At 39.4% G+C, this 72,089-nt stretch overlaps 1 protein-coding gene, 2 long non-coding RNA genes and 1 pseudogene across 3 annotated transcripts; all 4 read left to right on the forward strand.

Moving 5' to 3' along the window:
- The first annotated feature begins 18,400 nt into the window (after positions 1–18,400).
- LOC104447371 lies at positions 18,401–21,405 on the forward strand (annotated as a pseudogene).
- Positions 21,406–25,669: 4,264 nt separating this feature from the next.
- On the forward strand, positions 25,670–27,489 carry LOC120294138. The gene is made up of 2 exons (XR_005551623.1): positions 25,670–25,974; positions 27,255–27,489. It is a non-coding gene; the product is annotated as an uncharacterized LOC120294138 (long non-coding RNA).
- Positions 27,490–48,342: 20,853 nt separating this feature from the next.
- On the forward strand, positions 48,343–51,275 carry LOC120293968 ((3S,6E)-nerolidol synthase 1-like). The gene is made up of 3 exons (XM_039313805.1): positions 48,343–48,444; positions 50,185–50,449; positions 51,058–51,275. Exons 1-3 carry the CDS (start codon positions 48,406–48,408, stop codon positions 51,273–51,275), a joined length of 522 nt encoding a protein of 173 aa, XP_039169739.1. The 5' UTR covers positions 48,343–48,405.
- A 135-nt stretch (positions 51,276–51,410) lies between these two features.
- On the forward strand, positions 51,411–52,248 carry LOC120293322. The gene is made up of 3 exons (XR_005551075.1): positions 51,411–51,436; positions 51,868–52,086; positions 52,212–52,248. It is a non-coding gene; the product is annotated as an uncharacterized LOC120293322 (long non-coding RNA).
- Positions 52,249–72,089: the final 19,841 nt, after the last annotated feature.

The following is a 72,089-nucleotide window of genomic DNA, read 5'->3' on the forward strand; positions in this document are numbered from 1 at the left end:
ACTCGAGAATTTGACCAGGAAGTGACTTTTCGACCGAGCTAGTCTGCAAGGGTCATTACGGCACGATTAAAATCGATTAGAGATCGGAGATAGGTTGACTCGACAGAGGCATGTGATCAGGTGTGGGTGATTCCACCAGATCGCACAATTCTTGTCGATCGGCACCTGGACCGACTTTCTATCGATTGGGTACCCCGTGTTCGTATTTGAAACCTTGAGATTACCCCGACAACCGAAAGTCGCCAATGTTTCAAAGATGCACATTGTGGCTTGAGATGATCAACCACAGGTCAAATGCGTGAAAATTTCTAAAGGCTACTCGGTAGGTTAGGCCGCGCTAGTATCGTGCCAAAGTGAAATTAACCGTGGAATTGAGATGGAATTCAGAAATTGGAAGTCTGGGTGTGTCACAAATCATTTCAAGATCATTGAATCATCTTTGGGAAGATTTTTCATGCAAGCCGAGCTTTTCAGCAAATTAATAAGAGAATGGCTAATTTGGCTCGAGAAATTAGTAAGCCCGCCTTTAGTCGCGCTTTTGGGACTTAAGTTGGTTTTATGGACAAGTGAAGATGTGAATTGAAGAGTGGTGACATTGGATTAATTTTATGGACTTCAATTGGACTTAATTGGAAGAGAATTGATGGGAATTGAATAAATTAATGTACAAGGATTTGGACCCCGGCGGAAATGATAATGCACCCATTGAATAATGTTGTGGGAGAGGAGATAGTGGAAGATGACATCATGCGGGTGATGTCATGCTGATTGAAGCCAAGCGAATGGGGTGTTGACAAGTGGCAAGAGCCCATTGGCCCTCATAAAGTGGGGTTTTCCCTCTCACCTATCAACATCATCTTCTTCCTTGGAACCTTGAGAGGAGAGAGAAAGGAAGGGGGGGAGGATGTGCGACCGGATCAGCCAAGCCGACCGCCCGAACGCCGCCTCCTTCGCCGCTCGTCGTCCGTAGTTCGCCGCCGTCACCGGAGCCGTCGCGGTGGTCGTTCGTCCGCACGCCTCTGTCCTCCTCTCTCCCGTTGCCTCTCTTCTCCATTTCCATGGTGCGAAGACCAGAAAAAATGCAGAGAAGAAGCCGCAGCCATGGCCATCCGCTCCTGTTCACACGCCGTCGCCACCGCCGCCGTGCGTCCGTCCCGCACCGCCCGCGCGCCGCCGCCTGTCGTCGCACCGTCTCCACTTCGCCTCAGCTCGCGTCGCAGCTGCTGCATCAACCCGTGCCGGAGCCGTTCGGCCACCTCCGGCCACCGTTCGGAGTCTGCCTTGGTCCGGTTCAACCCCTCAACCTTCCCGGTCCTTCTCCATCCCATCCAAGCTCCGGATCTACCCTTCCTTGGCCTCAAACCGCCATGGACAGCAGCTGCAGAAAATGGGTATGGCAGCCCCTTCTTGGCCCGTTTTGGCCGCCTTCCCGAGCCCGGATGCTCGGCCCGCTTTGAGGAAAGTCGATCCTCGCGTCGTCCTCGTCGTTTTGGTTCGCTCGGCTCACTAATCCGGTGAGTTTAACTCACTAAACCTCGCTTAGAGGGTTAATTATGCTTTAGGTGTGCTTAGTTTATGTTAAGTGTGATTAGGTGGTTAGTTTGATTTATTTAAGGGTGGTTTATATTAATGTGTTTAATTAGCTTAAATTGTGTTTAAATTAAAGTTAAGTGGGTGTTTATATTAATATAAACCTTGATGTGACAAAAATGAATTTACTTTTGATTTATTTAAATATCTCGAAATTATTGAATAATTAAATGATATTTTAATATTCGAAATTATTAAAATATTATTATTTAATTATTTTCGGAATAAATTAAATTATTTATTAAATTCGAAAATTTTGTCGAGACCTTAAATTCTCGAGAATTTCGTGCCGGTCGCTCACGGTACATTCGGATTTTTTGAAATTGATGATTGGATATTATAAATTGAGTGTGGATTTCGAAAACTATGGATATTATTATTTAATCATTTTCGGAATAAATTTAATTATTTATTAAATTCGAAAATTTTCATTGGGACCTTATTTGCTCAGAATTTCGTGCCGATCGTTGCTGTGCATTTAGAATTTGAAATTGATGATTGGTTGTGATGAATTGAGTGTGATTGTGATTTATAGGGATTCTTTATGAAATCCTAAGTGTAGAAATTGATGGGAGATTGGTCAGAAATACCACCTATTAGAGGTGGTGCCCAGAGAGGCCGTGATAAACCACCTTGGAAAGGTCGTGCCCGATGAGGCCGTGAAAAACCACCTACAAGAGGTCGTGCCCGATGAGGCCGTGAAATACCACCTATTAGAGGTCGTGCCCCGAGAGGCCGTGATAAACCACTGTGAAAGGTCGTGCCCCGAGAGAGGCCGTGATAAACCACACGTGAAAGGTCGTGCCCGGAGAGGCCGTGATAAACCACCTCTGAGAGGTCGTGCCCAGAGAGGCCGTGATAAACCACCTTGGAAAGGTCGTGCCCGATGAGGCCGTGAAAAACCACCTACAAGAGGTCGTGCCCAGTGGGGCCGTGAATTGCCACCTGTTAAAGGTCGCGCGAGTGGGGCCGTGATGCCACTGATTTAAATTTGCCGAGTAGGGCCGTAGTTGAGAGCAATGATTGATTTGCTAGAATGACATGTAATCGGCCGAGTCGATTGATCGCTGAGACGATCCAAGTGGTTGAATTGTTTGATAATGTGATTGTGCCATGGTTGTTTGGTTATCATAATTGCACGTGGTTGGTTTATATAAATTGTGCTAACCCGCAGATAAAGGCTGAGGCGAGGTAAGTCTTCTGTGTGATGTGGCTAGGCCACCCGGGGGCGTATTTTCTTTCTAATAGGGTTTAGGGGTTGAACTTGCTGAGACATTGTCTCATCCCGGTTGTGGGATTAAAATTTCAGGTCCCTTGGTGGACGGAGCGCGATAGCTTTGGTTGGCCTTGAGGAGTTGCGAGGTGAAGTCATAAGGGTTGGAGAGCGTGTCACTCGCTAGTTGGTTGTAGGATAGTCCCCCTTTTGTCGAGCTGGTCTATTTTGTAGAAAGTCCAGTGTTGTATTTAAACCCCCTTTGTGTTTGTAAATGAGTGTTTGGTATTGTGATTGATTGCCTGCTTTTCTATCCCAAGTTAAATGTTGTCAGGGGATTTGTTTCACTTCCGCATGCGTAAAGAAATGAATGGGTCGGCAACATATCCTGGGATGTCGCATTTTTGATCGACCGCAAGTGGGATGTGCGCGCGCTCGGGGTTCGGGGCGTGACACATGGACCACATAATATTTTCAAAGTAGATTAAAAACTGTTACCAAATCATTTTCCTTCATTCACCATGAGCCACAAATTCTTGTACGAATGGACCACATAATATTTTCTAATTATTTGTTATTTACTTTTTTGTGGCCTAAAATAGATTATTATTCTCATAATAGATTAAAGATAATCACATAAATATTTCTCTTTTGTATTTGATGGGCTTTGATCGAGCATAGAGTTAAAGGTACAATAGTTGTAAGTGCTTTCTCTTCCTTCTTCTTTGCCCTCCCTTTTGAGGATTATTCCACTAATACCTGAGCAATGGTGATAGGACGAGTTCCAAGATGGCCGAGATGGGTCATATGTGGAATGCTACAAGCGAGAATTCCAAGGCTCTTCAGAAGAAGCAGCACGAGACCATGTGAAGAAGATGATCTCGGAGGCATGGAAGAGGCTCAACAAGGCATGTCTCTATCCTCAACCATTCACCAATTCCTTCAGCAAGGCCTCCCTGAACACAGCCAGGATGGTCCCGCTGATGTACAATTACGACGACAGCCATTCACTCCCTCTCCTTGAACACCACATGAAGTCATTGCTCTTTAAAGGCCCTACCTTCTAAGGGCTTTGCATCTTTATCATCGACCATATGGCTATGTTTAGGCATATGGATTTCTAGCCAAAATAGGATTAGATAAGATATGATATGATATCCAAAGATTTCGTTATATCATATCTAATGTGTAATTAATTACAATAACAAAACTTATGAGGGCTTTGTGTCTTTATTCACTGGCTTAGACACCATGTAGGGTTGTTGCTTCTCATTTCCCTAGACACCATGTACGGTCGTTGCTTCTCATTTCCTTAGTGTCGACCGATTCTAGCTGCAGCTAAAGCGGCATGATATGCAATGAGAGTTTGATTTTCAGAGTGATGTGGAAACTAGGTTGAGAAAGAACGCTGTGATACCATGTGAAAATATAAAGAAATGGAAAGGAGCCAAGAATTGGGAATAAGATATATATATATATATATATATATTACTTTCTTACTTATAACATTATACAATCACAGCCCTATTTATAATACATATGGTCAACATAATTAAGGAGAAAAATATTATAAAGACATAGAGAATAAAAAGAATTAAATTCTCAAACATACAATATTCTAGTTTCCCATTGACGAATTAATTAAAAAAAATCAAGTGCAACAGTCTTCAACAATTTGTGCTCGTGAAGGCCGAGCAAGAAGGTTGGTCCTCAATCACTAGTGCTGCATTGCTCCGTCTTGTGGTTCTCTCTCGATTTGCCTGCAAAACTCTGGCTGACGAAGTTCGCTCTTGAGTTGCTTTTTCTTTAAGCGTATCATGGAGCGTCTTGCTCATTTCCTAAGTCCTGTGAAGTTTATTTAAGTGGAAGAGTCTGGTCAAGTTTAGGGGTCTTTGATTGTTGGTATGTAATGTCAATCCAAGGTGATATTTTGATGGTTTTCTATTTGTGCTCTTAGTTGTTTTGTCTTCTAATGTTAGCTGAATTGATTGTCGATACTGAAGCATGGTTATGGGGTAAAGGGGCGAGCGCTACGTGCAATAGTGACAAAGCACCAGAATTAGAAATAGAATGCCATGCAAATTTTGGATTCCCAATCTTTGCAGAGAGTCAATAGCTAAATACCCTACTTTAGGAAGAAAAATAGGACTTACTTCTCCCACTTCTGAGCCAAATGCTATGCTCCGGGGCTCGCCCTTTCGAATTTAGGAGTCCTCATTTATGTGTAATAATACGACGGATGAGCCTTGTTGTTGCTTTGACCCATTAAGTTCTGCCCAGACCGGTACGCATGATTCATGTCCAAAATTCACCATTTTAAACCAAGATTCTCTCTGCTCATTCTTTGCTTCTGAACAGCAAGAGTAAACGATTTCTCTCTCCCTCTTATTAATTCAAATATGGGGTCCCTGGCCTTCGCTCTCAGATTTTGCTGCGCCAACATTAGTTGCTGCTCTGACACTTTGGATGCCTAGTTTTCGCTCTTAGATTTTGGGTCTCACTCTCAAATTTTGGCCTTCTCCTATGCTCACCTTCTCTGGTCTTTGCTCTCCCTCTAGTTAATAAAAATTTGGGGTCTCTACGCCTTAGATTTTGCTGATGAAACGACGTGAGAAGCTTTGATTTTTAACGCCCTTGGTTTTGTGAATTTCGGCTCCTCTTTTACGTTTTTTGAGTGTGTCTCGAGGAAGTTCATGGGAAGAATTTGATGAAAAATTTAAAGCAGTAGGAAAAAAAAAAAAGATTTCATTAAGATAAAAATAAAATGGATTTAACATGAGATTAGTGTGGAATTGATAATGGAAACTGGACTTAGTGTAGGCCAATTAGAATTGGGTTAATGTCACGAAAAACCCCAAATTGATATACACATGACAATTTTATCTTAAAACTAATATTTTATTCATAGAAACCCTAAACTAATAGATATGTGATAGATTTGTGACAAATTTATCCTGCAGTATTTTCCATTAAATTTTACTGTTAAATCGCTAAGTTTGGTGACATATGACAACCGTCGAGTATACCAATTTGGGATTTTGCCCTTTATATAGTTTATAGTTTTTGGTGGTATTAATCTAATTTCACGGAAATTAACGGAAGATAAATTTGTCGCAAATGCATTATTTTAGGTTTTTTGTGATAAAAAAAATTAGTTTGGGATTAATTTGTCATAAATATATTAGTTTAAGACCACCGCCTACGGTGCCCTAGTTGGATAAGAGCTCCTATGATGTCTACCCAGGATGGAGGAGTTCGAATCCCACGGGTCGCACGGGATCTTAAGCGCAACGTCGGGGTGGTAGGTCCTCCGCTAACGTCGCTCCAGGATTTACCCGCCGGCTGCCGGCTTTACGTTATTCCCTAGGTATCAAATATATATCAGTTTAAGACTTTTAGTGATAAAAAATTACTTTGAGGTAAATTTGTCGCCATTGTACTGATTTGAAGTTTTTCTTAGTATTAATCCTTTAGAATTAGGGTAAACAATGAGTTTAATGAGTTATAATGTAACTGGGCTTCAATTTGCTTAACAAGCTTGGGCTTAGCTTAGTTTGATAAATGTGGGTTTACTTCAACTTAGTAAATTTGGGTTTGCTTAGTTAATTCGATTATCTTTTTTGGACGATCAAACCTTTGAACATGACCCACATGAGTTTCCACGATCATAACATAACAAAGACCAGAGGAGATGGGGAGGTTTAAAAATCCATTTTGGACTTAAGGAATTGGTACAATGGGTCTTGGCCACCCCCATTTGCGACCTGGTTGGCATTTTTGGGGCAATGGGCTAAGGAGACCCCCTTTTGTTGCCCCATGACTTTTCAGCAGTCTTCCACCACCGTGCACACGATCCAGAGGCTTTCTTCTTCGCCCAAAACCCACCTCACGCATGCTTGGTTGTTAGATTCCACTTCCACGCGCAGATCAGAGAAGCCACTGTGCAGATGACTTTCTTTTTCCTTTTTGACTTGGAAGCTACAATAGAGAAGAGAGCCCTTCGCGTAAAGCGAGGGATTTCCGCCGCGCTAGCCAATGGGGCTTAAAAATCCTCACGAACCCAAAGGTCAAGAGTCCGTCGTGGTTCCAGAGGACTCCCGCAGCTGCAGCCTTGCGTGTTTCGCCGCACCAAGCCACGTTGACATTCAATTTGAGGTTCCCCTTCGCTGGCGAGGATAGGGTGTCGCTCAACGACAAGTAATCTGCAAGCCACTTGTCCGTTCTAGACATTGTGGTAGGTGAGGTGACCAGATTTAACCGAGAGTCTAACCGAACATTGCTTGTCTACTCACAAAGGAGGAGGAGGTGTTCAGAAGTCTCCGGGACTTGGCAGCAAAGCGAGCAGAGAGGATCGGGGGCCAACTTTCTTCTTAATAGATTTTCTTTTGTCGGTGGCATTTGTGCATATGCTCCATAAGAAGTAGGGAACTTTGGGGTAGACTAGGATTTGCCATAGTTTAGTCCATAACTTCCTGCGAGACTGATATGATGATGATGATGATGATGATGCCTGATTAGTTTGTTGATATGATAGCTGGGAGCATAATATATTGTAGCCACTTTTGGCCAAATAGGCTCTTTTTTTGTTCCCTGTCCATACCAAGGTGTCCTCCGAGGGGCACATGTTTAGCGGGATTGCCAGTATTTCCCACACCACATCCTCATTGTAAATTTTCACAGTCCACTGGTCGATCAGTTCTGCTCGGAATTTTAGTTCATCCTAGTTCAACAGGCCTTCAAATTTGCCGGAAGGGATTTTTAGAAAACAGGTTTCATTCAGTTTATTTTTTGAAAAGGCTTGAGTTAAGTGTGTGTGTCTAGGGCCAAAGCCCATGAGACTTGAGTTGGCCCATGATTGGATCCGTCCTAACGGCTTGGCCTGACTCCCCATTTTTCATAAATAAAAATAAATAATATGTAATAATTAATTAATTAATTAATTAATGGAAAATTAGTTAGAAAAATAGGCTTTGATTAGGTTGTTAGCTTGTTTAAAATAGACTTAGCTTAGTTTCACTTAGAATTCACATACTTAGAAAAGTGCCATTTCTTGACTTTTAGTGTAATTCATGCTTTTATTTGATGGTTTGATGATTGGCGTGTTCATTATTTATTAGATTTTAGATTCTTAGTTTAGTTGAAGATCACTTAGGATTAGTTTAGCTGATTAGTTTAATGAATGAAATAGATTTAACTTAAATATATATAATGGATAAGAAACATTATTTTAAAGAATAAAAAAATCATAGAACATAGCTTAGTTGAATTTAAGATTCACTTCAAATAATTGAATGGGTGATGTAGAAGTCTCACAACCTAGAAGAACTTGAGGGGGACCAAATAAATACGTGATATCCTAAAGCTGGATTGGGACCCCGACTTAGGATGACAAAGTACCGACCTGGGGCTTCACTTTGCTCTAAAAGTTTTGATAACCCACATTAACCATGTTAAAATAGGATGGTCTCTAAAGTCAAGCTCATAGAGGTTGCTGTGCAAGGCCTTAATAACAAGACCGTGTTATATTCTTTGTCTGACTCATATCGGGTTACTTTACTGCACTTTACTTTTTATTTATTCTTTCAATGCTTTCTTAGATAAATTGATTGCGTTTCTTTTATATTACTTTTCTAAGTTATGTTTTGTTTCTTTTAGTTGACTAGTTAGATGACGTTTTAGGACTACAATAAATACAAAAACATTGCATGGATACTTAGGGGAGAAAAAATATAGGACTTCTAATTGGATAAAAAGATTGCATGTGACTAAAATGACACTAGTTGGATAACTATTGTAATAAAGTCCCCAACTCCAAATCTCTAGTTGCGTAAGAAGTGAGATATACGTATATATTTCACTTGGTTTTTAACCAATCCCAAGAAGCTAGGGATGACTCTTCTTCACATAGAATTCTAGTGGGATTAATCGAACGAAAATGAAATTTCTAACGTCATGTGAGGTAAAGTTTTGGGATAACGTGTGCCAATTAGAATATCAAAATACTAGTAACATTTTTAACTGCATGCATTACAAGGAAAGTGGTAACCTTTTGGAAAACATCATAAATTATTAGAATCCATTCGTTATGATGTGTCCTTTTCAGTTGGCAACCGTTTGGTTTGTGGTTAAATAATTCAACATAAATAGTAAATGGGGAGAAGTGTTAAAAAAGTTATAAACCTTTTGTATTTGTATCAATTTAGTCCTAAACATTTTTATTTCATGTCGATTTAGTCCTTTTCAGCCAATTTTGGCCAAATTTTGCGGACTGGGCATCGGCCGAGTAACGTGGCTCGCGGTGTTGACGTTGAAGTAATATTTTAATATTTTTGAAATTTTTTTTTTTTTTCTATTTTTTCCTCCCCTTCCTCCTGTCGGTCACCAAACCTCCATGACCACCTCGCCAATGGTCGCGAGGGCGGCCTCGATCTAGCTTGGTTAAAACCACTAGCGAGGTGGCCGTCAAGGTCGACCTCGACCTCGTCAGCCGTTGCCTCTAGCCGATTGTCGACCGGTGACCGGCTGGAGGAAGGAGGAGGAGAAGGAAAAATAAAAAAATAAAGAGAAAAATAAAATAAAATAATTCAAAAATATTAAAATATTATTAAAAATTGTCTACGCAACCAAATCCGGCTCCTAGTCAGCAAAATCCAGCCAAAATTGACTGGAAATGACTGAATTAACACAAAGTAAAAAGATTTAGGACTAAATTAGCTCAAATACAAAAGGTTTAGGACTTTTTTAACACTTCTTCCTAGCAAATGCCAAGCATGTAAAATGTGCTTAGGTCCAATCAGTCGTCACATTATGTATATGATAAATCATTCTTGTGTTTTTGATACCATATGTTAAACATTGTATTCGACCGGGGGGGGACAAAATGAAGTTCAAATTGTTTTATTCTACAGTGCAAAATACCTTCAAAGCGCACGTTCACATTACAAAATTCCTTTAAATCATTATAGACGTGATCTTTCTAAAAGTCGGGTCAAATTAAGTGTGGAGCCCTAATCTTAAACCCGGCTGTCGCAAAGGCTAAGAGCTTTTTGAACGTAATGCTATGGACGTCACCCCTTAGGGAAGTATCCATCAAGTTGATGCGGAAAACTTTGCAAATCAATTCAAACAATTATTTGCGTTGATTCTGCTCTAACTGCAAGCCAAAACCATTGCTAAATTCAAAGGATATATCTGAGAAAGACCGAAGGTCCGTACTGTCTTATGAACGTTAACGTTTACTTTACACAAATTTATCAAGATATTTGTTTGAAGTGCACAGCCTTAATCTTAAACCCGGCTAAGGGTCCCCTTCAAGAAAATAAAAGTTCAGTGTAGTTAAAATTATTGCCGCCCATCAGATGTTGTAAATCAAAGTGAGGTGTCAAATCATTTTCTCTTCTAATAATATGCACAATTGTTTACGTAGCGGGCCAGATTTTCGTGCATATGTGATGTGAGGATAATTTTTCCAAGAAAATTTTCTGATTAGTGGATCACAATCATGGATGGAAATTGTCTGCGTCAAATCCTAAATCCACATCCAATATAAAGGATGAAACCTTGAGCCGAAGCTAGTCATTTTAGGAAAACATATTGTTTGAATAAAACTTTTCATTGAATAAAAGTTATAATAAAATCTTGTCCATCATGAATTAACCAAAACTATACAATCATAAACCCTGATCTAATTATATTATTCAATTAGTCTAAAATAAACCTCTAATCACTTTTCACGTGCATTCAATTAAACTACTCATGTTCGGAATCTGGAATAGTAGATAAATTAGTGAGCAAATCTATAGCTTAGTGAGGTAAGCCATGACGAAAAAAAATAATAAAAGAAGTATGTGAAAGCATGCGCCATGCATATTTTCAAATCCACGAGTCATGCAATACACATCACGACGTAAATCACGTATTATAGCCAGCCATATGTCAAATTCAACTTCTCATTTGGAATTAAGCCATGAAGAAAAAGAAATAATAAAAGAAGGATGTGGCGCATGCGCCCATTAAAGCGACTCCAACACATTTTCAAATCCATGTCCACGCGATACGCATCACGATATGAATCACGTATTATAGAATCATATGTCAATTTCAACTTCTCATGTGAAATATTCTACAATTACATTTCATCAGGTGACATGACCCAAAAATTATATTGACTACTCTCAAATCCTAAAAATCACATTGGCTGTCATTAAGCTCCAAACAGAGCTAATCCACGCACGGGTATCTTGTGTCACCTCAAAATCACGGCCGAATAATGAGCAGGAATAATAGAGAAGGCAAACACGTCGGTACTTCGCCCCTACCGACAATTCCAAGAATCACATCAGCAGTCTTTGTTGAGTACTCTCGACGTCGTAAGTGTAATGGGACCATGCCAGCTTTGGAGTTTAACGGGCAAACTATGTTGTCCGGAGGGAATCTTTCATTTTCACGTCTGAATTAGACCGAATAGTAAAAAGCATGCCTTCTATGTCTTCTATCGAAGTACTTTGGCACAGCAGATTCCATTCACACAGCTCGACAAGCATTCGCCGGGGACGCAGTTTTACTTTATGCAGCAAGACTGAGTATTACGTATCCAACAAACGTGTGACGCGTCTAGCTTTCTGTTGTTACAACTTTTCATCTTCGTTGGCTCTTCTCCTCATGTCATTTAGTCAGCATTCACATCACGTGATGACATTGGGAGAGGGTCGGCCGAAGAAAATTGCGGCAGAACTGGAACGATGTCCACATACTGGAAGAACTTACGGACAAACAAAACATAATTCACATGTGGAAAAAGTACAAAATTTCAATTAGTACTAGAAATTTGAGGATAGCAAAAGGCGGGTCCAATTTAGAATCATGTGAAACATAAAAAAGCCCCCTCTTGTTTATTTATTTAGGGACAATTAGAGATTCATCAAACCTTTCATTCATTACGTTTATACTTGATTTATTGCAATCGACACAACATTTTTATAATTAAAGAATAGGTGAGAGGGAGCAATTAGCGTGGCCGACATTCTGTTAAAACATTATCATAAGAATTCCACTTTCGTGATTGAAATCTTCTGTTTAAATCATAAATCATTTAATTCTGAGCGAAACCATCAACATTGCATGATCTAATGTAAATTGGAATACAGCTCAAATTATATCACATACCCAATGCACTTGTCGAACTTGTGCCATGGACGAATAGGAATTTCCTTAGATCGATGAATGATAAGGGGATACGAATTTGTGACCAAGGCACCTTTAAAATACATAGGAGTAAGTCTTATCCAATATAGACAACTACCTCAATGGTAATTGTAATTGATACTGTAAATAAGGATAGGATAGAAGTAAGGTAATCTTAACTTAGATTACCACTTGAACAATCTACAAATATCGATTGTAATTTTCATTATCTTTAATCACTTGTACAATCTACAAATATTTCTTTTATTCTTCATTACCCAAAATATAGAACTTACTCAATTCTATATCGGCATATTGAATCTCATTATCAAAGCTAGTTTTGTTTGAAGAAAGTCTTTTTCTCCACATTTGTGGCAGCAATGTTAACCAAGTCGATGTCAAGCCACTGTACCAAGTCCACTGTCTTTGACTATGTATCACCACTTTCTGTTGCTCATTTTTAAAAATTGCCATTGTTTTCCATACGTCTTTGGCCGGTGGAAAATCCTTCCAATCATGGCTCTGATTGGCCAGTCAAATTACGGACACCGCCGACACATACGCTTACCTAAATATCAATGTAGATCATGTCTATATCTTTAATCGGTGAAATGACGCATTGATTGATGGAAAACAAGCTGGTCGAACTTTGCACGGTTCTCATGCTTTGTGTTTAGCTCGACAACAATGTCTCGCTCACGCCACAAGTTTAGGAAGATAATCCGATCCTCACAATCCGGGATATTTACTATGTGGACTGGGTTTCATGAGATGCTCCTACGTCGCTGTTCAAACGAATGAATTCGGAAGCTTGTGAGAAAGACCGGCATGGCGTGTGGTCCAGCTTATCCGGCCGTCGTTACGGCTTGCGGGACCGCCTGGCTGGTTGATTTTTTATTTTCATTTTTTTTGCCTATATTCAACCTCGTAATAATAAGGAAAAAAAGCCTTGTAATAATAGGTGCGCGGAGAAATTATATGAGACGAGGTATTCTTACCTCATATCACTATGGATTGAACAATGCTAGGTGTATGTTAAGCATCATTTATACTACACAATCATGAGATTATTCATTCCTCTAAATGTCTAATATTATCATCACTTTATTCCCTTTGGGAAAATTATTTGATCAATCATAAACTTATTATATGAATGCCGATTAGTCCTAAGCTTTCCAATTTTTCCAAATTAGTGCTAAACATTTGCCTATAATTTGCAATTTTTATTTATTTCTCCGAATACTTTATTGCTAATTTTCTTTTTTTCCATCTTAATTCTTTTTATTTATTTCTCTGAATACTTTATTGCTAATTTTTATTTATTTCTCTAAATACTTTATTGCTAACCCGAGACAGGCGACAATCACTTGATTTGGGCGAGGGTGTTGCGGCCCTTGGGTTCTGTTGGTGAGGGCCGCCTAACCCAGGCCCTCACCGGATGTGAGCGAGGCGAACCTCACCTAGATTTGGTGAGGGTCGCCATGCCCTTGCCCAAAGCAAGCAAGGGCTGGCCAGCAACCTTGCTAGCCCAAAGTGGAAAGAAAGAAAATAAAAAGAATAGGAAAAAGAAAATTAATAATAATAATTTTTTAAAAAATCTAATAAAAACATATAACTGATGATTTTCTTCTCATCTATTTATTTTTCAAGTATAAGCTCTAGAAGAGATAGAAGTCCCGAGATAACAGATAAATAACCTAAAACTTGTTAGTCGAATGTGACTTATCTGGCAACATTGTGCCATTGGTCTGGCCACGTGGCAATTACAAATGGAAAAAGAGAAAAAGAAAGTCTATAAAAAAGTGAACATTCTCTAAATTTCAACTTAACTATAGATAACAAATAGATAATTGAGTGGTGGTGATGCTGGGTTTCCATTATATTACATGCCCTAAGACACTAGATTGATGTATCGATATATTAGTAGTGATCAAGTTATGATGACCAAGAAATAGTACGAGGCTTAGTCTTTTATGATTTGTCTTGAGGCAATCGCCAATGCTCAGCAATTGGCAGAGGTAGAAGGAAAACAAAGAAAAGAAAAAAAAAATATAAAATATAAAAATTCAGAAATTTATTTAAAAATTATAAAAATTATTCACCTCAACACTAGATGTATTACATAGGACAACCGGCATTCACATTAGTGATTTTTTTATTCAAATTGGCTAGAATGACTAAATTGAGAAATCATTAAAAGATTTATGACTAAATTTGAGAAATCAAAATGTTTTGAATTGAATTGGCACAAGTGCAATAAATTTAGGACGTGTTTTTGGTAAATTTCCTAATAAAAGTTTACTTATTTAATAAGCACCAATGCATTGTCGCTATAGTTTTTCTTTACATAATTATTTTTTAAAAAATTATAACTGTTAGTTATGTTAGGTAACTACTCCTTTGTAATCTAAACCTAAAGGCTACTTTGTAAAACGGAAAAGCAATTATTACTTTTGTAAAAATAAGAAAAATAAATTCTATTGCTCGTGTAGGGTATATGGATAGAGTTCGTTTTCGGGTATTAGTTGTCGGGCAATAAATTATTTTAGTAGTAATATATTTTTGCGTTGTATACCTATTTATTCCATATATACAATGAAAGTAAATTATTTAAGTTTCTTGCTTCTGCATATTTGAGTGGGCTGTGTTCAAGATTCCTATTTGAAAACCAACTCGGGTTTATGACGGACTTGATTTTTATTTATCACTAGTCAGTTTCAAGTTTGAAATAAGGTTAGACATCCCAAATTCACCTCTTTAGCTAAGATCAATGAGTTTGACACCATAGATGCAATAATTTTTATATGATACTCACTTGAGTGCCACAATATTTTTTTATCACTTAAGTGCAATAACTTATGCACAAGCTTATTTCAGTGCTATAACTTTTTTTTTTCTGATTATTTGAGTGCTATAGAAATTTTCAATCAATCACTTGAGTGCCATAATTTTTTTTAAATGCTCATCATAAATGTTATACCACATCCGATTTTTAGCACTTAGGTGAATGTTTTTAAAAATTTTGGCACTTAAGTGACCAAGTGAAAGTCATAGCACTCAAATGATTGTTTCTTTCGAAGTTATGGAATTCAAGTGATCAAAAAATAGTTATAGCACTTAAGAGCCTATTTGTTAATGTGTCAAATAATACATAATTCTATTCTTTTCTTACCTGAAAAAGAAAAAAAAAATCCGTTTTGTAACTTTTTTGTTCCTAAGAACAATTTGTTCCTCAAAATAGATTTGGATCACAATCAAGAAGTTAAAAAAAAAAAAAAAAAAATGTTTCTTTATTCTCTAGAACAACTCCAAAATCAAGGCAAATCATTTTTTTCTCTTTTCATTTATTTTCCTTTTCTCTTCTTCTCCTTCATTGCCAATTGATGACCACGGCGATCTAGCGACCGGTCGAGCAAGGTCCTGCAAGCTTGCCTATTCACTAGCGAGGCTCGATCTAACCTTGGCCTAGCAAGGCTGGGACGATCTTGTTGGACCTTGCCTTGGCCTGGTGAGGTTCTAGCAAGGTCGTCAAACCTCGCCCAGCCGATCACTAGCCATTGACCAGCTAGAGAAGAAGAAAAGGGAAGGAAAAAGAAAAAAGAAAAAAAAAACTATATAATAAAAGTATTTCAAAAAATTAAAAGAAATTCTAAGTCACAAAAAATTTAAGAGTCATACTAAACGCATTTCTATTTCGAGAATAAAAATTTAGGGTAGTTACTAAATATCTTCAAATGCTCAAAACTAGTTTTGGGAATAGAATAAAAAAGAATGATTTTTAGGTGAAATTTTTCTTGGGATCGGCATGGTTACCAAATGTCACAAGTGAGCGTTGTACAAAAGTAATGGCATTTTTGGTGTCTTTATCCCAAGATAATTAGTAGAAGATTGTAGAAATTGTATTCTAGAGGGAAATGAATCACGTAGTTTAATCCAATAACTTAATATTTGATATAGATATATTTGCATGAGATGACTTCGAGTCGGTAGCAATAACATATGAAGAATTATTCCAAAGGGTGAGATAAACTGTTTTTTTTTTCATATAATTATTAGTTTCAAATGAAATAAAACATGATGAATCGATTCCGTGAATTGCAATTCATGTAGTTAAATGATGATGTGGAATATTATGCTTTGAAGTGTTTTATTGATGATGTTATTGAGAATGCACGTAATCCTAATTACACGACACAAATTGTTAATTTGCATATTAAATGAAGGTATGTTGATCATGACTTAAAGATAATTTTGCTTAATTAATTGTAACCTAAGACTAAATAACCTTCTGGTTGGCTATTTAGTGTTTTAAAAAGCCACAACTTCCCTACGACTGGAAGAGCAAGTTGTCCAGTCCCATGCAATGGTTATGTGCTCAATAGTAAATTGTCACTTTCCAAAACATGACGGTACGACTGTCTTAAGTTGGATTGTTAGCCAATATTTCAAATTATATGAGATGAAAGTCGAGTTGTGGAAAAAAAAGCGTACCATATAAAATTCAAATGAATATGTGGATACATATTTGTAGATATATTCTTCGGGCAACATTTAGAGTCCCTTTCAAAAAAAAAAAGAAAATTTAATGAAGACGAAAGATCTGCTGGAGCGATAGAGAAGGTTTCTTGGGCGAAAAAATCTGCAGCAGAACTTGGGAGGGTTTCATGGTACGTGGCTACCTTGCCGTCCTTAGTGCATGTCAACCTTAAATCGCACGAAGAGTGGTCCAGCTAATTTGGCCGTGGTTATGAGTCAGCAATCGTCCGATCTAATGATTTTCCCCCTTCTTGTGATAATATCAGCGTAGAGACATATCACTATGGTATACGTTGAGAATCTATTTATACTGCATAGTCATGAAATCACGAATTCTTCTAATATCTCATTTAATAATCATCTCAATCTCTTTTGAGAAAATTCCCAATCAGTCTTAAACCTATTATACGAATCCAATTCAATGATAAATTTCATAATTTTGTCAATTTAAAATCTGGATCGTGCTAAGCTGACTAGAACATTTTTGTAGCCTATATTTACATTAGAAAAATTTTGGTGTTTTTTTTTTTTTTTCCTTTTTATCTTTTCAACCTTTTTCTTCCAGTCTCATCGTTTGCTTCTCTGAAATTTGCAGACAAATGCTGACCCATACAAGGAAGACAAAAGAAATATGTCGTCTTTACTCGTGGTTGAGAAATTCTGGGATAATTACCAAAAAAAGAGTCCTCAACTTAGGAAATGGACTAAATACCGAAAAAAGAAAGAAAAGTGAAAGTATAAAAACTCTTGTTGTCCCTTTGCAGGAAATGAAATAAATACTGAAAAGACCTCATTCTGAAATACTTAAGTTCGAGGTGAAAATGACCTCTCCCCAATTTAGCCAAACTACGAACAAGCTTTTGAAATCGGTACTATGATCCATGTTATTCTTCCTAGATAAAAACTATTTAGAAAAAAAAGTCATAAGTTGCACTCGTCTCTTGGATGCGGCTCACGAACGCCACCAAGTAGCAATCGCGAAATTGGACGTTTGGATGTCACGTCGCTTTGAACACGCACGGCACACATCAAGTCATGGAACACAAGTCATGGAAAACAAACCTTGATGATAATTACATAGATACCACCTCCAGAAGAAGAAGTTAGAAGCTTGAACTCGATACAAGAAGAGCACTCGAGTCGAGATAGGAAACAAAGTGAAAGTGGGACTTTTCTACTATTGTTTGCCTACTCCAATTCGTAAAAATAGTTGCCCTATACGACTTTGCTCGATTTCGGATGTCCAAAAAAGAATCCAACTTACAATTCATCTCTAATCAAATTTTGTTCATGAACTCAAATTTGAAACATATTTTTATACTCATACCATTACAAATTCTGCAAATCTCCCGAAAATCATGTCAAAACAAGTGATAATTTGTATTTTTTTTTTATTATGTGCAAAACGATATCATATTCTTTTAGATCATATGGGTCATACATAACCAATTCAGTTGTAGTGCACATGCAAGTACTCGTTCAACTTTGGTCGATTTTTAATGTCTATTTAAGAATGAAACTTACAATTCATCACTGGACAAGTTTTGTTTATGAACTCAAATTTGAGATATAATTTAATACTTGATATCATTAGAAACCTTGCAAATTCACTTGAAATCACGTTAAAAAATTAATAATTTTTCTATGTGCTAGGCGATATCATACATTTCTAGATCATATGGGTCGCACACATCAGAAGCATACGTCGGTTCAAGTTGTGTTGGGCACACATGTGCTTGTTTATGAAAAAGCAAACTCTAGGGTCCCATACACGTGTGGTACGTTATATACGTGCATCGCATTGAAGGACTTTGAACATTTCCACTTGCCTATAAATAGGACATAGTGAATAAATGGGATCATTCCGAACTCATAAGTGATCCCCCTCGCATTCTCACTCATCCCTCTCTTCGAAGGACACTCTATACTCAGCCATAATGGCCTTCTCAAGAGCAACCTTCGCTTTCTTGCATGGTCCATTCGCTTCTAAAGGAACTTCTCAAACGGACGAGAACAAGCACCTGCAAAATGCAAATTCGCTCTCCTCAACGAACACCAAATGGAGTATTTCCTCACGTCAGACCTTGGTTTCTACTCCTTCTAAGGACCATACTCGCCCAGCTGGAAAGAGAAACCTTGCCACCGAGGTTTGTTTGTCCCTTCTTCTCATGGAACTCTTTTTGTTCTGCACACCGACGATTTAAAAAGTTTCACTCGTTTGCTATCACTTAATCTTTAGAATCGACAATTAGAATCGACAAGAAACACTTGAAAAGGTTCATCTTTTATTTGAATCTTGAAAGGAAAACGTAAAGACATGATATCCTTATCTTTGTGTTTCAGGAAGATATTCGAGGGCGGCATGAGAGGAGATTAGAAGAAGTGAAGCAACTGCTGAAGCAAGTAAGAGGAGACTCGCTCGAAAGTTTGGTGACGGTGGATGCTCTCCAACGTCTCGCCATTGACTACCATTTTGAGGATGAGATCGAGGCGATCTTGCAGAGGCATCTTTTGATCTCCACGTCGCGATCTCATTCTCGTTCCATTGATACCGATAATCTGCATGAGGCAGCACTTCGTTTCCGGCTCTTGAGGCAAGGAGGCTATCCTGTTCCTTCAGGTGAATGAAATCTCCTTCACTTAATAATTTCAAATACTGTTTCCTGACTGGTGATGGCTGCGGGGAGAATTCGAAAGATGTTCACAAAAGTAGTATCAAAATAGATCTCTCACTTCTTTGCCTTTACTTTTTCTTACAATTTGACCCGGATGTGAAGAGGGTGGGGACACAATGTCTACTTCCCGTCTACTACCAGAATTCTAACATAATTTAGCTTTTCCACATTTAATATACAGATGTGTTTCAACGGTTTCTACACAAAATGAATGATGGGACTCAGAATGAAAAGCCACAGGACAATGACATTTTGGGGTTGACAAGTTTATTTGAAGCTTCCCAACTTGGCATTGAAGGAGAAGATGCTCTCGATCAAGTAGGAGAGTCAACCTGTCTACGCCTCCATTCATCTTTGGCCGATCTTGACCACGTTCAAGCTAGATTCGTGAGAAATTCACTCGGCAATCCGTTCCACAAGAGCTTGGCCAGGTTCACGGCTAATGATTTTTTGAGGAATTTTGTGGGACATTCGTATAGCTGGACCAAGAATTTAGGGAACTTGCCCATTTGGACATGAACATTGTAAGATCCGTGCATCAACGGGAAATCCTCCAAGTCTCGAAGTACGTACATGATCCAAACTTTCTATCAAGAGTTGTGGCTATAACTAGTTAAAAATACCATGTGGCCACCCATCACATCTCCATTAGATTTCCTCAACAATTGTACTTATGAAGTGACTAGCTTGACTAATATTCTCATATGTTTAATCAGTTGGTGGAAAGAACTGGGCATGGCAAAGGAACTGAAGTGCGCAAGGGACCAGCCAATGAAGTGGTACATGTGGCCAATGGCCATCCTCACCGAAACAGGCTTGTCCCAGGAGAGAGTGCTCGTCACCAAACCCATCTCATTCATCTACATCATCGATGACATTTTTGACGTCTATGGCACGATCGAAGATCTCACCGCGTTCACGGATGTTGTCAACAGGTACATAATTTGGAGTTTCGCATTGAGCGCCACCCGTGAAAGTCCCTTTTTGCACATACACAATATCGAAAGTACACGTACCTGATCTCAAACCTGTACGTAAAAAGAATACTTTTCACTTATCCTAGCATACTTGGAAGTTTTTCTTACACAAGCGGTCCCAAGTCCTGTGGACATATGCATGAAAATTTTAAAGCCCCAAATTGTACAAGGACAAAAATTCTTGAAGTCACGTGTATACAAGATAAGTCCATGATGTATTACCATCCTCAGCGGTGCAGGCTGCTCTTTTACCCCATTATGAATGGTAGGTTCGAATCAGGAGATGTCGTTAGGGATTTTTACCTAGAGTACTGTGGGACAGAATCACATACCAGACTACAAAGTGTTGATCATTTAGAAAATATACCTGAAATTGTATCTTCCACAGCTTCAATTCTTTTTCGTCTTTGGGACGACTTGGGAAGTGCCGAGGTGAGTCATGAAAATATCGTGCACTTGTCCTTTTTAACAAAGCTTCTCTTTTTTTGGGCGAATTTATTTATGAGTTTTACTAACATAACAAGTTACTATGTAAATAACAACTTATTGCAAGTCACAAATTTTTGAACAAGTGGATCTCATAACAATCTATAATAATTTGTTATTTGATTTTTTGTGATCCAGAATGGACGGTTATTCTCAAAGTAGATTAAAAACTGTTACCAAATCATTTCCGTTCATTCACCATGAGCCACAAATTCTTGTACGAATGGACCACAAAATATTTTCTAATTATTTGTTATTTACTTTTTTGTGGCCTAAAATAGATTATTATTCTCATAATAGATTAAAGATAATCACAAAAATATTTCTGTTTTGTATTTGATGGGCTTTGATCGAGCATAGAGTTAAAGGTACAATAGTTGTAAGTGCTTTCCCTTCCTTCTTCTTTGCCCTCCCTTTTGAGGATTATTCCACTAATACCTGAGCAATGGTGACAGGACGAGTTCCAAGATGGCCGAGATGGGTCATATGTGGAATGCTACAAGCGAGAATTCCAAGGCTCTTCAGAAGAAGCGGCACGAGACCATGTGAAGAAGATGATCTCGGAGGCATGGAAGAGGCTCAACAAGGCGTGTCTCTATCCTCAACCATTCACCAAGTCCTTCAGCAAGGCCTCCCTGAACACAGCCAGGATGGTCCCGCTGATGTACAATTACGACAACAGCCATCACTCCCTCTCCTTGAACACCACATGAAGTCATTGCTCTTTAAAGGCCCTACATTCTAAGGGTTTTGCATCTTTATCATCGACTATATGACTATGTTTAGGCATATGGATTTCTAGCCAAAATAGGATTAGATAATATATGATATGATATCCAAGGATTTCGTTATATCATATCTAATGTGTAATTGATTACAATAACAAAACTTATGAGGACTTTGTGTCTTTGTTCACTAACTTAGACACCATGTAGGGTTGTTGCTCCTTATTTCCCTAGACACCATGTACGGTCGTTGCATCTCATTTCCCTCAGTGTCGGACTGATTCTAGCCACAACTAAAGCGGCATGATGTGTGCTCGAAAGGATGATTTTCTCAATGCACAAATAAATAAAAACATGTGTTGTTGCCCACATATTATGGAAAATAATTAGCCAATTTTTACTTAGCACCTATCTCATGTTGTGGGCTCAGTGGCCCTGTCTGGGGTTGGAAATTTGTATCATGTCATGTTAATCATGTTGTATCGAGAGGGGAGTGTGATACCAATGTGGCTAATCTAAATGTTACACATTCATTGAATATGTCAAAATGTCTCAACACAAACACTGTAAGCTTAATAAAACATGTCACATAACACAACTAACACGATTATCAAGTGGGTTACTGTAATTTTGTTTTGACAAAATGCAATACAAAATGCAATATTATAACCAGTATACAACAAGAGAGTACATAAACCACATTTATCCACAACAATATGTGAAAAAACGTTACATTGCAACGAGTTTCTCAACAGCATGAGTAATTTTCCTTTACAATATTGCTTAATTATACTGTTGAATTTTGTTTTTTTTTTCATATTCTATTGTTTTTGTATGTTTAAATATGTTTTCTAGTACCTTTCATTGTTTTTTGACACACGTACTATCTTAAAATAGTTTTAAGAACAAAATTCTTTAGATATGAGTATGACACATGCCTAGACGTATAGTATTCAAAAAATGACACATTAAGATGTTAACTTAAACACGTCAATTCCTGTCTAAATGAATTAAGTAGGTGCATGTATCCACTAATGCACCTACTTGCACCTACTTAATTCATAAAAAGAAAAAAGAATTAAGTAGGTGCAACTTTTTAATGCACCTACTTACATGATTTTGTCGTGCCTTAAATAGATCGACCTCTTTATGACATGGACCTGTTAATGTCAAATCCAAACCTATTTGTATTTTCGTGTCTTCTTACAAACGGGTGATGCATTCCCATACGAAAGATCAAGAACATCAAATTAGCTGCAAACCGATAGAGTTAGAGCCGTTTAATTCATTATGACATGATCTAATCTAGTAAACACATGAGGTCAAGTATTTTTGTCTTTGCACGACTGAGGTTTCAAAATTTTCGTGCATGTATCCACTAAATTCTGGACCGATTGTATAAGAAAAAGTTTAGCCCAAGTATGCTGTATCGCAAAATCGTACGGATTTATATGAGAAAACTATAATTAGTGAAAAGTATTCCTTTCACGAATAAATTTTAGATCATGGCACGTGTACTTTCGAGTAATTATGTACTTTCACAAATGGGGCATGTTGTAAAACTCCAAATTATGCACATTAAATCAGTGAAAAGTATCCTTTTAATACATGATTTTTGCTAAGCCCTGAATAGATTGACCCATTTATGACATGAACTCTTTTATGCCAAACTGAAACCCAAGTACAGTTACGTATCATGTCTAACAAACGGGTGATGACAAGAATTCCCAGTTTTACCTAAATGCCACTTTGGATTCATCACTGTCTTATAGGTAATAGGAAGAGGAGGAAAAGAAAACGAAGCCAAAATTAGATAGAAAAAAATGTTGCAGGGAAGCAGAGAGTGCCTTCTTCCCACAATAAGTGTTTTGCAATAAAACACCAACTTATTAACACCCTATTAAAGGGAAAAGTGTCAAAGAAATCCTAAACCTTTTGTATTTATGTCAATTTAGCCATAAACATTTTATTTGTGCCAATTTAATTCTAAACATTTTCACTTTGCGCCAATTTAGTCAATTCCGGCTAATTTTGGCAAAATTTTGATGACTAGGCGTCGGTCCGTAGATGATTTTTAATAATATTTTAATATTTTTGAATTTATTATTATATTATATTATATTTTTCTTTTTCTTTTTTTCTTTTTCTTTCTCCTCTTCCTTACTCCAACCGATTGCTGGAGAAAGGAAAAAATAATAAAATAATAAAATAAAATAACTCAAAAAATATTAAAATATCATTAAAAATTATCCACATCAATACCGATCATGCCACATTAGTCGACCGGCACCTAATCGGCAAAGTCCGACCAAAAGTAGTCGAATAAGACTAAAATGGTACAAAGTGAAAATGTTTAAGACTAAATTGGCACCAATAAAATGTTTATAATTAAATTGGCACAAATGCAAAAGATGTAGGACTTTTTGGACACTTTTCCCCCTGTTAGATTTGACCGTTTAAAACAATTTCAACCTCGACTGATTCATAAGGTCATATGACATAGACACGAGATGCGATGGTACATCTATACATATTACTCTAAATTACGCCTTGAACGTGTCTCTCTTTCATTCAAGTTGCCGACTATGTGACTATGAACGTATATGCCCCTTCAGCTGATGAATGGGTTTATTTATAAGGCCAATTCAGTCTCATTCAATTAGAATTAAGAAATCATGCAATAAGAGTGACAAAAAAATTATAACCGATCTACAAGATTCAGAAATTACTGACCCTATCTATTGATAAAAGTGAGATTTCAAATCGATATAATGGCTCACAAGAATGCGATAAAATGGGGACTGTCGATAACTGTCCGATTGAGATAACCACTAGAGATTGCATTTCATTTTTTGAAGTTGAGCGTGGATTTGGGAATCTTCTTCAAATGGCCGGCCATATCCCCTTCTAGATTTTTGGAACATGCATTCTGTGACATCCCGATTTTTCCACTTCTATTTTCAATAAATTGAGACGGGCATTTCGTTGGCACGCATATAGTTCCCTTCCTTGAGTCGGCCACTCATGTGAAAACTAGTCTATCGGGTGAAGCTGTTAAGAGTTTCTAATGCATTAGACTCGAGAATTTGATCAGGAAGCGACCTTTCGACCGAGCTTGTCTGCAAGGATCATTATGGCACAATTAAAATCGATTAAAGATCGGAGATAGGTCGACTTGACAGAGGCATGTGATCAGGTGTGGGTGATTCCACCAGATCGCACAATTCTTATTGATCGGCACTTGGACCGACTTTTATGTCGATTGGGTACCCCGTGTTCGTATTTGAAACCTTGAGATTTCCTCGACAACCGAAAGTCGCAAATGTTTCAAAGATGTACATTGTGGCTTGAGATGATTAACCACATGTCAAATGCATGAAAATTTCTAAATGCTACTCGGTAGGTTGGGCCGCGCTAGTATCGTGCCAAAGTGAAATTAACCGTGGAATTGAGATCGAATTCAGAAATTGGAAGTCTGGGTGTGTCACAAATCGTTTTAGGATCATTAATTCATCTTCGGAAGATTTTTCATGCAAGCCGAGTTTTTGGGCAAATTAATCAAGGTATGGCTAATTTGGCTCTAGAAATTAGTAGGCCCGCTTTTGGTCGTACTTTTGGGACTTAAGTTGGTTTTATGGTCAAGTGATTATGTGAATTGAAACGTGGCGACATTGGATTAATTTTATGGACTTCAATTTGATTCAATTGGAAGAGAATCAAGTGGAATTGAAGAAGTTGTTGTTCAAAGAATTGGACCCCGGCGGAAATTGCAAGTGAACCCATTGGAAAAAAGGTTGTGGGGGATTGGGTGAGTGGAGTGTGATGTCACCCATGAGGTCATGTGGTGGGCCAATTTGTTGGATTAAAGAAAAAGGAAAAAGAAAAGGGAATGGTCCCATCCTTCTTCTCTCTCCTCCCTCTCTTCTTCCTCCCTCTCCCGTCGGTTTTACCCCTCCACCTCTGCTGTGCGAAGACCAGAAAATGGAGGAAGGAACCGAGCAGCCATGGCCGTCGCACACCTTCGCCGTTCGCCGTCGCCGCCCGTCCGCACGCGAGCTGCTCCGCCCCTCCACCCGCTCGCCGTCGCTTAGCCGCGCCACCGTCGCCCTCTCTCTCCATCTTCGTTTGCTGCTCGAGATCCCAGATCTGGGATGGACGCCGAAGCAGCACCGTCGGAGCAGCCGCACGCCTCCGCCCGTCGCCGCTCACCGTCTCGCGCTCCGCCGTGCCCGCGCGCCCGCGCAGGCCGACGCCCGGCTGCGTCTCGCCTCGGTTCGTGGGTTCCGGAGCTGCCGGAGCTCGTCCCCGCCGCCGTGAGCCGCCGTGCGCCCCCGCCTCAGCTCGCCGGAAGTCCCTCGGCCCTTGTGCGCCTCAACCGGCGCCGGATCCGCCATTCCTCCGCCGAACCAGCTCCGGATCTGCCCTCCTTCGCCCCCAACCAGCAGCAATCAGAGAGTTGGAAAATGGGTATGCAGCGGACGTTTGGCTCGTTTTGGCCGCCTTCCCGAGCCCGGATGCTCGGCCCGCTTTGAGGAAAGTCGATCCTCGCGTCGTCCTCGTCGTTTTGGTTCGCTCGGCTCGCTAATCCGGTGAGTTTAACTCACTAAACCTCGCTTAGAGGGTTAATTATGCTTTAGGTGTGCTTAGTTTATGTTAAGTGTGATTAGGTGGTTAGTTTGATTTATTTAAGTGTGGATTATATTAATGTGTTTAATTAGCTTAATTTGTGTTTAATTTAAAGTTAAGTGGGTGTTTATATTAATATAAACCTTGATGTGACAAAAGGAATTTACTTTTGATTTATTTAAATATCTCGAAATTATTGAATAATTAAATAATATTTTAATATTCGAAATTATTAAAATATTATTATTTAATTATTTTCGGAATAAATTTAATTATTTATTAAATTCCGAAAATTTTGGTCGGGACCCTAAATTCTCAGAATTTCGTGCCGGTCGCTACGGTACATTCGGAATTTGATATTGATGATTGGTTGTGGCGAATTGAGTGTTGATTGTGATTAATATGGATTCTTTATAAATTTCTAAGTGTGGAAATTGATGGGCGATTGGCCGTGATATGCCACCTATTAGAGGTCGCGCCCAGTGGGGCCGTGATATGCCACCTATTAGAGGTTGCGCCCAGTGGGGCCGTTATATGCCACCTGATAAAGGTCGCGCCCGATGGGGCCGTTATATGCCACCTGATAAAGGTCGCGCCCGATGGGGCCGAGTATGCTTTGACTGTGTGATAACTAAGAGGAATCGTCCTGGGCTGCTGAGCCGGACTTGCCCCTATATGGGTTGCCCACGCGGTGGATGCCGATCGCAGAGGCTGGGCCGACTGGATCAATGCTCCTTCGGGAATGCCGTCGACGTAGTGACGAAGCCGTGCTCCAAGGGGGAGACGATGCTCCTTCGGGAATGCCGTCGACGTGCGACGGCCGCGCTCCATGGGGAGGCGATGCCTGGCATTAGTGTCGAGATAGCCGAACTGCGAGTAGGCTATGCCCTTGTGTGGCAGTGAATAATAATTGGAATGCATGTTGAGTGTTGTTGATGTGCCGGATTATGGGACGGAATTGTGTGGCATGGAATGGGACGTGTCATAACGATTTAGTCTTATAATCAGGACCCCGCGGTTGTTGAATATATGAAAGTGAATACGTTCCGATTGTTTAAGTTCCTCTTACTATCTGTGATTGAGTGATTTGAATTGCGCTAACCTGCAGGAAGGAACTGAGGCGAGGTAAGTCTTCTGTGTGATGTAGCTAGGCCACCTTTGGGCGTATTTTCTTTCTAATAGGGGTTTAGGGGGTTGAACTTGCTGAGACGTGGTCTCAGTGGTTATTGAATAACCATTTCAGGTCCCTGATGGACGGAGCGGCCAGATAGCTTTGGTTGGCCTTGAAGAGTTGGAGAAGTGAAGTCATAAGGATTGGAGATCGTGTGCGTCTTGTAGGTCGTAAGATAATCTCTTTTTAAGAGCCAGTCTTTTGTAGACTTTTGGCCGTAGACCTCTGTTTGTAATTTCGTTGATTTACGAAAGTGTTATGTTGTGATTTTGTTTCCTGCTTTTCTATCCCAAGTTAAATGTTGTCAGGGGATTTGTTTCGCTTCCGCATGCGTAGAGAAATGAATGGGTCGGCGACATATCCTGGGATGTCGCATTTTTGAATCGACCGTAGTGGGATGTGCGCGCGCTCGGGGTTCGGGGCGTGACACATTCTCTTGAGCTCATCGAATTGTCTCAGGCTCCCACAATGTTGGAATTTTAGGTTTAGGGCCCGATTTTTTTCTCAGGTTCAAGTTTGAACTCCAAGATTCTTGGAATTTCAAATTTCAACCTTATCTTTAATTCAGGTTTTAAAAATGTTGGAATACTTCTCTTTTGATTTCAATTTCATTCCATAACCTTGAATTGCCTCTCCGGCTCACTTGTTTAGCTCATCTCTAGCTCCCCGAGACTCAAATAATCCTAAAATGCAAGTGAATGTACCATGCATGCAATGCAATACTAAGATGAATCATACAATTGATATTTTTGGTTTAGGATTCAAGATCGATCCCTACTTTTTCTTAAATGATGAATAATTAATCAAAATAGTCAAAATTTAGATGTCAACAGAAGATTGAGACGATAGAGACGATAGAGACATCATGGAGCCAAGAGACAAGTGGAGCTTCAAGTGAATGCTCAGCAGATAACACACATGTAGTGAGGATATAGGTCCCGAACCAAGTGTTGAAGAGAACACATGTTCGCCAAGTGCAGAGGACAGTGCTAGCGGCGAGGTTGAGCCCGTAGAGATGTCATATTCCACTGTTATAGACAAAGAACGAGAGAGATTAGAGAACCAAAGAGATATGGTTTTGGAGATTGCATTACTTCTAATAGTGTTGCTTGCGGTTCTACTGCAGTGGAGGAGGAGGAACAGCTCTCACATTGAGAGGCGGTATCTTGTGTAGAGGCTCAGTAGCATATGGTTCTATGGGAGAGGAGGTGGAGGAGTCAATCGTGTCGGTAGCATCTCTAAAGGAGCAAAAGATAGTGGGATGCAAGTGGGTATTCAAAAAGGATGACAATTCCAGTGTCAGCCAATAGAGGAAATGCTAGAGATTAGAGGTGATCAGTTCCAAGCCTGGAACCTACCAAATCAGAGCTAATTCCCAATTTTTGGAATGGAATCCAAACAAGTCTGATCTATGAACCAAGCCAGCCATATGGTTCCAGGTTCCACCTAGACCCAAAACTGGCTTGCTTTTCTGTCTGTTTTTAATCCCTGGTTTCAGGCAAATAACCAGACGAAACAAGGAGCCACAAAAGACTCAGTAGCTTCTTTCCATGGTTCCCGTTTTGCAGATCTAACATCAAGGCAAAACTCAACCTTCCGAAAACACCGAATATCTTAAACATCAAAGAGAGGGGAAAAAAGACACAGCATCTTCATTTCCTTTGAATTTTCAAAGAAGACTGGAAAGAGCGAGGAACCATACACCCATCAAAACTGTCCCAAATAAGACGAACTGGAATAAATGAAAAGAAGCTAAAAAAAAAAAAAACAAAAACATAATTTGGAGAATCTAAGATAACAAAATAGAATTAGGGAGGGAGGCTATACGAGATAATCTGACACCTCAAACTACTCCAAACTCATACAGCTTTCCTTTATTGGAGAAGATGACAAGAGCAGTCTTGGCTTCACAAAGCACAGGGAGAGAGAGAGAGAGAGAGAGAGAGAGAGAGAGAGAGAGAGAGAGAGAGAGAGATGTCGCATTTTATCAGGGCAAGTTCAAAACTGGTTCTACCTTGGACCCAGCCACCATTTTATTAGGGTAAGTTCAAAACTGGTTTTACCTTGGAACCAGCCCCGGTCACTGGGTGGAGCTAGCTGGTTCAGGTCAGAATTTGGCATTGAACCAGTCGCTGTGTGAAGGAACATAAGAATTAAATGTCATGTTCCCTATATGGGACCGCTCTACTGTCTTCTAAGTAAAAACCATGGATATGTTAATACCCGCTCCACAATAAAATCTTCTAAACATTATGATATGCCAACGAAGGATCACCTATTATCAGCTCAAGATGCACAATAAATTTGGTCTGCAAAGTATGGGCACTAAAACCAATCCTGTTCTGAACATTCTTTTAACCTATAGAGGATAAGTAGAGTCCACATCAGATTAGATTTTTCAATTTATGACATAGACAATACTTACATATGTACATATGTAGACTCAATCTCATTTGGGAGATACACAATTGAAAATTGTAAAGTAACAGGAATGATACTTAATGATAGCATTGGAGCTAAATAGCAACCATTAGGAATAACCATTGCCAACTAAGAAGCAATGAAACACTATCTTGGCCAACTGCCTGTAATCTTAATATCTCAGTAACAAATAACCTGCTCCTAGTACTATCAAAATTCAAAAAGAGATTACATTGGATAGATACAAAAACATCAAAGTATTGAATACTTCATGTTAAGTAAGAGTACAGGGATGGATCACCGAACTTCATTTCGAAGCTAAACCACCGAGATGTTAGCACCGAGAAATTCCTTTTCAGCCTTAAAATTTGCACTGAGATTATTGATTTCAAATCAAGTAAGCAAAAACCAAGAGACCTACAGCCACGTTTACTTGCTGGCTGGAAGTAGCAAGCTATAACGGCGGTACTTATTTACCTTCCCAAGCTGCACAAGCTTCTCCACTTCCTCAATCCTTGACTCCTTCACCAACTCATCAACAACAAGCTGCAATACTGCCCCATCAACAAGGCATTGAATCTTGAAAATCTCTTGACACAGCTCATATGCAAAGTCAACATCTCCCTTCTGGCAAGCAAGCGGAATTAGCGTCCCAAATGTCGTCTTATCTGGGTCAAAATTACTCTTTCCTATTTCACTATACCACAGTTTAGCATCGTTTAGATATCTCCTTTAAAAGTGGCAACGTTTCTAGCTTGTAATTAAAGTGAGATCAATGCAAACTAATTGCTTGAATTGATGTTCAATGTTCCCCGCATGAACTTAATGGATGCTTCGCTATGGGGTGACGTCCGTAGCATTGCGTTGAAAAAGCTCTTATTGTAATAATTTAGGGCCCCTTCAAGAAAATAGAAGTTCAGTGTGGTTCAAATAATTGCCGCCCATTAGATGTTGGAAATCAAAGTAAGGTATCAAATTATTTTCTCTTCTAATAATATGCACAATTATTTATATAACGGGCCAGATTTTCTGTCCACATCTCGTGCGAGGACAGTTTTTCCAAGTGATTTTTTTTTAGTGTATCACAACCATAGATGGAAATTGTCTGTGTCACATCCTAAATCCACATCCAGAATTTAGGGAATGATCGGTAATCTATCATAACGTGAAGGGTAAAACCCTTAGCCAAAGCTAGTCATTTAACGGCAACGTATTGACTGAATAAAACCTTCTGTTGAATAGAACTTATAATAAAATATTGTCTATTATAAATTAACCAAAACTATGCGGTCATAAATCCTAATCTAATAAACTTATTCAATTAGTCTAATATAAAGTCCCATACTAATTTCTAATCACTTTTCACGTGCATTCGATTAAACTCCTCGTGTTCAGAATCTCAATTGGTAGATAAATAAACGAGCAAAGATACGGTTTAAGTAAGTGACAATTACCATTCTTATGGAATTGGGCCATGAACAAAGAAACTAATAAAAAATGTATGCGATTGTATGCACCATGAAAGGGACTCCAACCCATATTTTCAAATTCACGGGTCATGCAATATGCATCATCACGTAAATAATGTATTATAGCCAGCCATATGTCAAATTAACTACTTATTTTGAATGCTCTACAACATCGCCAAGTGACAAGACCTGAAAACAACATGGCTATGATTGGACCTTGAAAATCACATTTGCCCTCCGAAATAGAATGTCACGACCTCCTTGGGAGCCCTTTCACAGGCACATAGAGGCTAATGGCTTGTTAAGTTTAGGCTTAGCTTGAGATTTCCAAAGTTCATCAATTCACAACTTATGATTCAAGTATTTAATTTGCATATCATTTTCATTTAAGAGTCGCCACTAATCGATTTGTGGTGAATCGATTAGAAACCCAAGCAAAATATTGAGAGAAATATTTTACTCTATGCAATTAAAGAAATTAGAATTTGGAACTTGATTACACTATTTAATCAATTAATGTTCTTTCAATACTTAATCTTGTTTAAACATCAAGTGCAATATTCATGTAGCATTTTATACCAATCATGAGTCCTAAGATTCAATTCCTAGCTGACTAAGGAAATAGAAATCCATGTATTATAAAGGCGTAATAGAAATAGGGGAAGTGTGCAAACAACGATATAAGGTTTGTTTCCAAAAACTTGTAACTGTCTTACTTTTCTTTAAGGATCTCCTCATATCTTAAGAGAAAACTTAAAAACTATTTTGTAAGCATTTTTTATTTTTTGAAAATCTTTCTATTTTTAATATAAAATAATTATATCATAAAAAAGGGGTCGGAACCAACCTGGGTTGAATCTCCAGGTCTAGCTTAGGCATTTTATTGAATACTTCATAGGCGCAAACTGAGGGGTGAGAAACAGAGACAACCAAGCACAAGATCACGAACAAAGATACTTCACGTTGGTCTAAATGCAATCACGAGGAAAGCACCTAATTTCCACAACGTAAATGCCGATTGTCCTTGTAAAGGAGAAATGTAACGCTTCCTTTTCTTTTGATGGAAAAGGGGACAAGACAAGGAGAGAATTTTGAGCATACGTTCTGCCAACTTTTTCAACGGTTGTCTTCAAAAGTCTTTTATATGATTCCTTCACATCCTTTCAAAGATGTATTTCCATCGTAGCGTATCAAAATAAAACAGTGCATTTTCATCACACCCCATCATGGACGTACTGATTAAGTACAACAGTTGTGATTAGATGTGTCCTAGAAGTTGAGTGATGCTTGGATCATTTGGTTTATGATTTGGTTATTTATCTTGCTGGGCATAGCTCACTCCTATTTTTTTTTTACATATAGTTAGCCACGCCTCCTATTCTAGCGACTCCGATTTCTAGATATGGTGCGCCTGTAGATTTTTAGGGCGATTTATATGAGTTTACGAACCCTGACTTCTTGGACGCGAGATTCGCGAGATATATCGTTATACCGTTGGTCCATGTAGGGTCTTCGGAGGGCCGGGTTTTGTATTGCTTTGTGTTTGTCTTTATGCTTGTTGATGAACGACTAGTGGGGCCAATTCTGTACCCTATTGACGGTAGCGGAGGCAAGGGAAGAGCTAGTGAGGAGTAGCAGTCGGAAGGAGCCATAGCAAGAGTTAGGGGAAGACATTTTTGGGAATATGCCACAGTCGTAACTTTTTGGGATAGGACTGTGAGCTTAGGTGGTATCGTTTGCTGATGGCCATGGGTGATGTTTAGTGGAGGATAAGGAGCGGTACATTTTCTTTTTTTTTTTTGTCTCCCAATATAGGTTCTTTCACGTTTATGGTTGACCACCTGACGTGTTTAAATAAGACGTATTAAAATGGACGTATTAAAATGGATGTATGTTTTGCCCCTCCTATCAATGCTATATGATTGTTTCATTTATAATTCATGTTATAAATGCTAACTTATAAAAAGGTCTTTAGCTTGTGTGAAAACTCTTAGATAAATCAATACGATGGATTTGCTAGGTGGTGGACTGGGACGCCACAACCATAATTGCTAAAATATGGAAATTGTATCGTCACATAAGACTTCCAAGATTTTGAAAGAGAGTGTCATGTTCAATGAGCTTAGGGACAACTAATGGATACAAATATAAAGGCCATTTAGGCTTTAATTCTCAAGCCTTGGAACCTTCTATGGGATTTCTCACCACAAACACGTTTATGGATGTGGAAGTTGCACATTCTTTTGGTCAAAATATAAAATCAGCAAATATATTTTTTTTCCCGCAATATGTTTGATTTCCAAAGAATACTTTAAGAACCATTCTGCTCACCTAAGGAGTTAAGAATGTGGGATATGCTTCTACTTGAACTTCACCATTTGAGAAAATAAAGGTATGTCAATCTCCACGAGGAAATGATATCCTATAAGATAAAATTCAAAATTCTTGATGCCATATTTTATTATCAGGATTTCTTTGAATGTAGAGTGGTAATATTTTCGCTCGTGTACATCTTCTTCCACTCTTATGTGCACAACCTCTTTGCTTCCCATCAATTTCTTTCAAAAGAACGATATCCCAATATTCATCACTAGCATTTGTTTATTAAAAAAATAAAAAATTCCATTGCAATGGGGGAAGACACTGATTTTTTTTTTTTTTTTTTTTTTAAGTCTGCTTAAAGACCTAGTATGTTGTGGCCCCCATAGAGAGGCATCTTTCTTAAGCATTTGTTGTAGTGAATTCACAAATTTTGTGATTTCTAGAACAAAATTCCTGAGATAATTAACTATCCCAATGAATTGCTAAACCAGCTTGTGGGAGAGATTTTTATCAAGAAACTTATGCAATTCCTCAGCGATATGGGGACCTAGATAGTACATTCCATCTTTGAGATGCATCCTAAAGAATATAGTTTCTTTCCGAGCAATGATCATCTTTTTTTGGGATAGCATAATCCTGTGCTTTCATTCTAGCTCTACAAACTAGGCCAATAATTTACAATGAGAATTCTCATCTGGACTATAGAGGAGGATATCATTGATGTAAATTTGAGCATTGGCCATAATAGGGCAGAAAATTCTGCACATGGCCTTTTGAAATAGTGGAGGAGCTGTTTTAAGGCTAAAAGTAAGTATCGTCCATTAGAAATACTGATTTGGGATACAAAATTGTCTTATATCTGTCTTCAAGATGAATTCTCAATTGCCAAAATCCAACTTTAAGATCAAACTTGGAGTACACTTTGGCTTGGGTGAGACTAGAGAATAAAGAGTTCTGATGTGGCAGATGAAATTTATCATCTTGCAGGAGTTGATTGAGAGGCTAGTAATTAATAACCAATCTCATTTTTCTTTTGTTCAGTTTAGTACGCTTGTTAACATAAAATGTCTCACAAGCTTATTGAGAATCTAATGGCTCAATTAGTCCTTGATAAAGTAGGTATGAGCATTCCCTTTGTGTCAAAAACAAATGCTTTGGATTCATTCCAAGATGACTAGCTTTGGTGGGATTAACATCCTCGTTTTTCTTAAAAGGAAGATGAATGAAAAAGTTAGGGTCTTTCCATAAAGGGTTAAGGCATTTTCGAACAAAATTTGAGTGAGAATCTACACATGCTTCAAGAAAGGTTTGCAAGATAGGGTCTAAAATGCTTATTTAAAAAATGAAGAATCTTTGGGCAAAATTGTATAATGATAATGATATATTTATCTAGTGAATCAAAACCAAGGATTTTTGTAGTGACTGAACACTAGGGAAAGAATTGTATAATGATGGATTTGCTTCGAACTCTTGTAACAAAGGTATATCTAGAATTAGAGTTAAAATACTGGGTATATCAAGTCCAATATTTTTCTGAAGTATCTTTATATCAACAATATAAGCATTAGCACCACCCCATGTGGTGGCCACCTTGGCTTGGACTTTCATCCCCCTCACAAAGGGGACGGGTTCAAATTCCAGTGTGGTCGCTAGTGGTTTTAAGCGTGACGCCGTGGTGGTGGGTCCTGCGCTAGCGTCACCAGCGGGTTTACGGCACGGCTGTCGGCTGCAAACTGGTCCCTCCTATCCCAAAAAAAAAAAAAAAACAATATAAGCATTAACTCCAGTTTCAATGAGGCAATGACATAAATAGGCTTGTCATATTTGGATGGATATATTTTAATAGGGAAATATGAAAGAATATTGGAAGTGTATGCACAAAGATCTTGGATTATTGGTGATCCAGGGTTTTTTAAAAGAACAAAACTTCCTCGAATTCTTCAGACAAAATATCATTGGTTTGTGACCATGTTTGGATCGCACACATAGTATGTTTGGTTAGTTTATCTTCCAAGAAGAATGCGGATTCAACATCATTATCATGAAATGCTACTCTAGTTTGCTTTTCTATTTTATGGATCAAATGATAATTTCTTCCTATGGCTTTTGGATAATTTTTTGAAAAAATGGCATTTCTTGTTGCAAACGTAGCATCTTCAAAATTTTTATGCTTTCCATAAGAACCCCCTCTAGAGTGTTTTTCCGCAAGAATCTTCATTCACACCTTCTCCTGATATGACCTATGGAAAATCTTGTCAAGTGTCTTCACTTCTTGCATCTATCACCACAAGAAGGATCATCACATGAGTCTTTCTTTGAGCATTTGATTCTTAACTCGGGTTTTTGGCAAGCCTGATTAAGTCCTATGTTGCTTTGAAAATAACTCTTGAAGGCCTTTCGGCGGATACAAAGATCGTTAAGAGCAAGATGTAATGCTTGCTGAAGTTCTCCAATGGGAACATTAGTAATTCTCTTTTACTTGGCCTGAAGAGACAAATTGTCCAATTTCTTTTGGAATAGAGGATAAGAATATTTTCTTTAGATCTGGATTAGCTCCAAGAGCATAGAATAATTTAAGCATTTCTTGGAAATGCTTATTTAGATGTTTTTCCTGCAAAGAGCGGCATTTTCTTTCAAAAAATTATCTTCTTCTAAGCTCAAGAAGATATTCTGGTTTTACCAGTAAAGAAATGGTGGATTGCATGGATCATCTAATGAAAATCTATTTGGAGTAAAAATGTTGTTTGATCTCAACTAGTAACAGTTCTCCACCAATGTTTTAGGCTTCCCATAAATCTACTCACAAAATCAATCAGTATATTATACCGGCTTTCGACCAATAAGTTCTCTAGTATTGAGCCAAGTATGAAATTCCTATAGTCTTTTTGACCATTTTGAGTATGGACTATCATCGAGTGTGAAGTAATATTTTGAGGTCGAAGACTTATGGTCTGGGATTGGATTATGAAAATGTACTACTTCTGACTCTGATGAATTTGATTGCATTTTTGCCTCAAGAGGATAGCAATAAAGATAGCAAGTTCAAAAGACTTTTGTGTTTCTGGTTCATAGGTTAACGTGTTTTCAGAGGAACATGAATATGATTCTGAAGTCCATTCAGAGATATTTTGTTTGGAAGAGTCAAATGTAGCAATGGTTAATATCTCTTGTCAACTTTGGTCTCGCAAAAAAGCCTCAAGTGGATTTGAGATCATATAGGCTAAGGAAGTCTCTTGGAAAGGTTCTAGAGCTGGCTTCTTTTCCTCTTCTTTTGCCTTTCCATTTCCTTAATATGATTTCGAAGTGTAATAATATCACTTTAGTTCTTTGGGGCTTCTTCAAAGATTGAAGCAATCGATGTAGCCTTGGGAGAAATCTTTTCCATGGATTTAGACTCCAAGGTTGACAAAAAGGGTTTGAAGGAAAAATGAACTTTTCTTCTTGAAGAGTTTGATTCGTCTCTTCAATTTTTCCATTTCAGCCGTTTAATCCTCCAGATAATGATGAGGAAAACGAATTTGCTAGATTCCATCTATTGCGGTTTCTTTTGGAATGTCTCAAGCAATTTATCTGTGACCAAAGCCATTTGATCAACCTTCTAGTCAACATGATCAAGAAATCTCAAATTGGTACACCTATGACAAATTTATTCTTTGTTAACTTTTGTTAAATTTTACAGCTAAATTTGTTGATGTAGATGACACATGGTGTTGTGTTATGGTGACGCGGTAAGTCCACATGGAAATCCATAGGGTTAATATCATGAAAAATTCCAAATTTTATCACAAGTGTACCATTAAATTTATCATAGGAATATCGTTGACATTGTTACATAAATACTAGTTTGGGATTTTTCATGATATTTACCTTATGGATTTCCACGTGAACTTGTCACATCACCATACTATGTCATTGTGTATCATCTAGGTCAGCAAATTTAACGATAAATTTGATGGAAGCTAACAGAGGTAAATTTGCCATAAGTGTATTAGTGTGGGGTTTTTGGTGATGAAATTTTTAATTTAAGATTTGTCATAGGTTTTACCAATTTTGGGTTTTTTGTGGTAAAAAAAATTAATGTATGATAAATTTGTCATGAGTGAATCAGTTTGTTATTTTTGGTGTTCAAAAGATTTATTTGGGATAAATTTGTTACAAAATTACCAATTTGAGGTTTTTCATGGCATTGACCTTTAAATGAAAGACATCATTTTATGTTTACATAATTTTCAATTTTTATTGCTCTTTTGCACAAATAATTTATTCATTATTTTTAGAATAAGTGTTTGACAGAATGTGAAATGGAGATTTGAGAAAAGCTTTTTCTCTGTATATTCATTGTTTATATTTAGATTACACTTGTACATTTATAATGTAAGAGACAAAAGAATAAAACAGGAAAAAATAATAAATGAATCTCTATTTTCCTATTTTCTTATTTACCAAAACTAATCCACGAATCGAATCTTCAAGATATATTTCCAACACTCCCCTCAAGCTGGTGGCCTGTAGATGTCAAGGATACCAAGCTTGCTCAATAGATATCTATGCTTGTTTCCGACATAACGCTTTAGTAAAGACGTCTCGGGTTGCTCCGTTGTTCCGATTCCTTTTGTCACCAGGACTCCATCTTTGATCCTATCCCGAGTGAAATGACAATCCACTTCTATGTGTTTTGTTCTTTCATGAAAGACTGGATTTGCCGCTAATTTGAGTGCAGCATCATTATCACAAAACAATTCGATCGGTCCACTGATTTGTATTCCGAGATCCAGGAGTAGTCCTCGTATCCGGACTATTTCACAGTGGCCTTTGCCATGGCCCGATACTCCGATTCTGCGGATGATAGTGAGACAGTTGACTGTTTCTTTGTCTTCCAAGAAATCAATGATTTTCCCAGCTTTATGCAGAAACCAGTAATAGATCTCCTGGTCATTGGACAGGTGGCATAATTCGTGTCGCAAAAAGCTGTCATCTTCATATTGCAGTCACGAGATAGAAGTATACCAAGGCCTGGACATCCCTTTAGATACTTCACAACCTTCAATGCCGCATCCATATGTGATTGCTTTGGCATATGCATGAACTGGCTGAGTATTTGTACGGCATATGATATATCAGGTCTTGTCATTGTAAGATATATCAACTTTCCGACAAGTCGCTGGTATTCTGAAGGATCTTTGAGCACTAAGTCCTTAATGTTTGAAGAAGAACTTATGTCATATTCATGCGTCGTCAATTTGACATTCTCGCTCAACCGGAATGACCGCTGGTTTACATCCCGATAGACTCCGTTCAAACAATCTCCAAGATGAATTTCCTTTGACTGAGGCAAATTCCTTCATTGGACCGAGCAATCTCAATGCCAAGAAAATATTTTGGTGATCCCAAATCTTTGATGTGAAAAGTGGAGTGTAAATATCTTTTGAACTTGGCAACATCAGAGTCATTATTTCCCATGACAAGTATGTCATCAACATATATCAGCAGATAGATTGATGATGCTTTTGTAGTACGTGTAAACAAGGCATAATCATACTTAGAATGCTCAAAACCTGCATTGGTTAGTGCAGCAGTGAATTTGGCATACCATTGTCTAGATGCCTGTTTTAATCCATATAAGGATTTGCGAAGACGACATACCCGAGACTCCCCATCATGCGTAATCCTTGAGGAATATCCATGTAGATTTCTTCATCGAGATCACCGTGGAGAAAAACATTATGCACATCCATCTGATGGAGAGACCAATTTCGTATGGCTGCAACGGATAAGAAGGAACGTACCGTGACTTCTTTAGCTACTGGAGAAAAAGTCTCATGGTAATCAAAACCTTCTTTTTGAGTGAATCCCTTGGCAACTAATCGAGCTTTATAGCGCTCAATAGAGCCATCTGCCTTGAATTTGATCTTGTAAACCCATTTGCAGCCAATCGGTTTCCGTCTTGGCGGCAAAGGGACAATATCCCATGTGTGATTCTCCATTAAAGCAGTAAGTTCGGATTCCATCGCATGTTGCCATCTAGGGTCTCGTGCCGCCTCAGCGAAGGAGAATGGTTCTCGTTCTTCAGATATGCGACTTATACAACACATATGTCTGGCGATAACCGATTAAATGATACATATGAGCCAATGGGATATTGTGTACCGAAGAACTTCTTGCAGAACATATGTAATCCTTTGTCCATGTAGGTGGACGAGTTTGCCTTCCCCGATCGGCGAGGCGGCTCGAGGATTTGTGTTGGAGGATCCGATGATTCAGGGAGAATTGATGAAGCAGCTGTTGTTATAGGAGATTGAGAAATGTCCTCAGATAATCCTGGCAAAGTTGCTTCTGAAGGTGATAATTCCATTGATGCAGACGAAGGTGGTCCTGATGATATGGGTGGTCCTAGTGCAATAAGATACCCTGGTGCTGAGGACAAAGAATCATCGGACAAAAATAGTCTGTCGTGTCCTGATGGTAAAGAGGACTGTGATGAAGAAACCGTTTCCTCAAAAGGAAATATGTCTTCATGGAATACAACATCCCTACTAATGAAAAAGGTCCCCTCGTAGAGATCTCCATAACTCGATATCCTTTCTGAAGAGAAGAATATCCCATAAAGACGCACCGAGTGGTTCGAGGGCCCATTTTATCTCGAGGACCCACATTTGTTGTATAGCATAAACAACCAAATACTTTAAGATGATTATTATCAGGTTGTTTGTTGTAAAGCATCTCAAAAGGGGTCCTACCATTAAGAATTGAGTTGGCATGCGATTGATCAAGTAAGTGCCGTGACCACACAATCTCCCCAAAAATCTTCCTCGGAATGGAAGCTTGATATTTTAGAGCACGAGCAACCTCTAACGATGCCTATGTTTGCGCTCAACAACTCCATTTTGTTGCGGAGTGTAAGTGCAGGAACTTTCATGAAGTATACCATGGGAAGATAGAAATGTGTTGCAATCGAAGTGAAAAATTCACGCCCATTATCCGTACGAATTTTTTTGTACAGATTTACCAAACTGATTTTTAATTATGGAAATAAAGTTTGATAGATGACCAAAAGTTTGGCTTTTCGATTGCATAAGATAAACCCATGTGGCTCGAGTGTAATCATCAACAATTGTAAGGAAGAATCGAGATCCATCACGGTGAAGAGTATGATAAGGTCCCCAAATGTCCATATGAAGTAAAGAAAAGGAATCATTTGCACGAGATGTACTTTTCGGAAAAGGTGCTCGAGATTGTTTAGCTAAAGGACATATTGGACATTTTGGATGAGGAAAAGAAGCACTGTGACCCAATCGTTGATGAGAAAGGAGATTTTTATTTGAACTGATAGCATTACAAGAAACATGCTTATTTAATAATTCTAAATCTCCTGGGGAATTGTTCCAGAAATAGATTCCATCTACCACACTACCCAAGGCCATCACTCTGCCAGTCGAATGGTCCTGAAAAAGATAATTGTCGGAATTGAATGTGGCATGGCAAGAGTTATCCTCACATACTCTTGAGACAGACAAAAGATTGAATTCAAATTCTGGAATATATAGGACATTTTTCAGGATTAAATTGGGACCAAGATGAACGGTGCCTGTTTGGGTAACATTTGTGGTGTTCCCATTTGGAAGACGCACTGTGATAGGGGATTTTGGCATTTTATATGTGTGCGAAAAATTTTTTTTGTTGCATACTATGTGGTCACTAGCACCTGAATTGATAATCCATACATCAACCAAAAACGAATTCTTGTTGTATAGGAAAGTACCTGAGAATCCTGCACTTTTATCGCTAGTCTTGAGTTGATCCAGCATTTGGACAATATTCTGATATTGTTCTTGAGTGATCATCTGGTGAGATGATCCATCTGCCTTTTGTGCAAAAACTTAGGAAATAATGGATTCTCTCTTCTTGTCATTAGGCTTTCCATGCAGCTTCCAACAGGTCTCAATGGTATGATGTGGACGTTTACAGTAGCTACAATATTTATTTTTAAACCTGGAATTCTGCCCACTAACCTTTCTTGCTGACGTGGCACGATCCCAGCCGTCCGATTCTGTTGAAGCTGCGGATAAATGATGGCCGTCCGATCCAGCGCGTCGATCTCGTCCGTCCGTTCCAGCGCTGAGATCCCAGCCGTCCGATCCAGCGGGCCGATCTCGTCCGTTCGTTCCCGCGCTAAGATCCCAGCCGTCAGATCCAGCACGTCTATCTGAGCCGTCCATCTTGGATCGGCGATCCCAGCCATCCATTCCAGATCTTAGATCCGAGCCGTCAGATCTAAATGATTTAGGGTTTCCTCCGGTTCTCTTCGCCGCAGCCGTAGCCACAATTTTTCTCTCCAGATCTGTGGAGTTTCCGCCGAGAGTTGCATCGCCGGAGGGAAGAACGGCCAAGCTCGGAGCCTTCGCCTATTCGAGCATGTCCGTGGCGGCCATCCGATGATGCTCCTCTTGGACGGCCAACTGGTAAATGCGGCCGAGCGGAGGTGGAGGGTCCATCGCGAGGATTTGCGATCGGAAAGCCGAGAAGGATTCGTTTAAAATGAGTAAGAATCTCGTTGTTTTCTCCCTCTCTTTAATTTTTCGGTACTGTTGGAGGGTTTCTTCGGGACCTTCGAGTCGTTCTTCGGCGGCCTCAAGCTCATTCCATAGGGCGGAGAGGCGGTTGAAGTAGGAGGTAACCGAGAGGTTCCCCTGCTTCAACTCCGACAGGGCTTGGGTGACGGTGAATAGCTTCGCTCGGTCGAGGCGTCCGTACATCTCGCGGATGCTGTCCCAGAGAGTTCGGGAGTCTTAGGTTGGTGGGAGTCCGGCTGCGATTTCCGGTGCGAGGCAGTTCCCGAGCCATGTGCGAACCAGTTGGTTGCACTTACGCCACTGCCGTTGAAGACGTTCGTCGGTCGGAAAAGGCACGGCTCCGTCGAGGAAGCCGTCCTTGTCTTTGGTGACAAGGGCGCGCGGAGATCCCTTGCCCAAAGCCGCATAATTTTCTGCTCCGGTAAGCTGCATCCCGAGGAGCTTCACCCGGGTCCATCGGCCGGCGACGTGTACAGAGGGTCGCCGGGTTCAAGCCGGCCGCCGCCGCCAACCGGAAAAAACAACGGCGCATATCCGGGTTGAAATCCCGGGTAGGGATTCGTCCCATGACCCGGGATAGATCCGGTTCCCTGACCCGGTGGCGCGTATCCGGGTTGAAATCCCGGTAGGGATTCGAACCCGGGATAGATCCGGATCCCGACCCGGTGGCGTGTATCCGGTTGAAATCCTAGGTAGGGATTCGAACTCGGGATAGATCCGGATCCCTGACCCGGAACGAATCCGGATTCCTGAGCAGAATTCGTCTGGCCCGATGTCTCTGTGGGGCCTGTTACGGACTGCGACGGCCCAAAAGGGTGCTGGGTCCATACTTGTCCTGGCAACGGGCCAAAAGGGTACTGATTCCACACCTGTCCATATGCTGGAGGAAAGGTTGGAGGCCACTGGACTGGGCCGGAGATGTGGCCCGACGCTGGAATCAATTGTGCAGAAAGGGTTTCTTCTGATGGATGAACAGAGGTTTGGTCGCCGCCAAGAGATGCAACCGGATCTGAGGTAGGTGTCTCCTCTGTTGAGGAATTCTCAACATTCTTCGTCATGGCAAAAAAAAAACTTGAATTCCTAATCGTTTTGCTGGGCTTGTTTCGCAGGTAAAGATTATGCAACAACAGGCCAGAAAAAAACGATGGCAATTCAAAGAGTATGCGGAAGCTAGGTCAGGAGTATCGGCTCTGATACCATGACAGAATGTGAAATGGAGATTTGAGAAAAGCTTTTTCTCTGTATATTCATTGTTTATATTTAGATTACACTTGTACATTTATAATGTAAGAGACAAAAGAATAAAATAGGAAAAAAATAATAAATGAATCTCTATTTTCCTATTTTCTTATTTACCAAAACTAATCCACGGAATCGGAATCTTCAAGATATATTTCAAAAAATGTTGACACCTAATTTTAAAAATAGAAATAGAAAATAATCTTTGATTATAGGAAAATTTAAAAAAATAAATTTGAAAATCAATTCAAAACTCAACCGTGTGATTTTGGAGCCACTTTGTTGCTGAGAGGTTGAGCGAAAATCTCCACCGGCGAGAGGTTGAGCGAAAATCTCCACGGGCGAAACGATCTCAAGTTTTCGCTTTATAAGTAGTGGGGCTGCTCTTCACCTTTCGGGGGAGGTTTCTTTTCGTCAAAGAAATTGAAAAGGGAAAACAGAGAAAACAGAGAAGAGAGTTTCAGTTTTTGAGGGAAAAAGAAGAAAAGTCAAAAGAAAAGGGGAGAAAGCGAGGAAGTGACCGGTCATTGGGAAGGAAAAAAAAAAACAAAGAAAAAGGTTGACAAGACCCCTACTGTTCACTTTCTTCCCCATTCGCTGCTGCTCTCCACGGCACTGCTGCTCTCTGCGACGCCCAACAAGCTGCCGACCACCACTCCTCCATCTCCAACGCCTCTGCCAGCCGCTACCGCGCCTCAGCCACCGCGACTCCGCCTCTGCAGCAACCGACGCTGCCGCGCCTCCGCCGCTGCGCCTCCGCACCCGTGAACTCGCCCCGACATCCCTGTTCACCGCGCTGACGTTGTTCGGAGCCGAAGACCAGCGACCCGATGCTGCAATCCAAGCTGCTCCGCCCGCGAGCCAGAACTTGAACCCGCTGTAACGCCGGTTTTTCCCTTCGCCGGAGCACGACGCCCAAGTTCCGCCATTGAAACCGACGCCACTGCGCCATCACCGCTTTCTGCTCAGTCCCCGCACCTGCTCGGAGTCCGATCGACAGCACCGGAGCGCCGATCTCGCTCCCCAGACTCGGCATTAACGCACAGCAACACAGCCGCCAACGCTCGCGCTCCCCGCCACTCCACCGTGCCACTGCTTCAACCAGTTCCGCACCCGGAATCCTCTGCCCGCGACGCCCATCACCGGCGGTCCGAGCTACCGTGCATCATTTCCCCCAGCCGCAACGAAGTTTTTGTTCTTGCTCAGCCCCGCACTCGCTGAGCCCCCTCCGGGCGACACCTGACGCCACCGCCTCGAGCTCCTGCCATCGCCGCTCCTGATCCGAGCCTGCTGCCGTGCTCTTGACCCACTTATTGCCTCCCCTGTTTCTGTCGCAGGGCCTTAGGTAGTTTATTTTTATTTTTTTTATTATGTTAGCTTATTTTTAAGTTTCATTATTTGAATTATAGTATTGTATGTAGACCTTGTAGACATTAGGAGTTTTATCCCAAATTAAGGTAATTATTAATTTGACCCGTAAGACGTCGGGTTATTTTTTTAATTATTTTAATTTTTAGGAATTTGGATAGCATTTCAATTATTAAATCATTATAGAGTTAAAATAATTGTTAATTTAATCCGTGAGACAGATTATTTTTTCGGTTATTTTAATTCTTATCTTCATTCTTTTAAAATAATTACTTGTTTGGAAAGATTAAAAAAATCAAAAAAATCAAAAAGTGCATAAAATTCTAAATATTGTATTGGAGCATTTAGATTTAGTAAATTAGGACTGTATTTTTAGGGTTAGTAAATTAGAATTGCATTTATAGAATTATAATTTTTAGATTATACTTTTAGATGGGTGATTTTTGTTAGGGCTAATTTTAAATAATGTTGGCATGTCTTGATTTCTTATATAGCTTTTAAGATAAGATATAGTTTAAGTTAAATTTATTCCTAAAATAAATTAGAATATTATTCACTTTAGATAGTTTACTTATTCTTTATTATCAATTTCGAATTTCAATAAAAAACAAATCCAAAAAATATTAGGTACATGCTAGTTAATTTGGATAATAAGTTTAATTAGAATTTGTTTATTAATAAAATATTGTCATATCTAGAACTTAAGTACTTAGGTCCATGCACATTTCATATTAAAGCAATACACCTAGATATTTTTAGATTAAGTCGATTTTCATTTAGTAAAACAAAAGAAGAACAAAAATGTTATGCATGCCATATGAGTTATAGTTTAATTGTTTTTTTAATAAAAAAAGAAAATGCTAAAAGATGATCATTGCACCATTAAGTTACTTCCTTTCCAATAAAAAACATTATGTCATTAAAAAAATAAAAAAAATCATTTCCTTGGTTAGTTAATAGGTTAATTCATAATTAATCTCATATCATCATTATTTAGCATAGGTTGCATATATGCATTAAAAATGAATCATCATTAAAATAAAATCATAAAAGAGCATGCATGTAGAAATACCATGTCATTCATCTCATATCATGTAGCACATGCATATTTAGGATTATAAAAATTAGATTGCATACATATAGTGATAAGTTTAAGTCATACCATATGAATTGCATCTCGCATGTCATTAAAATAAATTCATGCATATTAAGTTTAAATTAAGATTGCATATAATTAACATTTTTAAAAGAAAAAAAGAAAAATTAGGTGTCATGTCATTTAGAAATCATGTTTAGGGCATGCATTTTTATTAGCATTTTTTTATTGAATGTTATTTTATTGATTGTGCACCCGCATGACCACCATTTGCATGTTAGTAGCTTAAGTTAAAATTAATCAACATTGCCTGCAAAATATTTTTGAAATTAAAATAAAAGGTACCGAAAGGGCGTTAGACTAATCTAGCGTAATCATGTCCCCCGACCTACTGAATCTCTGTTCGCAAAAGTAAAGTATTCTCCCATACTTTACTTGGGTTTCTAATCAACCCTAATTGGTTAGTGGCGGCTCCAAATTGAATATAATTGCATGTTTAATTAGATTAATTTCAAGTCGCGATTGGTAGGACTTGAGAGGGTCCGGGCCAAGTCTTCGGACTTAGTAATCTATTAACCTAAACTTTAGGATTGGCCCTGAAAATTTTAGGTCGCGACAATAAGTATACTCATAAATCTTTAAATTTATTGCGAAAATGCAATTGAGTCATAACATGTACCGACGTTGTATTTTAATCACTAATATTTTCTCCCTTTTAGGAGGTATTTTTCCTTTTCTTATTTAATTAATTCCCTGATGAAACTGACGTTGTATGGTGATGATCACTGAACATCCACTTTTTAAATAGTCCCATCTCATCTTTCTTTATATTTGAAGTCCTTTATCCCATCAAATATCCGGCCCCTTAAGTTTCAAAAGATTCTTACACAAAAGTTTCTATCCTCACATCCATATCATTTTTTAAACAAAGAACATCTATAGAAAATTTTGAAGCAGGTGAGCAGATGCCTCTTGAAGGATGATGTCTATCAAGTCCCAAAAAGTTTGATTGCCAACTGAAATATGATGATGTTATCGCTAATTAAAGATATGGGACAACTTGCAATTGAATAACTAGAGTTGCATTGGCAAATTCCAGGACCATTAATATGTTTATGTTCATTTTTGGTGGATTTTGTTATGCTGATAATTTATCTATGGTTCATTATTATTATCTCTTTTATCTCATGAATATCTAATGTCAAGTTGCAAAAGCCGATGATTTCATGAAAGATGTGATAGATAGTAAATTGTCACATTATGTATGATTGACGTAATGAAATATAAGTTTGATTCTTTTTCACGATTTGCTTCTGAATCAAGTAAATATGGTACTTATAATAATCACTAAAGTCGAATAAGAATCTTCAAACTATGCTCGTTCACATTTGCTTTCCACACATATCGAAGGATAATGTACGGTCTCAACACGTGGAACGCTTTTGTGACTCACCGTCGATACATTTGGAACTTTAATAACACGATCCAATTCTTCCGGAGTCACAGTGGCATAATGTGGTTTCGATTCAAAGGAGTGGACAAAACCAATTTTGATTGGCTTGGGTGTGAACTGCGTCTCTCTTTCAAGGCAAGAGCACAAACAGGGCATGAATCACGCCCCTGCTCTGTTGAATGAGCAGACACCTGAAGACAAACTCTCTTGAATTCTTTCCCGTTAACCCCGGACGATCGTACGTACGGAAAAGTGGTGATAAAATCGCGTGAACCAGCTTTCTCGCCGTCAACAAAAATTCCTGTCCACGCATTTAAATCAGTACAAAAGATATCGTCTTAGGCACTTCTTATTTTTCGCTAATTGAGTGCTGCTAATATGATGGTATCATCATTTACCATTAACGACCACAAATTCTTATTTGCGAGGATTTGGCAACCGGAGGTTGGGAAAGTCATAGAGATTGTGACTATACATATTGCCAGTTCACAGGGTATTATGATTTTATTATGCAACTTGGAATATTGAACTTAGAAATATTTTTGCAGTTCCTTTTGATGGTATTATAACGTTTCCCTTAGAGTACTTTCAGCCAAATCCCAAACAAGATGCATGGATTACATATAGAACAAAACTATCCTCACTTTTCAAATGAAAAAAAAAAAAATGCATGGATTTTTACTTATGGAATAAAATAACCCACGGTTAAGTCTTCCATCCCTGCAGAGTGATGTATTAATTGGAAGTCATTGATGTGGACACTAACTTTTGATTAAAAATAACTCTTTCAATTTGGGGCTGCAATTTTTTTTCCCATTTTCTTGGTGAAACAGAAAAGATCTTGATTAAAAAACTACAAGAGTATAAATGTTTTGCAACGGTGTTGCCGCTAATCCTATATTTTCTCTTGAAATAAAGATGTTTAGATCGTTTTTATTTTTTTCACTTAATGCAAAAATATCTGACATTGATAATATTAATAAGTTTCTTTTCCATTATTCCCTTATTTTATGATTGTGCCAAGGTGGAAAAAATATGTGGTCTTCACCATGCCGTTGCTCTCCTATGAATAACAGTACCGTCCCGTTATCATCTCCCCATCAATATATTTTAGGCACTTCTTGTTTTTCACTATAAATAGGCCATCTAAAGCACACCTACATCCCATCAAGGAATTTTCTTTTCCCATCCTTAGCAATCTTCGCGCTTCTCTTCTCTCCCTGTGATTAGTACTGTGAAGGGTTCGACCATCGATTCCAGCTTCACAGTGTCTCGACCTAACCAAATGCAATCATCGAGCAGTGACACAGAGCAAACTCATCTGGTAAATTCACTGATCTTAGCCTTTTATCTTCACCTTTTCTTTTCTTTCCTTAGATCGTGAGAAAAAAAAAAGAAAAGAAAATCACAGACGTAGTGTTTTCCTTGCAAGCATTATTTTGTGGGGCATGTATGACCGCTCCAGTGAAAATTGGGATGTCTCCTGGGTCATCGGGCACAAAACTTTAGATAATAGAGAATAAATATAAATTTGTACTAAATCTTTACACATGGAATTACACATATTAGGGCAAATAATTACCCAAGCTCGTTCTGATCACCTAGCTCCTACTGTGGGCGCGGTGGACTTGTCTAGGGCTGGAAATTCATGTCATGTCATATTAATCGTGTTATGTCGGCATAGGGTGTAACCAAGATGGCTAATCCAAACAATACATGTTTATTAAATGTGATCGTCCACACGAGCAATCCATCATTCTCCTCCAAAAAGATATTTTAGTAAATAACCAAATATAACACTTGGGCTAAGGGTCAAGTTGGTGACTTAAGACATATTTTGTTTTAGTTATTTTACCCACTTAATAGCATAGAAACACAGCTTTTTCCTCTGTATCGACCTGATTTAAGATATTATCGGAGTGAAACAAGGGATCTAAAGAAAGAAGAGCAGAGGCTAGACTATATTAGTAACAATAAAATCATTTGTATTTAAGATAAAATAAAAAGTTTCAAGATATTTTGAGCATAAAGTCAATTGCAAGGTCTAAGACGACCCAAAAAGCACTTGATTATGATGAACTTTGTAAGCTTACTTGGGTCTTGAGCATTTACTTGTAAGAACTAAATTCCTTGCAATGGGTAGTTGCAATTGTTAAAGATTGAATCCCATCAAATTATTCGTTTATCACTGAGCGGTCATTTAGGGGCCTTAGCTGGTGATCCGGGCTTTTTCCCTCTCGACGATGAAGCTTATTTCCCATCATCTCACTAGCCGACCTTGAACCCTATTAAGTGGCCACTGTGTTCTTGTATCAATAAGAACACAATACTATAACTCATTTACAAGTATGAGTATGTGAAACACATTTATACACAGGAATGGGTGTTAACACATTTAGGACATTTCAACATGTTCCCTGATAATGTGAGTATACTTTTGCTTTTCATCATAGCTAAAGTGTACATTTTAATTTATCTGCTAATATTATGTTTAGATTGTATCTTTAAATTGTTTTTTTACCTTTTACTATTTTTGACATGTGGATAATTTTAAATATTTTTTTTAAGGAAACAATTTTTTTTATGCATGAGTATGTGTATTATGTCAATTCGTATCTAAATGTGTAGTATCAAAAAAATGACTTCTTTCCAGGTTCTGTTGGAATGAATCTGCTATAAACAACCGACTTATTAACTCCCTGTTAGATTTGACCATTTGAAACAATTTCAACCTGGACTGGCTTGTAAGGTCAGATAATATGTCCTAGTACATATGATCATACTAAGCTTTACTATAATAAAATTAACATCAACAGAAAAAAAATCATATCGTACTAAATTACCATATATGACTTTATGACAAATTATCAGTTAATTACTTCATCCATTGTGTTTGTCTCTGCTCTTTCGAGCTTTTTCTGATTTATTTTTTTGCTTCATTACAATAATTTCTTACAATTACATGGGAAAAAGTATCGCAAATTTTGTTTTTTCTCTGCTTAAGTTCTTTTTTTGGCATTATAACATCGACCTCCACTTGTAATTATGGATTTCCATGATGCAGGATAATTCTGGGACCAAACATGAAGAAAAAATAAAGAGCATTATAGGTTTTCTGAATAACGTGGGAGGTGAGCCCGTAGAAAGTTTGATCATTGTCGACATGATTCAGCGGCTAGGAATCAAACCCCTATTCCAAGAACAGATAAAAGCTATTCTACGGTGGCAATACACACATTTTACCTCTCTGAATCATGGCAAAGATAATGTCTATGAGATTGCTCTCCGGTTTCGACTTCTTCGGCAAGAAGGTTATGATGTGCCTGCAGGTTTGTTACCCATGAGTTTCAAGTCGATTGCAATAGCAAAATAAAATGTTGCTGTTGATCCATAACAACAGAAGACATATATTTGTTTTCGTTTTGACTAGTCAAGTGGAAGCCCCAAATTTTCCTTCTTTTTTTTTTTTTTTTTTTTTGTTAAGGATGAAAATGGAAAAGAATATAAGCTGATCTTTTGAATTTTTTGTTGACTTAAGAATTGGAAATATTTAATTGAGATAACCTTTCCAATGGGTATCTATCATTTCATGTTACATGCGAGGACATATGGCAGATAGTAAGCAATTCATTAATTTTCTGGAGTTATTTTTAAAATGGAAAGAACTTGGAGGGAATCTTGTCTAATCTAATCATTCATATTACAGAAACCAAAATGATAAAACCTAGAATTTTTCAGTTGATTTGCCCATTTCTTCCATTTTTTTCTCCTTTTAAGTTTCTTTTCATTAAAAAATTTAAAATTTTCATATGATGAAATAGTTTTAACCAATTTAGGATTTTTTTTGTCATATCATAATTTTGAATCATGCAACGTATAAATTAGATTGTAGACTATACTTTTTCGATGTACTAGAGTCCTTATGCTTTTTATGCAGATGTGTTTGAATACTTCAAGGATAAGGGAAAAGGTTTTATTATGAAAGTGGAAGGAAATGTCAAGGGAAGGATGGAATTATACGAAGCATCACAAATGAGCATAGAAGGAGAGGATATACTCGATGAAGCCAAATGCTTTAGCAGCAAGTGTCTCAACGAATTGTTGACATGTGATCTTGATCCCGAACAAGTGAGAATGATAGAAAGTACATTGTGATATCCATATCGCAAGAGCTTCGCAAGATCACTAGCCCCTCTAAGTTTTGTAAACGATATGCCTGGCGTGAACTCATGGATCGAAGACTTATTAGAAGTGGCAAATAGAGAGCGAAGAATTGTACAATCTATGCACCAAAAGGAGAATCACCAAATTAATACGTGAGTAACTAATTAATTACTTATGCAAATTTTTGCTCAATTGAAGGACGATAGATGATTAACATATGACAAAGATGGCCTTTTGATAGTTGGCCCTAATTCAAGTCTATCGATGCAGAAATAAGATGCTATATTTATATTTATAAATCTAGGAAGTTGGCATTTAGGTTCAGACTAAGACCAAACTCACAAATCATAGTTTAACATGACTTAAACCAGTTTCGCTAAAAACTATTCGGAAAATGATGGACTTTTCTCTAATCTAGATCTCCATTTTCTATTATTTACTCTAGATATAGTATTTCTCTATATTTCATGTGAGATCTGGATTGGGAGATAGGAATCTTTAAATGAATAATTTGTTCATATATATGAGTATACTATTATGTACTCTATATATAGTATTTCCTCATACGTTTCCTATATTTCAGGTGGTGGAAAGAGTCTGGATTGGGAGAGGAGATGAAGTTTGCTAGAGACCAGCCACTAAAATGGTACTTGTGGTCCATAGCAATTCTCACAGATCCAAGCTTGTCTGAGCTTAGGGTTGAGCTCGTTAAGCCCATCTCTCTCGTGTACATTATTGATGACATATTTGATGTCTATGGCAAGGTTGATGAGCTAATTCTCTTTACAGGAGTCATTAAAAGGTATACATATATAGATATCTCATTTTACCTATTATGTCGCAACTATTACATAGGAAAAAAAAAATCCTACATTAGACATTTATGCTATGCTGCCAATTTAATTTTTTCTTGCATTTTCCCTTCAGATGGGATGATGCGTGTGCTGAGCAGCTTCCAGAGTACATGAAAAATGCTTCAAGGTTCTCAGTGATATTACAAATGATTTTGGCAACATCATCTTTGAGAAGCATGGATGGAACCCCACAAGATTCTTGAAACAGATGGTATTGATATAGAATTATTATTGATAAGAACCTCTGTCCCCAGTCATGTTGCTAACTCCTATCTCAAATCTAAATGAGCATCACTTAATTTGAGATTCACAACACTGAACTAAAACTCAACGTTCATCGTATCCTTGTCCCTTTGTCAACTATATCTCACCACCCTCCAATATTGTGGTCATCATTTTGAAGTTTGTGTTCACTTCTTCAAATTAAAGCCACAAAAACCAATTTTCGTCTTCAGCAAGGGAGGAGTATTGGGCTGGCAAGGGAGGTTGTGCTGGCTGGCGACTAGGACCTAAAAGTGGGCGAAGTTAAGTGCATGTCTTTTCTCTCACATTGCCAAGGGGAGGAGTATTGGGCTGGTTGATAAGGCTTGAGTTTTCTACCCCAACCCCAACCCAACCCACCCACCCCCCCATACACACAAATCTTGGCGAGATCGAGGTGTTTCTGTCAGGATCTTGTAGCCGTGGCCTGGCTTCTTAGAAAGCTCAGTGCAGCATTAAGCTCCCTAACTGGCAGAGAGGGACAGAGAGAACTCCTAGTGATTCGTCATTTACGACTACTAGGAAAGCTCAATAAGCACACGATTTTGATTTATGATTACTTTTAGATATATCCTTTATCAGTCGGATAACATTTGATGTTGCAGTGGGCGAACTTGTGCAATGCATTCCTGGTGGAGTTTCAGTGGAACGCTTCTGGGACATTGCCAAAGGCAGATGATTACTTGAAGAATGGGATCATCACTTCGGGTGTGCCCTTGGTGCTAGCTCACCTGTTCTTTCAAATGGGTCAAAATATTGCCAACCAAAGTATGGATTCAAAGAAAGAAGAGGTGCCGCTGCCAAATACAATATTCTTAGTCGCTGAAATTCTTCGCCTTTGGGATGACCTCGGATGTGCCCAGGTAAACTACTTTATGGTCTCGTCCCGGGCAACATTTGGGTTTTATTCAATTTTTTTATTCATGTTTTTTCATTATTTTATTGATTTAATTATTTTGCTTGGGGGGATTCGATTCCTCTAAGAATGAGAATCAAAATGGCTACGACGGGTCATATGTGGAGTGCTATTTGAGGGAAAATCAAGGCTCTTCGTACCAAAGCGCGAGGGAGCATGTGATGGAGTTGATATCGAAATCGTGGAAGCTGCTCAACAAAGAATGCCTGTCTCCATGTCCGTTCTCCGCGCCTTTCCTTGAAGCTTGCGTGAATGCTGCTAAAATGGTTTCATTGATGTACAACTATGAAGACAAGCATGGTCTTGGACTCCTACAAGACCATATGAAGTCGTTGACCTGTGATCACGAGACACTTTAGCATCATTTTTCATGTTTTCTTCTTTCATGCTTGTCGAAACACTTCCATCTACTGTACTACAGTTCACCTTCACTTGCATCAAAGTTGCCTTCCTTTTTCCAGGTTGTCTTGTGTTCTAGATAGACATTATTTTTAGTGTTTTCCCCCGATAAGTGGCAACAATATTTGTTTGCATAACCAAATGAAAAAAGATATGTGAATTTAACGGGTCGAAAAATTTAATACTATTTCAGACATATTAGATCGACAAATGATTTTTTTTTATAAGTGCAAAACATCATAATATGTAGAAGATCCTAAAATTTGAAAAGTAGTGTAGCATGTGTTCATGTAAACTATTTAAAGTAATAACATCAAAATATCTAGGCATAAGTACAATAAAATTCCCAAAACTTGTTATGAAAGTGTAACTGAGTAATAAAACTTTTAATAAGTACAATTAAATCCCAAAACTTATTAAGAAAGTGTAATTGAATATTAAAACTTTCAAAAAGTACAGAAGTTTTAAGAAAGTTTTAGGACTTTGATTGAATTTTTTAAAAGTTTTAGGATTCGATTGCATTTTTATGATAAATTTTAGAATTTGATTGTAGTTTTCGAAAAATTTTGGACTCAATTTTATATTCGTGACAAGTTTAAGATTTCCAGTACACTAATCACAAGAATCTATGACACCTTGTGAATTCAATACTAAAAAATAATCTTTCTTTTTTCGCTAATGCTATTTTCATTCTCTTATTAGCTCTCGACACCCTCACCACTTTGAATTTTTTTTTTTTGGCAAAACCACATTGAATCGACTACACTATCTATTACAAATTTCACTCTCGCTTTAAGGTTATTTCTTACAATTTTTTCCTTCTTTGGCCTATGTTTTAATTATTACGAGACAAAACTACCATAAGAGTTTTACTTTTGTGATTGAGATGTTTTGTTTTAGCTATAACTATCGTTTAATTCTGAGTGAACACATCAAGATTGCATGATCTTATGCAACTTGGAATACAATTGGAATTATTAAATGCCCGGTGCACATGTCGAACATATGCCAAAACAAACCTGAATTTCCTTAGATTGATGAGTGATTAGGGGATAGGAACTTGTGATCAAGGCACCTTTAAATCACATGGGAGTAAGTCTTTTCCAATTTAGAGAACTGTCTCAATGGTAACTATAATTGGTACTATAAATAAGAATTGGACAGAGATAAGGTTTTCTTACCTTGGATAACCACTTGTGCAATCTACAAATATCGCTTTATCATTAACCACCTGTACAATCTACAACTATCTCTTATATAAAACTTACTCAATTCTATCTTGGCTATTTCACCTCGGTGTCAAAGCTAGCTCTGTTTGAAGAAGAGTTTTCCCATGTGTTTCAAGTTGATTGCAATTGCGAAACACAATGTTGGCGTTGATACACGACAACAGAAGACAATTTCCTTTTTGTTTTGACAAGTTAAAAGGAAGCCCCTCATTTTCCATTTTTTTTTTGTCAAGGATGAAAATGGAGAAGAATATAAGCTGATTTTTTTTTTTTTTTTTTTGACTTAAGGATTGTAAATGTTTAATTGAGATGAACTAAGGGTAAGCGTGATTCTATGGTAAAATATGGAATTTGAGAATTGGACCAACAAGAACCTATAGGTTCCAGATTCAAGTTCCAAGGTATACATGATAGGTTTGAGGTTCCAAAAAATAAGGAACCTATTTTGATAGGTAGGTTTCGAGTTCTTAGTTGGAGAAACTTAGAACCTAGAACTTGTAATTTAGAACATGGAACAAGTTCTAATGTTTTCTTGGTTCATGTTTTCATGCATCTTGCAATATTCCATGCCATTTGATGATAAGTGTATAATTTAGAAATACTAGTTTGAGCTTCCATTTTAAAATTGAGACTTTTACTTTATTAATGTTCATATTTTCTATATGTCTCTATGATTAGTGAATTATAGTAGTAAGTGATTGTTATAAAATGTTTTAATTCACCGTAATCATTCAATTAATAATATAGGTGTAATCCAAATTGAACTTAGAACTAACTCTAGAACCTGTGACAGAGTGGGTTTTAGGTTCTAAGATATGTAGGGTAGGTTCCAAGTTCCAAAAATAAGTAACATGTTCGGCTCCAAATTTCACGTGAAATTTGTACAAAACCTTAAACCCTTTACACCTAATGTCTACCAAGACGATGTCAAGTTACTCTACCAAATCCATTGCCTTTTGGACGATGTATCACCAGTTTCTATTGCTCATTTTGAAATTTCGCCATCAATTTTCCTACATCTTTGGCCAGTGGAAAATTCTTCCAATTATGTCTATGATTGGTGAGTCACAAGTTATGAACATAATTCACATGCTTCCAATTATGTCTATGATTGGTGAGTCACAAGTTATGAACATAATTCACATGCTTCCGATTATGTCTATGATTGGTGAGTCACAAATTATGAACATAATTTACATGCAAAATTAACTAAATATGAATGTAGATCATGTCTATATCTTTACCCGTCAATTGGCACAATAATTGACTGAAAACACGGCCGATCAAACATGTGCATGGTCATCATGCTTAAAGTTTAGCGCGGGAACGATGGCTAGCTCACGCCACTAGCTTAAGAAGATGTTCTGATCCACGCAATCCGGGATATTTCTAAGTGATGGGACGCTCCCACGTTGCCGTCCTTGTGCACGTCAACACAAAATCGGACACATATGTTTGCCCTTTCGAAGATTTTAAGAGTCTCTCTCATAAAGTGTGGTCCAGCTTATTTGCCGTGATTGCGGCCTGGGGACCGTCCAATTTGTTGATTTTTGTTTCCTTTATTTATTCCTATATTCAGTCTTGTAATAAAATGAGCGCATAGACATTACGAGAAGAGGCATTGTTAGCTTATACCACGATGGATTGAATAATGCTAGGTTAATGTTAAGAGTCTATTTGAAATCATTAAACTACACGGTCATGAGACTACGCATTCAATTAAGTATCTAACACAATCGTCATGTTGTTCTCATTTAGGATTTCTATTCCTTGTGTACTTATTTAATATACTTACAATGAGTCTTATCAGCATTTGCTTGGTTATTTATTAGCAAGGCAATGTCATATTCTAGTGTAGTTGCGGTTTTGGAAAAATTCCAAATAAGTACATGAAGTGTTGTCATTTTCTTAAATAATGAACTTGTTGGCCATAGCCAATGCCTTGACCCAGTGATAGGGCGGCGGCCACAGGTAGGAGGACTGGGGATAGCTCTCCTGCTTGTATTTTCTTTTTCTTTTTCTTTGTTAAAGTTTTACCGTATTTTCTTTTTTATGAAAAAAATCAGAAAAAAGGACAAAGGAAAGGAAAGAAAATAAAAAAAGTAAAGAACAAAATACTCTTGACCAACGCTTAGATTGAGTTTTACATTTTGATTGCCATAGCGAAATACAATGTTGGTGTTGATACATAAGAATAGAAGACAATTAGTTTTATGTTTTGACTAGCCAAGTGGAAGCCCCAAGTTTTCCAAATTTCTTTTTTCGCTAAGGATGAAAATGGAAAACAATAAAAAAAACCAACAGAAGAGCCAAAATGCACGCACGGGTACTGTTCATCGCCTCTTCCTCTGGGGTTTTGAACCGAATCTCGCCGGCTTCATCCGCTCGATCCGCCGATCCGCACCTCCGATTGGCGTGAAAATTGGGGGTTCAGCTCCTCTGGGAAGGCCCTCGCTCCTCACCGACCGGATTCGACTCTCTCCATCTCTTCGGCGAGATCTGAGCTGCCTCTCCACGAGAATCGCCTACTGCTGCGCTGCTCAGCCCTTTGAGGTGCGGTGCTGGTGCGGCTCGGGTATGCTAGCAGAGGTTCGCGGCCCCAAAGACCCTCAGTAAGCCTTCCTCGGCTCGCTCCCGAACGATTGCTGGTGCTCCCCGTCCCGACCCCCGTGCCGCGCCCCTCGCACCGAACCTCTGCGTTGCTCGGCCCTTGAGGAGCAGCGCTGGTGCGTCTCGGCCGCTAGCAATGGGAGGAGGGCGTCGGTGTAAGCTGCCTTGCTCTTGAACAAACTGTTGGTCCATCCACCCTGCCCCGTCCTTGCTGCTTCCGGCCAACCCGAGAGGTGTGAGGCATCCGACCGGTTAGTCTCTCGCTCTCTAGATGGCTGCTGTGTAGAGGTCTGGGTTTAGCTGGCTGGGTAATGTTCTGGCTGCTCCAATGGCTGTGGGTGGTGAGCCGAGTAATATGGCACAATTGAGAGATGAATCGGAGAGGACTTCTAGCCCCCTCAATCGAGACAAGGAGGCCCGGGCCTCCATGCTCATGGGCAAGGCTCCTGCACTAGCAGAGACCTCAAACCGTGGTCCCAAAGATGTAGGCCGGGATAGGCGCTCGAGAGGACGAAGTAGAGCGAGGTCGGCTTCCAAACGGCCCCAAGCCTCACAAAAGCAAGGGAGAAAACCAGACGCCCCGGCTGTCTGGACGTGGGCAAATGTTGCGAAACTTGCAGCGAAAAGGTATGACCTTACCTTTGTTCCTCCCTCGTTTGAGGATGATATCCCTGTGGTGGATCTTCCTGAAGAAGTGTTAGATGCGGTGGATCCCAAATGGCATGAGTGTCTGGTTGGGTATTATGTAGGAAAGAGTTTGCCGTTCCAGCTCACGGAGAACTCACTCAAGCTATGTTGGGGACCGAAGCTTGTTGAGGTTTTCGCCGATGACCAGGGTTTCTTTTTCTTCCGCATCCTTGACCCCGAGTTCCGAAGGAAGATTTTGGAAGAAGGTCATATAACGGTTGCAAGGGTTGCACTTGTTTTGCAACAATGGAAGCCGCTCCTAGAGTTGAAGAGGGAGAAGCAAACCACGGTGCCGGTGGGATTCGCTTGAAGAACCTACCTCTTGACCTATGGACAGCCCCGGCAATTAGCGCCAGCGAGCACCATTGGCAAGCTGTTATTTGTTGATCAACGCACGGAGCAATCTCAAAGGATCTCTTTGCAAGAGTTTGTGTGGAGCTTCAAGTAAACAAGCCGAGGTTCTACTTGACCAAGGTAAGACTAAACGGAGTCGTTCGGTCGATTGCCATCGAGTATGAGTGGAAGCCAGCGGAATGCTTGAAGTGTGGCTCCTTTGGGCACAATTGTGCAGCCTCTTTGACTGGTCGGAAGGCGGTGCAAGGCCGTAAGCAAGTTCAGCCCCATCCCCCCCCATCGGTGGAGGCCCGCCCTCGAGACTTCACCGATGCTGGTGGTAGATCCGAATGAGGCTGAATTTGGATGGAAACAAGTCAAGGGAAGAAGAACAAATCTCCCCCCAAGGAGACATATTTAGACCATCCGGCCAGCTGGAGAAGAGGAACCATCTCTCAAGCGTGACAAAGAAGAGCAGCTCTTAAAAGCTTGCCATCAACCTCTACCCGGAGGGCTCAAAGTGGGCTTCAAGCACTAATCGGGGTGGATGACCACACCTCGACAATGGAGGGAGATCCCATTAGCCATCCGGATGCGGGCCCTGGGGAGTGGAGCGGAGTTGAATGAGTCTCGTTAACCACCTTAGCTCGATGATGATCTTCTCTCGCCTTGTTAATCGCCGAAGGCCCTCCCTGAGTCTATCGCCGAAGGCTCCTCCAACGAGAAACAAGGAGGAGAATACCCATGACAAGCCCCTAGTGCTTCCCCCAGACCCACCTCCTCCATCGGCTCGAACGGCTCCCACTCCGAGCTGTCGCAAGCCACCGAAAAAGAGGTAACCCTTCCTCGTTTCCTCTTTTGTACATATGTATATAGGATGCTGGAATATTAGAGGTATGGTTGATTCGACTAGGCAAGCGGAGATTCATAGTTTTATTACTTCGAACCACTTGTGCTGTGTTGGTTTGGTGGAAACTAAGGTGCCACAGGATCGCTTTAACTCCATATCCGAAGCTCTATTGAGAGGTTGGTGTTGGACTGCAAACTATGACTTTTTCCCCTGGGTAGAATTTGGGTCGGATGGGACCCCGTGAGAGTCAAGTTTGAAGCCTTCTCTCTTACCAAGCAGGCAATTCATGGGAACCTTGAGAGCCTAGACTCTGGGGTGGCTTGCTGTGTTTCTTTTATTTATGGAGATCACTCTTTTTCGCTGAGGAGACCGCTGTGGGAAGACATCATCATGAAAAGCACCCATCTCCGAGACACTCCTTGGCTTGTCTTGGGGGACTTCAATGCTATTAAGGATCCATCGGACTGGGTCGGTGGCTCCGAAGATTGGCTCCCTTGTTTTAATGAGTTTGGACAAAGTGCTTGGAGCAAGCTGAGCCGGAAGACTTGAGGTTCGTTGGTTTTAGATACACTTGGACTACGTCTTGGGCATTCTAGGAAAGCAAGGAAGATTGACAGGGTTCTAGTGAATGCCCAAAGGGAGCTTGGATCTATCTTACTCGAAGCCTCCTTCCTTGCTCCTAGAATCTCGGACCACTCGCCTATGGTGGTGAAGGTACTTAATCCGACTCATCGAAGGAAGCCCTTCAAGTTCTTCGACTGGATGAAGCACCCGAATTCAATGAAATTGTCTCACAAGTGTGGGATGCACCGGGGAGTGGTGTCCCTATGTATAAGCTTGTCTCTAAACTCAAGGCTCTCAAATATCGGCTCAAGCAGCTCAACAGAGATTCCTTCTCTAATATATCTGCTAGAACTCTTGATGCGCGGAAGATGATGGAGGCCACTCAAGCATAATTACAGCTAAATCCCTTCTCTGCTAACCTTGCTGAGGTGGAGAAAAGCCAAAGGTGTATCTTTGCAGAGTTGCGCTCCTCGGAGGAGTCCTTCTTCAGGCAAAAGTCCAGGGTCAGATGGCTCAGGGAGGGAGACCGAAATACCAAATTCTTCCATCAATATGTCAACAAAAGACAGTTGAGGAACAGAGTCCTCTCCGTCCTCGACTCTTCGGGGAACAGAGTGACGGAGCCACGGCTGGTGCAACGAAGGTTTGTAGAGTTCTTTGAGGACCTCTTGATGCCGCAAGGGGAGATTATTAGACCTTCGTTAGAGGACTTGAGGGAGGTTATTCAACATCCACTTTCGGTTGATCAGGCTGCACTTCTTGCTCAACCAGTTACAGAGATGGAGATCCGGAACACTATCTTCTCTTTGCCTAAGGGAAAGGCTCCTGGGCCGGATGGCTTCACAGCGGAGTTTTTCAAAGAAAACTGGGACACGGTTGGTCCTTTAGTAACGACTCGCAGTGTTGGATTTCTTCAACTCGAAAACTCTTGAGGGAGGTTAACAATACCATCTTGGTAATGGTTCCGAAAGTGCTCAACGCCACTTCGTGGAGGATTATAGGCCTATCGCTTGCTGCAACACTATCTACAAGTGTATTACAAAGGTGCTAGCTAATCGGGTGGCCCTAACTTTGAAGAACACGATAGGCCCTTTTCGATCGTTTTATAAAAGGTAGACGAATTAGGGACAATATATTGCTGGCTCAAGAACTATTCTCTAGCTTCCACCTTGAGCCTTATCTACCTAAATGTGCGATAAAGGTGGACTTCAGGAAAGCCTATGATACCGTGGATTGGGGCTTCCTTGAGAATGTGATGCTGGCCTTTGGCTTCCTCACTGTCACTAGTCTAATTATGACGTGTGTTCGCACTCCTAAATTTTCAATTGCTTTGAATGGAGAGCTCCACGGGTTTTTTGCGAGCGGTCGAGGTCTTCGCCAAGGTGATCCCATCTCTCCTTACCTTTTCACTATGGTCATGGAAGTGCTCTCAGGGATCATTCTTAAGCACTCCTCGAGGCCCGATTTCAAGTTCTTCCGGAGGTGCAAGGCGTGGGTCTTTCACATCTCTTTTTTGCAGATGATGTCTTCCTTTTTGTGAGGCGCACCTTCCTACGGCGACTCTCCTTAAGGAAGCTCTAAATATATTTTCCTCTTGGAGTGGCCTTTGTCCTAACTTGTGCAAGAGTGAAATTTTCTTGGCGGGTGGCAATCCCTCCCTAAGGAATAATATTCTATTGGAGTTGGGCTTTCGAGAAGGAAGCCTGCCAGTTCGGTACCTGGGGGTTCCCATTATCACTTCAAGGATCAATAAAGCAGACTGTTGTACCCTGGTCAATCGCATCACTGCAAGGGTTCAGTCTTGGACCCACCGATTCCTCTCTATTGCTGGTCGGCTTCAGCTTATCGGCCGGGCTTCTTCATGCTATACAAGCCTACTGGGCTAGTGTCTTTGTTTTACCTACAGCTGTGATGGAACAGATAGAGAAAATATTTAGACAATTCCTATGGAAAGGTCCGAACCTAGGCAGGGGTGGTGCTAAGGTAGCCTGGGATGAAGTTTGCCTTCCAAAGGATGAAGGAGGGCTAGGTGTTAGGAGGCTCCAAGATTGCAATAAAGCCTCCATGCTAAAGCATATTTGGATCTTGTTTTCCGACAAGGAAGCGCTATGGTGTAGATGGGTCCACTCCACGTTCTTAAAAAACAAGAATTTTTGGGTTGCTAGGAAGCCAACATCTGGATCCTGGGCCTGGAAGAGCTTGTTGACCCTAAGAAGGAATTTCAGGATGGCCTTCTACTGGAAAATTGGCGATGTCCAAACAACCTCTCTGTGGTTTGACAACTGGCACCCTAGAGGGCCCTTGAACCTGTTCTTCTCAGATTCTCTTATCTATAGCTCAGGGCTCTCTAGACAAGCTTGTGTTGCTGACCTCTTCTCAGATGCTGGCCAAGCTCTCAGGTTGGTGCTTCAATCGTGGGGGCAACCTCTTCCGATCCTGACGAATGACCCGGATCGTTGCTGTTGGCGAGAAAGCTCTTCGGGCCAATTCACTATGGCATCGGCGTGGAACTTCATCGGAAGAAGAAGACGCAGTCCACCGGTACTCCTTCGTATGGGACAACGCCATAGTGCCTCGATATCAACTCAATCTTTGGCTCATGGCCAAGCGTAGGCTTCCAACCTAGGACCTCCTTCTGGCCTATGGTATAATTGGGAATGCTGCCTGTGCGTTTTGCAAGAATGTGCCTGACTCTCTTGACCACTTGTTTTTTGACTGCTGTGTCACGGCTAGCGTTGCTTTCTTTTGGGCGTCCAGATGCAATTTACCCTGGCGCAACAGAGGTTGGGGGGAGAATTTCAGATGGGCAACTACCTATTTGATGGGGAAAGATTTCTATAAGTGCATAGCCCATTTTTCCTTTGGCGCGTTGTGTCACATCATTTGGAAAAATAGGAATGACATCATCTTTAGAGACCAGCCTCTCTCAATTCCGCCATCAAGAACCACCTCTTCAAAGTGGTCCGAGACAAGCGCTATCACCTTCGGGAACGTCGAAGACAATTTCAAACAGAAGGCTGCAGAGAAGTTGGAGCCTAGACCCGATTATTTTCAATGGGGACCCGTAGGTCCTTGATCTGACGCTGGCCTCCTCTTTGCTTTTGTCTATGTTTGATAGCCGGTCGAGCTAGCCGTGCTTAGTTTGGCCTTGTTGTTGTAGTTGTTGTGCCGCCTCTGCGGCTTTTTGCATCTCGTCACCCTTCCACTTCTTTTGTTACTACATTTGGAGTGCAAGTTACTGGTGTCGAGATCTTTTTGTACATTTGGCTCTTCTTAATATATTTCTTACCTTTTACCAAAAAAAAAAAAAATGGAAAACAATATAAGCTGATTTTTTTAAAATTTTTTTGTTGAGATAGGAATTGGAAATGTTCAATCGAGATGACAACAATATCAACCAAGTCATTGTCAAGTTACCCTATCAAATCCACCACCTCTAGGTGATGTATCATCACTTTCTATTGCTCATTTTGAACATTTGTCATCAATTTTCCTACATCTTTGGTCAGTGGAATATTCTTCCAGTCAAATTTATGATTTGTGAGTCAAAAGTTGTGGACATGATCCACGTACAAGCTTGACTAAATATCAACGTGGATCATGTTTGTACCTTTGACCTGTCAATTGGCGCAGGAATTGACTGAAAAGACCGCCGGTCAACATGTGCATCGTTATCGTACTTAAAGTTTAGACTGAGAACAGTGCCTACACGCCACCAGTTTAAGAAGATGTTCGGATCCACACAATCCGGGATATTTTCTAGCGACGGGACGCTCTCACGTTGCCGTTCTTTGTGCAAGTCAACACAAAATAGCATACGTAATTTTGCCCCTGAGAAGATTTTAAGAAACTCTCACGAAGTGTGGTCCAACTTATTTGATCCTGATTACGACTCGGGGAGTTGAGTTTTGTTTCCTGTTTTTTATCCTATATTCAACCCGGTAATAATATGGATTGAATGATGTTAGGTTTATTGTAACAATCTATTTGAAATAATTAATTATCTAATACAATCGTCAAGTCATTCTCTTTTAGTATTTCTATTCTTTGTATATTTATTCAATATAACCTACAATTAGTCTTACAGGAATTTGCTTAGTTATTTATTATCACGGCAATGTCATGTTCCAATGTATCTATGATTTTGAGAGAAATTTCAAATAAGGATATGAAGTGTACTCAATTTTTTATTTTTTTTAAATGGGGGGTTGGAGTGGATGTTATTTTAAATAAGAAAGACGAAGTGTCATCTTTTTCTTAAATAATGACTTGAAATGAGTTTTATTTCAAATAATGGTTTGAAGTGGCCATTTTAGTTTCAAAGAATGGCCCGACCTTATCAAGGGCATTTTCATCCATTAGTTTTTTTTCTTTCTTTCTTTTTTCTGTTTCTTCTTTCATTTTTTTTTTGTTTTTTTTTATTTTCATAAAAGACCAATTTAAAAAAGAAAAAAGTTAAACCTTAAAATAATAAAACACAAAAAAAGAAAAAAATCCAAGCCCGCCTATGGTCACCACCCCTTCTCGAGACAAGGCGTTGGCTATGGCCAGTAGGGTCGCCAGTGCCTCGACAAGGGTCGGCTTGCCCACTAGAGGTGAGGTCTTGCTAGTCCTCGCTAGAATTAGTAGAGGGTTGCGACCCTATGGCAAAGCAAGATCGGTGGCGGAGGAGGAGGGGTCCGGACGGGAGGAGGTTGCCACTCGAAGGTTTCATCAATGGAGGAGTTGTAGAGAATGATTCAAGGTGTGATCGCTCATTGCAAGAACTCCATGTTGCAGAACAACTACAAGGTCATGGTTAGCAATGAAATCTGAAACCCCTAAGAACCTGAAGACAAAGAATATGATTCCCACCACAAAGCTACTCGAATGCTTGCTTCACCATTTTCATGTGGGTAGCTAAGTTTGGGAGAGGGCTGCGGCTCTCTTTGATTCTAGCGAGGTCCGGAGGTACCTAAGTTTGATGTGATGATGGGGCGATGGCCATAGGCAAGAGGGCCGTGGCTAGCCCTCTTGCTTGTATTTTTTTCTTTTTCTTTGTTAAAGTTTTACATCTTTTTTTCTTTTTTGAGTTTGTCTTTTTTTATGAAAAGAAAAAAATCAGGAAAAGAAAAAAAGGAAAAAGGAAAGGAAAGTAAATAAAAAAGGTAAAGAACAAAATACGCTTGACCAATGAGTGAGGTCAGGCCCTTATTTGAAACCTCTCTTTCAGCCATGAAAAGGCTAAGAATGTCCTTGTATTTCATCTACTATAATGTTCTTCTACTTTTGATTCTTCTTCTATGTCGGCATCAATTCGAAATTGAAGCAGTTGGTGAATTCCTCGATTGTAGTTCATGAGTGGGATTCGTTTTGCTCCATGAATAACCTATTTACTTCCTTTCTATCGTCTTGCCTTTTCGTTTCTCACTTTGATTTCTTGTACCGTCCACAATGATGATGCAAGGTTTTTTTTATAGAGTTTCTTCATTATATTCCATCTATTTTCCGGGTTCGAGGTAGTCATTACTCGCTTCCTAGTTTTTTTCAAACCATTGGTCACTGAAAATATTGTGTATCACTAATTCCATTAGATCGCCTGGGAACTGGACCAATTAGTCTGATTCCCAATTCCAAAAAATGAGAACCAATCCTATTCTTGGATGGGACTGGACCAAGAACTAATCAACCCTATGTGTGACACTTTCATCCTTCATCAAGGTTTCATCAGGGCACCGTTAAGTAATTTGCCTACATGGATGCTAGTAAGCAAACAATATAGATATGGTATTTACGTGACTTAAGTGAAATAAAAACGATGTTATTTTAGCTAAAAAATCATATAATTAAATCTTGACGGAAGGTAAATGTGTTACATAGGGATAAGTTTGGAGTTTTTTTATGTTATAAGATATACGTCATAATAGATATAGTTTAGAATTTTTGATGTCACAAAAAAAGTTCTCAATAAATCTGTTATAGTGGGCATAATTTGAGATTTTGGTAGCTTTTTCCCAGTACATTGCTTAGCTAAATTGCAAGTCCATTGTTTGACATTGTCCTGAAAGTCTGAGCAGGACACAATCTATGCTTTGTGGGAGGATTTCCCATTCAATACATGGTCATATAGACTACACATCCGTTGGGGGATGAGATCTTCCACCACGCTTGATGTCCTCATTTTGTGCCTAATTTAGCTAAACCAATAATTTATCTGAACAATGTATCAGGAAAATTATCACTGAATGTGTTAGCAAATAAGATTTATTGACAAGTCAGAGATATTGAGCAGTATAGAGGATTTTCACGTGTAGTTAACACTAACTAAAGCAGGGTTATATTTCTGTACAGTCATGTCATTGATTGGTAGATCACAAATTATTGACATCGCCATATGCAAATTTAAGCTTGCATAACTTGTAACCTATCAATAAGAGACTCGATTGAAGAAACTTTGTTGATTTAGGAACGGGGGATAACATGGCCCTTAAAAATAGGTACCTGTCCCCATCTCACAAAGGAGGTAGACAAATGTCGTATTGGAGCAACAGAGGATCTTCATCCTTGATGTATGATTTTCGAAGAGCTTAGCTCGTTCATGTTTTCCTTTTGATACGATTAATTGATGTTGAAAAATTAAGTCAAAATAAATATAAGGCTGTGTGAGATTTTGTGGGATCGCTGTCAACTGTTATAAAAGTTTAAGCTGTTTAATGAATGTATGCTTTATTATTTAAATATTTAACACTCCTCCCCATGCTTGGTCTAGTCTTTTTGCCTAGTATTAAGCGTGGAAATTTAATTCAGGAGGCAAATGGGACTTGGAAATATTCGAACTCAATATATTCAGCTTTGATATTATGTAAGATTTTGTAGGACCACTATTATTTATTCTAAAACTTAAGTTATTAGATAAATGTGTAGTGTATTATTTAAATATTCAAACACTAAGTTTCCCTACCGTTATGTTTCTGATGGTGGTTATATATTATTGTGGGACATCATTTACACCGAACTTATCTAAAATTGAAATGCAAGTGATGTTTACACTCGTAAGCTATCAACCAGAAGACTAATTATAAGAAATCCTCCGATTAGAGACAGAGGACAATATAGCCCATCATTTTAACTAAAGCCTAATGCCTAAAATAATACCAGAACTACAATTTTGATTGAATGAGGAAAGAAAAAAGCAACGTAATTCCTCTCTCATGGAAAATAGGAAGTCTAACTATTCCTCCGGTGTCATTTTCCTGTCTCTTGGATCAACTAAAGGGGCACTTTGCTCTCAAATAGTATTCCCAATTATTGACTTGGAGGAATACGTGGTTGTAGAGGTTTCTTGGATCTAGATTCTTTGGTGCAGAGTCATTTTCATAAGAAGACTTTGTAGGTTAGCAAAAAAAAAAAAAAAAAAAACTATCTTCTTATGTTTTCTTGGTCTTGAACGAAACTTGAAGAAACTAAATGATGAAAACGCCCCACATGTTGCATTGTGAGTTGACTAGAGAAGCATGAGGATGGCTGCCGCTGACCACGGTGGGCAGCGGAGGCTTGACCGGCCATCATTGGTGACACAGCCCACGACGGAGGGGTACTATCTAGGGTGGCTCCCTCTCTTGTTCGACATCATAGTTTTCTTTTCTTTATTAATTATTATTATTTTTTTAATATTTATTTAGCTAATAACCTTTTTAAGCTTAACTGGGTTAGAAGTGACTTTGTCTTTAGACCCCTAAGATTCATATCTAGTTGGGTTTTGCCTCTGATATTGGAAACCCACTTTAATCCGTTTTGAAATTTTCAGACAACCCATATTTGACGTAGCTCATTGAATTCGAGTTAAGAAATTGATCTTGAACCCAATTTGTCAGCTCTATATATATTTAAAAACAATACATGACGCTAGCCCACATTAGTACTATAAGACAACATTTATGCCCTCAACTCTTAAGGACAATCTGACATTACAATTTTTCTTCTCCTCTTTCTCACCTCACTCTCACATACATTTGAGAAATTATTGAGTAAACTTTAAACGTGTACTAAATCAAATTCGAACTGATGATTCGCCATTTTTAATGGTCCAAATTTAGTTTAGTAAAATAGATCAAGCTAATGGATAATTCCTCCACACATTATCCCAAAGATGACTAAACATAATTTCTCACCCTCGCTGGCCCGTACGCTCTTCTGCTTGTTGCACGCACATACGCTCATTTCACAGAGAGCCGAACTTTTTATGGAGGACAGGACCACAAATTTTAGGAGCAAACCGTTGGAGAAATCTTCTTGAAGTGTTTTGAAGTTGACAAAACGTTTCCATCAGTCTAGTCTGAAGGCTTGCGACTCTGCTGTTTAAAGTCCGAAGACCTCCGGACAGCCGCACTCAAGACTCAAAGTCTACCCTCATTGACAGTCTCTAATCCGTTGAAGAAAGGTTATCCAAAACTGGATGTTTCGTTAAGGATTTAACCTTATCAACTGGAGAAGATCTCATGGCTGGAAAAGACATAACGGAGTCCTTTGATTGATCGAAGATTGACTCGATAATTGAAGATCCGGTGATTGCCTAAATATTATTGGAAGGTTCTACTTATGAAAACCGAGATCCTAATTGTATGGGCGAACAGGATTGATGGGCTATCGACACGTTCCTTTAATAGCTCGAACAATCTTCCTTATTGATTCCGTCCAACGGGTAGATTGGAGGAATTCCTTTGGTAAGTGCCAATGGGTATGATGGCATAAAGGAGTATATAAGGAAGACGATCTTGGTTGTTCAAGGTGTGCGCGATAGAAGAATTCCAAAGTCTGAAGCTCCTTTTTTGTTTAGACAATTCCTTTGAGCGAATACTTGTATACAAAAGAGAGTCTATATTTGTGAGAAATCTTGAGGAGGTATAGTAGAACATCTACACCGTGGAATCAAGGCAAAGCTGTGCTGTAACTTCTCTTTGTTCATAGTGGAATCCAGCCGATAGGCTATCGTTGAAGAAGAGTGGACGTAGGCTTGATATAAGCCGAACCACTATAAACCGCATGTTCAATTTTCTCTTCTCTCGCCTTACTTTGATTATCGTTTGTCTCAAATCCATCAACTGTCTAGTATTATGCAATTATCTAAGAAAAATCTTTTATATACCTATTCACCCCCCTCTAGGTGCTTATACTAGCAATATCAATTGGTATCAGAGCCTGTGTACTTACTTTATTTGAAGTGTTTTACTTCGTAGTAAAAGATCCATAGCTAGTATGCTAGCACCGGGCTGATGGAAGGGCAAAGCAATACCAGACCACCCTACTTTGATGGAAAGGATTACAACATCCGGAAGAACAAGATGAAAGCTTTCCTACGATCAAAGGATCCTCTGGAATGGGACGTTGTAGAAAAAGGAATTACTCCTACCACGCATCAATCTCTCGAAAGAGGGAAAGAAACCGTTGAGACCAAAGGAATGACTCAGAAGAGATAATCAAGAGACAAGCACTCGATGCAAAAGCAATTTACTCCTTATATTATGCTTTGTCACCAACTGAATATAATAGAATATCTTCTTCTGTTACAGCAAAAGAAGTTTGGGACAGATTGCATATCACCTATGAAGGAACAGATCGAGTGAAGGAAACCAAAATCAACATTCTTCTCGGTCAATACGAAGCCTTCATAATGAAACCGGAGAATCAGAATCGACATGTTTAGTCGCTTTACGAGATATCGTGAATGGTCTTGAAAATCAATGTCAACTAATTTCTGATCCCATGAAAGTAAACAAGTTACTGCGTGGACTCTCCAAGGATTGGAATCACATAAAGACTTCAATCAGAGATACCCAATGTGACATCCCGATTTTCTCAATTTTTATTTTCAGTCAATTAAGACGGGCAATTCATCTGTGCATGTAGTTCGCCTCTCAGAGTTGGCCACTCACGAGGGAACTAGTCTATTGAGTGAAGTAATTAAGGAATTTTGCCGCGTCAGACTTGGGGACTAATCACCCTCGGGTCGGATGCAAGAAAATTCCCCAAAAGCTACTCGGTGGATTAGGCGCGCTGAAATCACACCGGATTGAATTCAACCGTAAAAATTGGGATTGAATTTAGAAGTTGGAAGCCGGTCATGTCACATATTTTATTAGGAGCATAGAATAATTTTTATGGATTTTAATTTGGACTCAATTGGAAGAGAATTGATGGAAATTGAAGCAATTGGATGTGCAAGGATTTGGACCCTATGGAAAATGAAATTGAACCTATTGGACTAAGGTTGTGGAAGGTTTGGAGTTAGTGGATGATGACCTCACCTTTGATGTCATGGTAGTTGGGCCAAGAGAAGGAGATTTGGACAAGTGGAGGGTGGGGATGAAGCCTTGGAAAGGTGGGATGTCACCTCCCCCTTGTCCCCATCATCTTCTTCCTTTTGAATTTGGAGGAGAGAGAGGGAGAGAGGAGGAAGAAGACCAGCGAAACCGCCGAGCTCCGTCCGCCCCTGTCGCACGTTCGTCGCTGTTCGTCGCTCGCCACCGGAGTCCGCCGTCGTCGCTCGTCCGTGCGCGACTGCTCGCCGTTCCGTGCGCCAAGCCGCCTTGCCTCCGTCTCCGCCGCGAAGCCTCGACCGTCGCAGCTCCAAACCCCGTGCCGTTCGTCGTCGCCGCCGTCCGCCGCCGTGAGCTACTGTTCGGAGCCCTAGCTTCCTCGCTGGTCATTCCCGGCCGTCTCTCCGCCCGTCCAGCCCGTCGTCCGCCGCCCTTCGGCTCGGTTAGTGCTGGAAAAACCAGCAAGATCTAGTTCCTTCCGAGCTCGTTTTGGTCCCCTTCTAGTGCTCATTTGGTCTTGATCCGTGTAGGTTTGTCGTCGGCGTCGGCGTCGTCGTGCTCTTCACCGAAGACTCGTCGGAAAGTTATTCCGGTGAGTTTACCTCACTAATCCGCGATTAGCGAGATAATGATGCCCTAAGTATGTTTAGCTTAAGTTGATTGAGATTAGGTGGATAGATTGGCTTAATTAGTTGTGGATTATATTAAGGTGACTATTTAAGGTAAATGGTGTTTAGTTTAATGGTTAAGTATGTTTATTTTTAAAATAAACCTTGATGTGACTTAAAGGAGTTTATTTATGATTTAAATAAATGCTTCGAAATTGTAGGATTATTTAATAATATATCTTATTCCGAAATTCATTAAAATATTATTTATAAAAAAAAAACTCGAAAAATTTATTTTGACCTTAGTTGCTCAGAATTTCGTGCCGATCGTGGCTGTGCTTGTGGAATTTGAAATTGATGATTGGTTGTGGAGAATTGAATGTGATTTCGATTTATGAGGATTCTTTATAAAATCCTAAGTGTAGAAATTTATGGGAGATTGGCCGTGATGAACCACCTATTAGAGGTCGTGCCCAAAGAGGCCGTGATGAACCACCTATTAGAGGTCGTGCCCAGTGAGGCCGTGATAAACCACCTATGAGAGGTCGTGCCCAGTGAGGCCGTGATAAACCACCTATTAGAGGTCGTGCCCAGTGAGGCCGTGATAAACCACCTATGAGAGGTCGTGCCCAGTGAGGCCATGATAAACCACCTATTAGAGGTCGTGCCCAGTGAGGCCGTGATAAACCACCTATGAGAGGTCATGCCCAGTGAGGCCGTGATGAACCACCTATGAGAGGTCGTGCCCAGTGAGGCCGTGATGAACCACCTATTAGAGGTCGTGCCTGATGAGGCCGTGAATTACCACCTGATTACAGGTCGTGCCGAGTGGGGCCGTGACTGCCACTGGTTATTAAATCTTCCTACCAAGTCGAGATGGGTAGCAATAATTGAATTGCTAGAGTGACATGTAATCGGCCGAGCCGATTGATCGCTAAGACGATCCAAGTGGTTGAATTGTTATGATGATGTGATTGTGCCTTCGTTTTTGAGTTACTAAAATTGCACGTGGTTGAATTATATAAACTATGCTAACCTACAGATGAAGGCTAAGGCGAGGTAAGTTTTCTGGATGTTGTGGCTAAGCTACTTTGAGGGCGTATTTACTTTCTAATAGGGGTTTAGGAGGGGTGAACTTGTTGAGACAAAGTCTCATCCCAGCTTTGGGGAAAAATATTACAGACCGTAGATGGCGGGAC

Source organism: Eucalyptus grandis, chromosome 5, assembly GCF_016545825.1.
Source record: "Eucalyptus grandis isolate ANBG69807.140 chromosome 5, ASM1654582v1, whole genome shotgun sequence".
Taxonomy (NCBI): Eukaryota; Viridiplantae; Streptophyta; class Magnoliopsida; order Myrtales; family Myrtaceae; genus Eucalyptus; species Eucalyptus grandis.

Excerpts from the sequence above, each read along its gene's own strand:
- LOC120293968 (XM_039313805.1), top strand. The coding sequence starts at position 48,406 with ATGCAATCATCGAGCAGTGACACAGAGCAAACTCATCTG. Across the intron at positions 48,445-50,184 it reads ACACAGAGCAAACTCATCTG|GATAATTCTGGGACCAAACA; the intron begins GTAAATTCACTG and ends TCCATGATGCAG. Across the intron at positions 50,450-51,057 it reads AGGTTATGATGTGCCTGCAG|ATGTGTTTGAATACTTCAAG; the intron begins GTTTGTTACCCA and ends CTTTTTATGCAG.